Consider the following 72,089-nt stretch of genomic DNA (forward strand, 5'->3'; position numbering starts at 1 on the left):
TGCTAACCATAACCGGGTCCCTGGGATAATGCATGCAGCACCGATCGCTGTGCCACGCGCTATTAACCCTTCAGACGCGGCGATCAAAGTTGATTGCCGCATCTGAAAACGAAAGTAAACGCTTCCCAGCAGCTCAGTCGGGCTGATCGGGACATAGCGATAAAATCACGATGTCCCGATCAGCTAGGACGCGAGCGTAGACCCCCTTACCTTGCTCCGTCACGTCCGATCGGCATTTGATTGCTCCAAGCCTGAGCTACAGGCTTGAGCAATCGAGACCCTATCTCGCTGATCCATGCAAAGCTATGGCTTTGCAGGGATCAGGGTAAGAGATCAGTGTGTGCAGTGTTATAGCTCCCTATGCGGAAATGTCCCCATGCGGAAATGTCCGAACTATAAAAATATATCATTAATTAAACCACACGGTCAATGGCGTACGCGCAAAAACATTCCAAAGTCCAACATAGCGTATTTTGGGTCACTTTTTATATCATGAAAAAATTTATATAAAGCGATCAAAAAGTCTGATCAATACAAAAATGGTACCGATAAAAACTTCATACTGGCCCATACATGGAAAATGTAAAAAGTTCTAGGGGTTAGAAGATGAGAATTTTTAACATACACATTTCGTGCATGTAGTTATGATTTTTTTCCGAAGTACAACAAAATCGAACCTATATAAGTAGGGTATCATTTTAACCGTATGGACCTACAGAATAGAGATAAGGTGTTATTGTTACCAAAAAATGCACTGCGTAGAAACGGAAGCCCCCAAAATCTACAAAATTAAATTTTTTCTTCAATTTTGTCGCACAATGAATTTTTTTCCCATTTTGCCGTGGATTGTTTGGTAAATGATGAATGTCACTGCAAAGTAGAATTGGTGGCGCATAAAATAAGCCATCATAATGTATTTTATGTGCAAAATTTAAAGCGTTATGATTTTTTGAAGGTGATGAGGAAAAAATGAGAATGCAAAAACGGAAAAAACCTGCACCCTTAAAGGGGTACTCCGCCCCTAGACATCTTATCCCCTATCCAAAGGATAGGGGATAAGATGTCAGATCGTCGCGGGCCCACTGCTGGGGACCCCCGGGATCACCGCTGCGGCACCCGGCTGTCATTACTGCACAGAGCGAGTTCGCTCTGTGCGTAATGACGGGCGATACAGGGGACGGAGCAGTGTGACATCATGGCTCTGCCCCTCAAGACATCACGGCCCGCCCCTTAATACAAGTCTATGGCAGGGGCGTGACAACCGCCACGCCCCCTTCCATAGACTCGTATTGAGGGGGGCGGGCCGTGACGTCACGAGGGGCGGGGCCGTGACGTAAAGATACTCCGGCCCCTGTACTGCCCATCATCACGTACAGAGCAAACTCGCTCTGTGCAGTAATGACATCGGTGTGCCGCAGCGGTGATCCCGGGGGTCCCCAGCAGCGAGACCACGGCGATCTGACATCTTATCCCCTATCCTTTGGATAGGGGATAAGATGTCTAGGGGCGGAGTACCCCTTTAAGGGGTTAAAACAGGTATTTTTCAAGCAAAAATTGCTGGAAAAAAAGCAGTCAAAAATTTCAGCAATGTTTGCGGTAATATATATATATATATATATATATATATATACAGTGCACTGTAGAAGCCGACAGGACTGTACGGCTCCACGCAACCAAGTGGGTATGCACATGGAGACTATCGCTAGACGCCTAACTGGATTGACCATATTCAAGGCGCTCCAGGGTCTGCTATCTGTCTATTTATGACTCTGGATATCAATTTTAAGTAATATCAAGAGGCGGTACTGTATCACTGCCTGCTTGTGATGAGTGTTTTGTTCCCTGCTATATGTAGACGTGGCTTATGACTGTACCACTTATAAGCAGGGCTCATCTGATATATTAAATAGCACCCTTCCTGTCCCTGAGGAGGTCATGGATGGTGACCGAAACGCGTCGGTCATTAAGGGAAATAACTGATGATGCTAAAATTACAATACTAAACACTCGTGGTCATTTAACAGTGTGTAATTATTGCGTCCTTATGGTGGGGAGATATTATCAGATCTACCCCACACTGTACATTCACATATATTTATATATTTTTTTAAGATTACTTGATTAAAAGTTAAGTCTTAGTCACTCCTCTCCCCCCCCCCTCTTTGAGTATGGAGATACCCCATAAGTGGACCTGAAGTGCACTACGGGCGAACTACTATGCTCAGAAGAGGAGGAGCACCATTGAGCTTTTGGAAAGAGAATTCGTTTGGAATGGTAGTCAGGGGCCATTGTTACGCCGAGCGCTCCGGGTCCCCGCTCCTCCCCGGAGCGCTCGCTTCACTCTCCCCGCGGCAGCGCTCCGGTCACGTCCTCTGACCCGGGGCGCTGCGATTCCGCTGCCAGCCGGGATGCGATTCGCGATACGGGTAGCGCCCGCTCGCGATGCGCACCCCGGCTCCCCTACCTGACTCGCTCTCCGTCTGTTCTGTCCCGGCGCGCGCGGCCCCGCTCCCTAGGGCGCGCGCGCGCCGGGTCTCTGCGATTTAAAGGGCCACTGCGCCGCTGATTGGCGCAGTGGTTCCAATTAGTGTTTACACCTGTGCACTTCCCTATATCACCTCACTTCCCCTTCACTCCCTCGCCGGATCTTGTTGCCTTAGTGCCAGTGAAAGCGTTCCTTGTGTGTTCCCTGCCTGTGTTTCCAGACCTTCTGCCGTTGCCCCTGACTACGATCCTTGCTGCCTGCCCCGACCTTCTGCTACGTCCGACCTTGCTTTTGCCTACTCCCTTGTACCGCGCCTATCTTCAGCAGCCAGAGAGGTGAGCCGTTGCTAGTGGATACGACCTGGTCACTACCGCCGCAGCAAGATCATCCCGCTTTGCGGCGGGCTCTGGTGAAAACCAGTAGTGGCTTAGAACCGGTCCACTAGCACGGTCCACGCCAATCCCTCTCTGGCACAGAGGATCCACTACCTGCCAGCCGGCATCGTGACAGTAGATCCGGCCATGGATCCCGCTGAAGTTCCTCTGCCAGTTGTCGCTGACCTCACCACGGTGGTCGCCCAGCAGTCACAACAGATAGCGCAACAAGGCCAACAGCTGTCTCAACTGACCGTTATGCTACAACAGTTACTACCACAGCTTCAGCAATCATCTCCTCCGCCAGCTCCTGCACCTCCTCCGCAGCGAGTGGCCGCTCCTGGGATACGCTTATCCTTGCCGGATAAATTTGATGGGGACTCTAAGTTTTGCCGTGGCTTTCTTTCCCAATGTTCCCTGCATCTGGAGATGATGTCGGACCTGTTTCCCACTGAAAGCTCTAAGGTGGCTTTCGTAGTCAGCCTTCTGTCCGGAAAAGCCCTGTCATGGGCCACACCGCTCTGGGACCGCAATGACCCCGTCACTGCCTCTGTACACTCCTTCTTCTCGGAAATCCGAAGTGTCTTTGAGGAACCTGCCCGAGCCTCTTCTGCTGAGACTGCCCTGTTGAACCTGGTCCAGGGTAATTCTTCCGTTGGCGAGTATGCCGTACAATTCCGTACTCTTGCTTCAGAATTGTCCTGGAATAATGAGGCCCTCTGCGCGACCTTCAAAAAAGGCCTATCCAGCAACATTAAAGATGTTCTGGCCGCACGAGAAATTCCTGCTAATCTACATGAACTTATTCACCTAGCCACTCGCATTGACATGCGTTTTTCCGAAAGGCGTCAGGAACTCCGCCAAGATATGGACTCTGTTCGCACGAGGCGTTTCTCCTCCTCGGCTCCTCTCTCCTCTGGTCCCCTGCAATCTGTTCCTGTGCCTCCCGCCGTGGAGGCTATGCAGGTCGACCGGTCTCGCCTGACACCTCAAGAGAGGACACGACGCCGTATGGAGAACCTCTGCCTGTACTGTGCTAGTACCGAACACTTCCTGAGAGATTGTCCTATCCGTCCTCCCCGCCTGGAAAGACGTACGCTGACTCCGCACAAAGGTGAGACAGTCCTTGATGTCTACTCTGCTTCTCCACGTCTTACTGTGCCTGTGCGGATGTCTGCCTCTGCCTTCTCCTTCTCTACAGTGGCCTTCTTGGACTCTGGATCTGCAGGAAATTTTATTTTGGCCTCTCTCGTCAAAAGGTTCAACATCCCGGTGACCAGTCTCGCCAGACCCCTCTACATCAATTGTGTAAATAATGAAAGATTGGACTGTACCATACGTTTCCGCACGGAGCCCCTTCTTATGAGCATCGGATCTCATCATGAGAGGATTGAACTTTTGGTCCTCCCCAATTGCACCTCGGAAATTCTCCTTGGACTTCCCTGGCTTCAACTTCATTCCCCTACCCTGGATTGGTCCACTGGGGAGATCAAGAGTTGGGGGTCCTCTTGTTCCAAGAACTGTCTAAAACCGGTTCCCAGTAACCCTTGCCGTAACTCTGTGGTTCCTCCAGTAACCGGTCTCCCTAAGGCCTATATGGACTTCGCGGATGTTTTCTGCAAAAAACAAGCTGAGACTCTACCTCCTCACAGGCCTTATGATTGCCCTATCGACCTCCTCCCGGGCACTACTCCACCCCGGGGCAGAATTTATCCTCTCTCTGCCCCAGAGACTCTTGCCATGTCCGAATACGTCCAGGAGAATCTAAAAAAGGGCTTTATCCGTAAATCCTCCTCTCCTGCCGGAGCCGGATTTTTCTTTGTGTCCAAAAAGGATGGCTCCCTACGTCCTTGCATTGACTACCGCGGTCTTAATAAAATCACGGTTAAGAACCGCTACCCCTTACCCCTCATCTCTGAACTCTTTGATCGCCTCCAAGGTGCCCACATCTTCACTAAATTGGACTTAAGAGGCGCCTATAACCTCATCCGCATCAGAGAGGGGGACGAGTGGAAAACGGCATTTAACACCAGAGATGGACACTTTGAGTATCTGGTCATGCCCTTTGGACTGTGCAACGCCCCTGCCGTCTTCCAAGACTTTGTCAATGAAATTTTTCGTGATCTGTTATACTCCTGTGTTGTTGTATATCTGGACGATATCCTAATTTTTTCTGCCAATCTAGAAGAACACCGCCAGCATGTCCGTATGGTTCTTCAGAGACTTCGTGACAACCAACTCTATGCCAAAATTGAGAAATGTCTGTTTGAATGCCAATCTCTTCCTTTTCTAGGATATTTGGTCTCTGGCCAGGGACTACAGATGGATCCAGACAAACTCTCTGCCGTCTTAGATTGGCCACGCCCCTCCGGACTCCGTGCTATCCAACGCTTTTTGGGGTTCGCCAATTATTACAGGCAATTTATTCCACATTTTTCTACCATTGTGGCTCCTATCGTGGCTTTAACCAAAAAAAATGCTGATCCCAAGTCCTGGCCTCCTCAAGCAGAAGACGCCTTTAAACGACTCAAGTCTGCCTTTTCTTCGGCTCCCGTCCTCTCCAGACCTGACCCTTCCAAACCCTTCCTATTGGAGGTTGATGCCTCCTCAGTGGGAGCTGGAGCTGTTCTTCTACAAAAAAATTCTTCCGGGCATGCTGTCACTTGTGGTTTTTTCTCTAGGACCTTCTCTCCAGCGGAGAGGAACTACTCCATCGGGGATCGAGAGCTTCTAGCCATTAAATTAGCACTTGAGGAATGGAGACATCTGCTGGAGGGATCAAGTTCTCCTGTTATTATCTACACCGACCACAAGAACCTCTCCTACCTCCAGTCTGCCCAACGGCTGAATCCTCGCCAGGCCCGGTGGTCTCTGTTCTTTGCCCGATTTAATTTTGAGATTCACTTTCGTCCTGCCGATAAGAACATTAGGGCCGATGCTCTCTCTCGTTCCTCGGATGCCTCAGAAGTTGAACTCTCTCCGCAACACATCATTCCACCTGACTGCCTGATCTCCACTTCTCCTGCCTCCATCAGGCAGACTCCTCCAGGAAAGACCTTTGTTTCTCCTCGCCAACGCCTCGGAATCCTCAAATGGGGTCACTCCTCCCATCTCGCAGGTCATGCGGGTATCAAGAAATCTGTGCAACTCATCTCCCGCTTCTATTGGTGGCCGACTCTGGAGACGGATGTTGTGGACTTTGTGCGTGCCTGCACTATCTGTGCCCGGGATAAGACTCCTCGCCAGAAGCCCGCTGGTTTTCTTCATCCTCTGCCTGTCCCCGAACAGCCTTGGTCTCTGATTGGTATGGATTTTATTACTGATTTACCCCCTTCCCGTGGCAACACTGTTATTTGGGTGGTCGTTGATCGATTCTCCAAAATGGCACATTTCATCCCTCTTCCTGGTCTTCCTTCTGCGCCTCAGTTGGCTAAACAATTTTTTGTACACATTTTTCGTCTTCACGGATTGCCTACGCAGATTGTCTCGGATAGAGGCGTCCAATTCGTGTCTAAATTCTGGAGGGCTCTCTGTAAACAACTCAAGATTAAATTAAATTTTTCTTCTGCATATCATCCCCAGTCCAATGGACAAGTAGAAAGGATTAACCAGATCTTGGGTGATTATTTGCGACATTTTGTTTCCTCCCGCCAGGATGACTGGGCAGATCTCCTCCCATGGGCCGAATTCTCGTATAACTTCAGGGTCTCTGAGTCTTCCTCCAAATCCCCATTTTTCGTGGTGTACGGCCGTCACCCTCTTCCCCCCCTCCCTACTCCCTTGCCCTCTGGTCTGCCCGCTGTGGATGAAATTTCTCGTGACCTTTCCATCATATGGAGAGAGACCCAAAATTCTCTCTTACAGGCTTCATCACGCATGAAGAAGTTCGCGGATAAGAAAAGAAGAGCTCCCCCCGTTTTTTCCCCTGGAGACAAGGTATGGCTCTCCGCTAAATATGTCCGCTTCCGTGTCCCTAGCTACAAGTTGGGACCACGCTATCTTGGTCCTTTCAAAATTTTGTGTCAAATTAATCCTGTCTCTTATAAACTTCTTCTTCCTCCCTCTCTTCGTATCCCTAATGCCTTTCACGTCTCTCTTCTCAAACCACTCATCCTCAACCGTTTTTCTCCCAAGTCTGTTCCTCCCACTCCTGTTTCCGGCTCCTCGGACATCTTCTCGGTCAAAGAAATTTTAGCTGCCAAAAAGGTCAGAGGGAAAAATTTTTTTTTAGTGGACTGGGAGGGTTGTGGTCCTGAAGAGAGATCCTGGGAACCTGAGGACAACATCCTAGACAAAAGTCTGCTCCTCGGGTTCTCAGGCTCTAAGAAGAGGGGGAGACCCAAGGGGGGGGGTACTGTTACGCCGAGCGCTCCGGGTCCCCGCTCCTCCCCGGAGCGCTCGCTTCACTCTCCCCGCGGCAGCGCTCCGGTCACGTCCTCTGACCCGGGGCGCTGCGATTCCGCTGCCAGCCGGGATGCGATTCGCGATACGGGTAGCGCCCGCTCGCGATGCGCACCCCGGCTCCCCTACCTGACTCGCTCTCCGTCTGTTCTGTCCCGGCGCGCGCGGCCCCGCTCCCTAGGGCGCGCGCGCGCCGGGTCTCTGCGATTTAAAGGGCCACTGCGCCGCTGATTGGCGCAGTGGTTCCAATTAGTGTTTACACCTGTGCACTTCCCTATATCACCTCACTTCCCCTTCACTCCCTCGCCGGATCTTGTTGCCTTAGTGCCAGTGAAAGCGTTCCTTGTGTGTTCCCTGCCTGTGTTTCCAGACCTTCTGCCGTTGCCCCTGACTACGATCCTTGCTGCCTGCCCCGACCTTCTGCTACGTCCGACCTTGCTTTTGCCTACTCCCTTGTACCGCGCCTATCTTCAGCAGCCAGAGAGGTGAGCCGTTGCTAGTGGATACGACCTGGTCACTACCGCCGCAGCAAGACCATCCCGCTTTGCGGCGGGCTCTGGTGAAAACCAGTAGTGGCTTAGAACCGGTCCACTAGCACGGTCCACGCCAATCCCTCTCTGGCACAGAGGATCCACTACCTGCCAGCCGGCATCGTGACAGCCATGTGCATTTACAAAGCCCCCCGTGGTGCCAGAACAGTGGACCCCCCACATGTGACCCTATTTTGGAAACTACACTCCTCACAGAATTTAATAAGTGGTGCAGTGAGCATTTACACCCCACTGGCGTTTGACAGATCTTTGGAACAGTGGGCTGTGCAAATGGAAAATTAAATTTTTCATTTTCACGGATCACTGTGGGGCGTAAATGTTCACTGTACCCCTTATTACATTACATGAGGGGTGTAGTTTCCAAAATGGGGTCACATATGGGGGGGGTCCATTGTTCTGGTACCATGGGGGCTTTGTAAATACAAGTGGCCTTCAATTCCGAATACATTTTCTCTTCAAAATCCCAATGGCGCTCCTTCTCTTCTGAGCATTGAAGTGCACCCATAGAGCACTTTACATCCACATATGGGGTATGCTCTTACTCAGAAGAAATTGGGTTACAAATCTTGGGGGGCTTTTTTTTTATTTTCCCTTGTGAAAAAGAAAAATTTAGGGTGACAGCAGCATTTTAGTGAAAAATTTTTTTTTTCATTTTCCTATCCAACTTTAATGAAAAATTTTCAGCAGCTAATAAGTACAGGAAGGATTAAGATTTTTTAATAGAAGTAATTTACAAATCTGTTTAACTTCCTGGCACCAGTTGATAAAAAAAAAAAAAAGTTTTTCACCGGAGTTCCCCTTTAACCCCTTAAGGACGCAGGACGTAAATGTACGTCCTGGTGCGGTGGTACTTAACGCACCAGGACGTACATTTACGTCCTAAACATAACCGCGGGCATCGGAGCAATGCCCGTGTCAAGCGCGGCTGATCCCGGCTGCTGTTCGCAGCCAGGGACCCGCCGGCAATGGCCAACGCCCGCGATCTCGCGGGCGTCCGCCATTAACCCCTCAGGTGCCGGGATCAATACAGCTCCCGGCATCTGTGGCAGTGTGCGATTTGAATGAATGATCGGATCGCCCGCAGCGCTGCTGCGGGGATCCGATCATTCATAACGCCGCACGGAGGTCCCCTCTCCTTCCTCCGTGCGGCTCCCGGCGTCTCCTGCTCTGGTCTGTGATCGAGCAGACCAGAGCAGAAGATGACCGAAAACACTGATCTGTTCTATGTCCTATACATAGAACAGATCAGTATTAGCAATCATGGTATTGCTATGAATAGTCCCCTATGGGGACTCTTCAAGTGTAAAAAAAAATGTTAAAAAATGTAAAAGTAAAAAAAAAGTGAAAAATCCCCTCCCCCAATAAAAAAGTAAAACGTCCGTTTTTTCCTATTTTACCCCCAAAAAGCGTAAATTTTTTTTTATAGACATATTCGGTATCGCCGCGTGCGTAAATGTCCGAACTATTAAAATAAAATGTTAATGATCCCGTACGGTTAACGGCGTGAACGAAAAAAAAAAAAGTCCAAAATTCCTACGTTTTTAATACATTTTATTAAAAAAAAAATTATAAAAAATGTATTAAAAGTTTTTTACATGCAAATTTTGTATCAAAAAAAAAGTACAGATCATGGCGCAAAAAATTAGCCCCCATACCGCCGCTTATACGGAAAAATAAAAAAGTTATAGGTCATCAAAATAAAGGGATTATAAACGTACTAATTTGGTTAAGAAGTTTGTGATTTTTTTTAAGCGCAACAATAATATAAAAGTATGTAATAATGGGTATCATTTTAATCGTATTGACCCTCAGAATAAAGGACACACATCATTTTTACCATAAATTGTACGGTGTGAAAACGAAACCTTCCAAAATTAGCAAAATTGCGTTTTTCGTTTTAATTTCCCCACAAAAATAGTGTTTTTTGGTTGCGCCATACATTTTATGATATTATGAGTGATGTCATTACAAAGTACAACTGGTCGCGCAAAAAACAAGCCCTCATACTAGTCTGTGGATGAAAATATAAAAGAGTTATGATTTTTAGAAGGCGAGGAGGAAAAAATGAAAACGTAAAAATTAAATTGTCTGAGTCCTTAAGGCCAAAATGGGCTGAGTCCTTAAGGGGTTAAGAAATTGTGCCTAGCAGGACTATGCTAAGACTGTTCCATTTCCAAGTTCAGCAACGTAACCATTAAGCTTTGTGCCTGACCATCAGGTCAAGAGACTCCTAGCCAGTAGGAGATTCGTAAGTTTTGGGCCCGGCTGATTGTGGCAGTCGTGAAACATAGTGTGGTGTCCCGGTACCGTATTTCATACTGTACCTTTGTAGAGGTCCCCATAGTCAGAGTCCCTAGGAAAGTCGGGGTCCCTCTTCTATAGTTCTCCCCTCGTCACCCCTTAGTTAGTTCATATGTATATATTCAAATGCCTACCTGTTCAGCGTAGCAGGACCTGCGGGTCATGTGATTAGGGTCAGAAATCTATGGTTTTGCTAAAGGACCTTTGGTGGTTCTCATGACGTGTTCACCCACAATGCAATGTAACAGTGAGTGACAGTTGTTATGGACCAATCCAAAACGGCCAGCCCCTGCCCATATAAGGGAGCTGCGCCATCTTGATCGCTCTCTTAGGTTGCTGATTCTGGATGAGGTAGGACCTCCGCAGCTTACAAGACAATTTACTAGGCCAAAGCCTTGCGGCCTCGGCCTCTAACATAGCGGATATACTAAGCAATTCCCCGCTACTCCCCGCAAGATCACTGGAGCTAAACGCTCCCTTAAATCCAGCGGATCTATGCTACCAAATCTCTGAGAAGCTAAATTGAGCTTATCTGATCCCAACCAACTGTCAATCGCTACTCAGATATATCTATAGAGACTCTGTTATCTGGACTGTTACTATTGCTGCATGTACAGAAATTCTTCAGTAAAAGTTCCTGCAAGTTTTCAGTTAACAGTGGTTGTGGACAATCCTTTATTCTACATTCACCTATTGCTTTTGGGAAGGGTGGCAATAGGCCTATCAAGATTACAGAATTTAACCATCACCCTGGCGTCACGAGTGACAAGGGTTAACAACGCCCTTTATTATTCTGAACAGCAACACCCTAACTACCCTACACCCCACAAGGCTTTATCCCCCAAGATTACCACAATAGACTCCTAGTGTAGGTGGACTGCAGATCCTTACATGCCAGTTTTGTGTACATATCCCTATATTCATGAGACTTTCTAGCTAAAAATTGCACTTATCAGGTGTATGCGCCTGAACCTTGTTGGAGTGTTAATAAATATGTAAGCTTGGATAATAAAAATGTATATGGTCCTTGTACACAGAAAAGATAGCTTTGTGTCTGTGTACATAAAAAGTAGGTAAAGGTTGTACACGAAAAAAATGTCCACTAGATGCACGTGTACACTAAAAAACAAAAAACTTAAATAATTCTTGTATACATGTACATACAAATGTATAAAAATACTAAAAAGGTGTTTTAGTAGTTACTAAATAGGTCACTCTCCCGGACCCTCCGAGAGTAGCATTCCAGTCGCCAATCGCTAGCACCTGTCTCAACAAAAATAACAGGGTAGGGGGGGCGTGGCTGGCCATGCAAGGAGAAGGTCACTAGCCTGCTGAGCTCCGTATCCACGGCCCATCAAACAGGGGAAATCGTTATTCCACATGCGACCCAAGAGAACTGGACACAGCCAAAGGTCGAGGGGACCGACCCTGAAGCTACCAGTCCCCATTTCTAATTTCTTCAGCCCCTTGCAGAGCCTGGAGGATTCCATGGGGCCGATGACAGTGCTCTCCAAGATGGTGCCGGCACCCGCACCTAAGGCCGCGCTTAACCACTCCCCACCAGTGACGAGGAGAAGCGCAGCCAGCTCGGCTGGAGCTGCAGCGCAGTACGGGAGGCTAAAGGCGCTGACCGACCTACCTGTCCGAAGCCCGGCGACACAGAAGAGGGGTCCGGAAGGCGAGCACACCACAGCGGGTGTTTCGACGGAGGTCCGGGAGACCCGAACTCTGGACGCGACCCCCGCTCCGGGACTTCCCCAGCACGCAGGGGCTACGGGCGCTGCGCCGCGGCTTTCCCCCTCAGACTACAACGAGGGACGGATGGAGAGCGGCACGAACCCTTCCTGGAGCGCGCCACCACAGCTGCCTGCGGGACTGCACTCTTCCGCAGGGGTTCCGACAGGCCCAACACAGATATCGCTGGCTGCCGGTTTGAGGAGAGAGCTGATGGACAATGAACCTGAGGCGCACAGCACCACTGATGGCGAGGTAGGACCGGGGGAGATTACCAGTGCTCAGCACCCATCATATGCTTCCCCTCCCTGCACCCCTGGTTCCCCTGAGGATGGAGCAATTTCACCTTCCGAGAGTGTCCCCTCCATTTTTCGCAGCCCCAGGGACTCACAGAGTTCCCAGCTATCCCTCTCTGCTGCAGGAAGAGGACCAATATTGCGGCCCGACTACATGGACCCTGGACTTTTCACCACAGTGTCAGCAACGGGGGCTACTTGGGGTGATGAAGCCCACGCTCCTTTGCCCACTCCTGCTAAGGGACTGCCTGTGAGCCTCCCACCTTTTATACACCCTGTTGTTCAACCACAGTTTCTTCAGGGCTCTGCCCTATCACATGGACATGGGGATCCTCTATCCACGTCATTACCCCCCCCCCCCAGCTCAGGCCGTCGCCTTGCTAAAGGGGCACCCAGAACTCCAAGCACTTCTAGCGCTTCTGCCGACCAAAAGTGATATGTCTGCGATGGCTCTGGACTTAAAGCATGCCTGGCGCCAGGATTTGCAACCTGTCCTGCAAGATGTGTCGGACCTACAGGGAAAGGTGAAGGCCCTTGAGGACTTTCGGGCCACGGCGCTTGATACCATGAGAGACCTACAGACCTCCCTATCTGCTCAGGCTTCTACACAGTGTGCGTTGGCAGACCACCTAGACGATGTGGAAAATAGAAGTCGGCGAAACAATATTCGTATCCGGGGCCTCCCTGAGGCCACGAGGAGCCGGGACCTATTCCACACTGTCACAGGGATATCCAATCTACTGCTGGGACGCCCACCAGACACCCACATCGAGCTTGATAGGGTCCACTGGGCGCTCAGAGCACCAAGCACGGACTCCTCTCGTCCACGCGATGTCATTTGCAGAGTCCATAAGTATACTCTGAAGGAACAGATCATGCTCAAAGCAAGGCAACGCGGAGATGTGGACTTTGATGGTGCAATCCTACAGTTATACCCGGACTTATCCAGACGCACCCTGCGACAAAGGGCCCTCCTCCGGCCTCTTCTGAGAGAACTCCAGAATCAGAATTTGCCCTACAGATGGGGCTTCCCGTTTGCCCTGCATGTCACTGCTGGGGATGTGAACGCTTCCCTGCGAGAGCCGAGAGACTTGCCGCTTTTCCTGTCATCGCTGGGCTTGCCGCCCTTGTCTCTGCCGGAGTGGGACATCTTCCTGAAGGACCCGTATGCTGCACCCCCGGGCATTCGTCTCTCTCAGAGACTACCAACTAGGCGACCCAACCCTGGCTGGCCGCTACCGCAACGCCACAGGAGAACAAGGCGTAACTCCTCCGGACCCACTGCTGGAGTGGAGCAGCTTACCCCTTTTTTTTTTTGTGGGACGCAGTTTTTCTATTGTTGACCTGTCTCCCTCACACATGAAGAGTGGTGCATCGCACCTGACTTTCCCCCTCTCTTTAGAAACCTCCTCACACTGCAGGCATAGCCTTACCCCAACTAGGGCTGGTGTGGGTTTACTACACCTGATAGGCAGACGAAATTTTTTCTGCCACTAGTACTACCTTGCAGGCACTTGAGCTTGCTTTTTTGGTTTTTTCTTTGTTGTTTTAGTGTTTTGTTTCCCTGTTTCTGATCCCTGTTTTTTCTCTTTTCCAGTAGGACTGGTTGTTCACTCCCCGCCGGGCCCCTGTTGCTGTGTCCTCTCGATCTACGCTGTCCAGCTATCGCCCAGAGTGCTTAATGGCAGAGGTGAAGTTGGTCACCCTGAATGTTCAGGGATTCAATGTTCCGGAGAAGAGGTCACAAATTCTCTACCATATGCTCAAGCTCAAGGTCAGACTTATATGTTTACAGGAGACCCACTTTAAAACAGGTCATGTCCCAGATAGACTCAGCAGGTACTTCACCACCTGGTTCCATAGCTCCAACCCGGATTCCCGCTCGAAGGGGGTATCTATTGGTATACACTGATCCCTACCATTTAGTGTACAGGCTGTCCGGGTGGATCAGAACGCTCGATATCTCTTTGTTCGGGGCAACATATTGAACAAGGTGGTGATGGTAGCGACGGTCTATGCCCCTAACAGCGGTCAGGTGGCCTTTCTGGCAAAGACTCTGGAGGAACTGTCTTCATTTGCCCAGGGTATGGTGTTGCTGGGTGGGGACTTTAATGTTGCGGTTCACCCACTGCTGGATGCGTCCGCGAGCCACTCAGCAATCTCCTTTCGCCAACTGAGCAGACTTAAAAAATTATTGCACTCCCTCCAGCTGTGCGACGTGTGGCGCCTCCAGCATCCGGGTGATCGGGACTACACCCACTTTTCCTCCCCACATGGATCATATAGCAGGCTGGACTATGTGTTCCTGTCACACTACCAGCTACCCAGATTGTCATCCTCGCAGATCGTTAGCCTCTTTCTTTCCGATCACGCCCCGGTTTACTGTACAGTGACGATCCCTTCCTTGAACACCCCACGGTTTTCATGGCTTTTGAACGAGTCCCTCCTCCTGGACACCCTTTGCCTGTCGGATCTGAGGATGGCGATCTCGCACTTTCAGTCCGATCACGCAAATGACCAGACCTCCTTGCCCCACCAATGGGAAGCTATTAAGTGTGTGTTGCGTGCTATTTTGATCAGCCATAGCTCTCGCCTTAAGAGAGAAAAGGCAGCCAAACTGAAGCGCCTCCTTGAGACGCTCCGTGATTTGGAGGCCTTGCACAAATGAACTCTCTTGGAGTCCACGTTGAGGGAACTCATCAAAATTCGTCATGAAATCTGCTCCCTTTTGAACGACTCTTTCAGACAGTACAGCCAGAGATGCGCAAAGGCCTTTTATGAATGGGGCAATAAACCGGGCAGACAATTGGCCAGAGCTCTCAGAGAGAGAGAGAAGGTCGGCTTTATTTGTCCCGTCCATAAATACTCCGGGTGGTGGAAAGTCGTACCTTACTGCTGACATGCTGACGGCCTTTGAAAAATATTACTATGATCTCTACAACCATTCCACCCAGCCGTCCGTCCCCCCCCCCCACATCCCTCCCTGGCTGACTACATACGGCGGACGGCTCTCCCGCGTCTGTCGGAGGAGGACATAGTTGCCTTGGAGGCCCCGTTCTCCGAGGAGGAGATTGCACAAGCGATCTCTAACCTGCTCTCGGGCAAAAGCCCGGGACCGGATGGGTACACGTCCAAATTCTTTAAAACACTGAAAGATAGCCTGCTCCCTGTCCTCGGTAGGACGTTTAATAGTATCACCCCGAACCTGGGATTTCCCACCGATTCACTCAGTGCCTATATAACGGTCATCCCTAAAGAAGGACGGGACCCAAACCTCTGCGCTAGCTACCGCCCTATATCTCTGCTGAACACAGATCTCAAACTGTTAGCCAAATTGCTGGCGGATCGTTTGGCTTTGGTCCTTGCCCCCCTAGTCCACCCTGATCAGACCGGATTTATAAGCTCCCGAGAGGCACGTGATAATACGGTACGTGCCTTCTCGATAATCCATAGGGCTACTGCTCATAAGAAACCGTTGTTACTCATTTCTCTCGACGCGGAGAAGGCTTTTGACAGGGTGGACTGGGGATTCATGAGAGCAACGCTGGAACAGATAGGCCTAGGCCCTTCTATGCTAGGGCGAGTGACAGCCTTGTACAGAGACCCTCAAGCCCGGGTGAGAATCAATGGGTCTTTATCAACTCCGATACCCATCCGGAATGGGACGCGCCAGGGGTGCCCGCTTTCCCCCCTTCTGTACGTTCTGTGCATGGAGCATTTACTGAATGCTCTCAGATCTGATCCGAACATTAAGGGGTTTACCCTCGGGGGAGGCGGACATCTCTGCTCTGCGTTCGCAGACGACCTCCTCCTCTACCTATCTTCCCCATGCTCCTCCTTACCTGCAGCCCTGCTCGTCCTGAGGGAATACTCCCACTACAGCAACCACAGGATCAATATGTCCAAGAGTGTGGCCCTGCCATTAGCCCTCCCGGTGGATAGTGTATTACGGTTAAAGAGGGATCACCCCTTTCACTGGGCTACCGGGTCCTTTAAATATCTAGGCATCCATATCCCGATAGACCTGTCAGACACCTTCGCCCTGAATTTCCAATCGTTGTTGGTGACTCTTGCTAAGGACTTAAATAGATGGACATCTGGCGCTTTCTCCTGGCTGGGCCGCGCCAATATTGTTAAAATGAACTTTTTTCCGAGGCTGTTGTATCTTTTCCAGACGATCCCGATAGCGCTCCCACTCTCCTATTTTCACAAACTTGACAAACTGATTCGCTCATTTATATGGGCGCGACGGTCGTCTAGGATCTCTAGCCGGGTCTTGGTTAGGAGGAAGCAGGCAGGTGGTCTGGAAGTCCCTGACTGCTGGGCTTATTATGTAGCGGCTACCCTGGCCAGACTCCTGGATTTCTTCCACGACCGTGTCTCTAAACAGTGGGTGGTGCTGGAATCGTATGGCGCAACTATGAATATAGCCCTGTATCCTTGGCTACCCCTGACCATGTACTCGCAACGTGTGTTGGAGACACTGCCTTGGGTGTCTAGAGAGTTGATTGTTACCCTGACCAGATACTTGCGTAGATCTCAGGTCTTTTCGGCTGATGGTCCGCTGACCCCGATCATTGGCAACCCTAGTTTTCCACCGGGTATGACTACTGACTCTTTCCTGGGTCTTTCCTCATCCCCAGCCCTACCCATACGTCGTTTTCTTAATGGGACACAGTTGAAGCCATACAATGACTTAGTCCCGTCACATCTTCAGACTTCCATCAGGCTGATGCAATACCTTCAGCTAAGACACTTCCTTGATACTGCTGGGCGTTCCTTGAGGTTGGACCGACCCCTTCTCCCTTTTGAAGAGCTGTGTGTTTCCCCCCCCCCCGGTGTATAAGGTGGTTTCTCGAGTTTACGGTCTCTTACAGGATGAGGCGACTCAGCATCCCCCCAAATTTGAATCGTCCTGGGAGGAGGAACTACACACCACTGTTGCTCGCTCTGATTGGACGACGGCTTTTGAAATGTGTCATCAGATCTCAATATCTTGCAGGGCACAGGAAACCAACTATAAGATCTTGTCTAGGTGGTATAGAGTACCGGCCCTATTGCACAAATTCCACCCTTCAGTATCGGACCTTTGCTGGCGCTGTGGTACTGATAGGGGGACCATGTCCCATATCTGGTGGTCCTGTCCTTCCCTCACGGCCTTTTGGATGACAGTAACTTCACGAATTGCCCTAGTGACTCGTGTGACTTACCCTAATGACCCAAAGGGGCTGCTCCTGTCCATAATACTGACCTCCAGAAAGTCACCCTCTAGACTTTTGGCTAACATGATGCTTATGGCTGCTAGGTCAGTAATTCCCAAGAGATGGAAAGACTGTAATCCCCCAACTGTCACCGAGTGGTATAAGGAAATCCTGTTTGTTAGCCGTATGGAGGAACTGATGGCTGATTCCAATGGTTGCACCGCTAGATACACTGTGATTTGGGGCCCGTGGATTAGCTTTACTGGTACCCAGCTCTACAGGGAGGCCTAACGAGTTTGTCTAGGTTTCCCCTCCTCCCTCCCTCTCCCCCCCCCCCCCTCAGTGTTTCGGACCTCTCCTCCGGAGTCATTATTGAAACGTTTCGAACCTACATGATTGCCTCGGGACACGGGGCCCCGGCGGTGACTGTGACACTGGTATCAAGTAAGTGACTTCCCAATTCTGCTTCTGGCGACCCCTCCCCTCTCCCCCCCCCCTTATTTCTCTCTCCTTTTTTCTTCTCACTTTTTGTTATATGACTTTTCACCCACTCTTTCTCTTCCGCTGGAAACAGCTTAACCCGTCCCATTGTTACCTACCCGATTTTTGGTTTCTCTATTTTTATACTTGCTATGATTTGCCTTTCAATGCTTCCTAAACTCAGCATTGCTCTTTATTGATTGCTGACCAGCAGTAGCACTCTTACTTTGTTCTCACGTACTTATGAGAACAGTGGCTTTCTTTGCTACTTATTGCTCATGCATGGATGTCACTGCTAATATATTCATGGCTTGTATTTTGCATGTTTTCAATAAAAGTTTGTTCGAAAAAAATAAAATAAAATAACAGGGTAAACTACCCTTAAGATATCAAGACTAACTTTTTAGCAGTACTTGCACACATAGTACCTAAATAGCTCACTTAAATGTACTACCTCAGTCTTCTTAAGTACATACACAAAAACAAAAATATGTCTCACACTCAAGAAACGCTTAGGAATTGTAGCCCATTGATATTCAATTCCTGCCACTGTTAGGTACACTCATATTTCTCTTCTCTTTATTACGTGTGTGAGATGCTCTACTTGGTCAGTAGATGCTCTTGCGAGCACGTATTTCTAAAGGTAACCTAGGTAAGGTTATACTGTTGTGTTCTAAAGGTAAGTAGCGTGTAGCTGATAGACCTTAGTAGCTAACCTTATTGGTAGAGAGCCTCAGGCAAGCCAATATACCCTTTTTGTGTACTAACAGGTGACTCATCCTGGCAAAACAAAAGTTAATGTGGTGAGATTTCAAAAATGTTTTAGTCGGCTTGAAACTAAAGGTATAGAGAGCTGTACTAATGTCTAGTTAGCCTCATAAATGTATAGAGAGCTATAAAAATGTCTAAGGCGCTAGAAACTAATGTCTAGATAGCTTCATAATGTCTAGATAGCTTCATAATGCTTAGATAGCTTCCTAATGTCTAGTAAGCTTCATAATTGCCAGTAAAGATACTAGTCAGACTAAAAGAAAATGTCTTCAGAGTGCATATATAATTCTGTCTTTGTCCTAGTCCCTCTACCTTAGGGGACAGGCATCAGGGTCGACTTGTTATAAGTAAGGGGGTTTGTGGTGTCCCAGCACCGTATTTCATTATGTGCCTTGTTAATTAGTCCCCAAAGTTAGAGTCCCTAGGACTGTCTGGGTTCGCTTTCCTCATTTAACCCTTAGTTACCCCTTAGTCACTTAATATTTGTAAATATTATCTATCTAAATAAATGTATATGGTAATACTCACTGTTTTAGCGTCGCAGGACCTGTGGGTCATGTGACCGGGTTGCAGAACTCTATGGATTTTGCTAAAGGACCTTTGGTGGTTTTGGACATGTGATCACCCACAATCCATTGTAACGGTGAGTGACAGCTGATTGGACCAATCCAAAACGGCCAGCCCCTGCCCATACAAGGGAGCTGCGCCATCTTGTCGCTCTCTTGGGTTGCTGACTCTGGAAGAGGTAGGACCTTCGCAGCTTCCAAGACAAATTACTAGGCCCAAAGCCTTGCGGCTTAGGCCTGCGCTAGTGACGGATAGCTCTTACAATTCCCCGCTATCTCCGCAAGATCTCCGGACCTAATCCAACCCCTAAATCCGGTGGATCTATGCAAATACAATCCTCAAAATCTAAAGGGAGCTTTCCGGTCCTAAGCATCTGTCAATCACTGCTGTGCTGTTTGTAAAGACTCTGTTATCTGGACTGTTACCGTTACTGCATATACAGAAAATCTTGGGAAGGGTGGCGATAGGCCCAGCATCACTACAGAATTTTAACCCGCACCCTGGCGTCACGAGTGACAAGGGTTAACAGCGCCCATTATGTATAGAAGCGCAACACCCCTAGTGCCCTACAACCCCCAGGCGTACCACATTAATATATATGTATATATTTAATAATTATATATATCCTATAGTAATGTATAGTGCTTACCTTGTTCAGCGTCGCAGGACCTTCGGTCATGTGACCATGCTAGTAACCTCTATGGTATGTTGTAAGACCTAAGGAGGTCCTTGGGTCACTTGTTACCAAACAAATCTCTGTAATGGTGATTGACATCAGTATGGACCAATTAGCGTTAGTTCAGCCCCTGCCCATATAAGGGAGCTGCATCCAATTATCGCTCTCTTGGGTTGCTGCTCTTGTGGATGCGGGACTAACAGGACGGTGCTACGCAACTTTCAAAGACACGCTAGGCCTCAAAACCTGCAGGCCTCAGCGGAATCAAAACCGTGAGTTCAAATCTAAATCCCGCAAATGCTAGCGTGACTACTGGACCGCAATTAACTCCTAAATCCAGTGGAGCAACGCAACATACTAAAAAGACCCTTAATGCTAAAGTCCCAACCTTTGTCAATCTCCAAGAAAAGCTGTTGTTATGCTCAGAGACTGTTGTATTATTGAAGCTTGCAGAAAACCTTCAGTAAAAGTTAATACTGTTTCAGAAACTCTCCGGTTGTGGACAATTTATTCTTCTTATCTACCTCTCTAATGCTCTTGAGAAGGGTGGCGGTAGGAAAAGCGTAATTGAGGAACCCACACCCTGGCGTCAGGAATAGCAAGGGTTAACAGGCACCCTTTAATTACCGCACAGCTACACTCCTCATACAATACACCTCCCAGGCTATCACAGGTGTCTCCAGCTGTTGGAAAACTCCCGGCATGCCTTGACAGTCAGTGGCTGTCCGGCAATACTGGGAGTTGTTGTTTTTCAACAGCTGGAGGCTCCGTTTTGGAAACACTGCCGTACAATGTTTTTTTTTTATTGGTGGGGGGGGGGATGGGGACTGTGTAGGGGTACTGTATGTGTATATGTAGTGTTTTACCCTTTACTATGTGTTAGTTTAGTGTAGTGTAGTGTTTTTAGGGTACATTCACACGGGCGGAGGTTTACAATGAGTTTCTCGCTGGGAATTTGTGCTGCGGCAGAAAATTTTCTGCATCTCAAACTTGCAGAAGAACTCGTTGTAAACCCGCCCGTGGGAATGTCCCCCACACATGGGGGGGGGGCGGGGGGCAAACCTCCAGCTGTTGCAAAACTACAACTCCCAGCATGCACTGACAGACCATACATGCTGGGAGTTGTATTTGTGCAAAATCTGGAGGCACATTGGTTGTGAAATACAGAGTTTGTTACTTAACTCAGTGTTTCGCAACCAGTGTGCCTCCAGCTGTTGCAAAACTAGAACTCCCAGCACGTACAGTCTCTCAGTGCATGCTGGGAGTTGTATTTTTGCAACTGCTGGAGGCACACTGGTTGCAAAACACTGAGTTAGGTAACAAACTCGGTTTCACAACCAATGTGTCTCCAGCTGTTGCAAAACTGCAACAATCAGCATGCATTAACAGTCGAAGGGCATGCTGGGAGTTGTAGTTTTGCAACAGCCGGAGGCACACTGCTATGACTCCCAGCATGCCCTTTGGTAGTCTGTGCATGCCGGGAGTTGTAGTTGTGCAACAGCTGGCTGCACACTTTTTGATAGAAAAAAATGTGCCTCCAGCTGGTGCATAACTACAACCGCCAGCATGCACAGACTACCAAAGGGCATGTTGGGAGTTGTAGTTGGAACTCCAGCTGTTGCAAAACTACAAATCCCAGCATGCCCTTTGGCTGTGCATGCTGCGAGTTGTTGCTAAGCAACAGCAGGAGGTGAATAGGCCTCACCTAGGCAAGGTAGGAGACCCCCACTGGCGCCGATCTCCGCCATCTTCGCCATACCGATCGCCACCTAGCAGGGTTGTGATTGGTCGATCGTTCCGACCAATCAATCACGTGATCGTGAGGCGGCACCCATGCCACCTCACTCCTGCTGGGTAAGGGTGAATGGGGCTGTCTTGGACAGCTCCATTCACCCATTTTTTCCGGGTCACCAGAAAAGCAGCAAATCGTTGGTCTGAATTTACCGACTATTTGGTCTCGGACCCCCCCCCAGGGGTTTGCACGGGGTGGCTGCTGATAGATATCAGCAGTCACCCCGGTCCAGTCCCCGCCCGTCGAGCGGCGGGGACCAGAATTCCCACGGGCGTATCCATATGCCCTCAGTCCTAAAGGAGTTTAAAACGGGGGCGTATGGATACGCCCGGCCTTCTTAAGGGGTTAATTTTAGAAAAAAGGTACCTTACCAGCCACCCCTGTAAAAATCAGCTCAAATGTACATAGTGCACTCACTCCTGAGCCATGTTGTGCTCCCGCAGAGCATTTTACATCCACATATGGGGTATTTCCATACTCAGGAGAAATTATGTTACAAATTTTGGGGGTCTTTTTTTTCCCTTTTACTATTTGTGAAAATATGGGGCAACACCAGCACGTTACTGTAAAAAATTAATTTTATTTACAATAACATGCTGGAGTAGACCCCAACTTTACCTTTTCATAAAGAGCAAAAGGAGAAAAAGCTCCCCAAAATTTGTTAGGCAATTTCTCCCGATTACGGAAATACCCCATATGTGGTCCTAAAATGTTGCCTTGAAATATGACAGGGCTCCGAAGTGAGAGAGCGCCATGCCTATCTGAGGCCTAAATTCAGGATTTGCATAGGAATGGACATAGACAGTGGATCTGCATATTTCTTTTTTTCACAGGCGGTGATACTGACTATAAGCTACCTGGGTCAATATGCTACATGCCTTATTCCACTGTCTCTATATAAGATTGTTATTATGCTTTCCTTTTTAGGTTTCTTTGGCATATACATTAATTGATTTTTATATATTTTGTGGTACCTATCTGGATAATAGAAAGATAGTTATATACTCCTCCCTGATGACGCCACTGTAAACGGTGGCAGAAACTCGTTGGTGGAAGTTCTATCATAATATCATGTTTTTGTTACGTACCTTATCCAGTGACTGCGCTGGCTGTGTATCTATCTTACATTTTAACAGTGATTGTGCAATAGGGATGTTGGCTGGGCTCAGCAATTATCCATAAAATAGCACTCTTCTCTGTTTAATTTTGCCATTTGGCTATTTCATGAATCAACACCTATAATAGTTTAATAATTTTAATTGCTACTAGTAAAAGTTATATTTTAAGCACATCCGGAGACTCTTATGTTCTCACTTTTTTGATACTTCCACTGGTAACAGCAGGACTTCTGCCAGTTAATCCGTGCAATGCTGCGCATCACCGGGTTAACTGCATGACATATAAAAATGTCATGATGCGCGAACTACCTGCACATCATGACATTTATATATGTCATTCTGCGGGAACGGGCTAATCAGACGAACTAGGCGGCCGCGAGGCCCTTTTTAGCGCGAGGCCTTAGGTGGCGGCCTAAATTGCCAAATTAGAGAGCCGCCCCAGGGGAAATGCTTTTATGCTGTCTTGTGGCAGGACTCATGTCTCATCAGAACACAACTGTAATTTTTACATATTTTCCTGAGACATAACTGCATGCCAGGTTTTGCAGCAATCTGACATTTTGGTCCTTCTGGCTCTAGGTGAGGTAGGCGCTGGCCTAAAGTGTCCATCTGATAAGGGCTACACTCACTCTGCACCCCCATATCACCCTCCATCTGTCTACCCATCCATATTACCCTGCATCTGTCTGCACCCCATATAATCCTCTGCCATCTATTTGTACCCTCATATCTCCCTCCCCTGTCTGAACATCCATATCACCCTCCATTTGTCTGCACCCCCATATCACCCCCCAGTCTGCACCCTCATATCACCTTCCCCTGTCTGCACCCTCGAATCACCCTATAATTGTCTGCACCCTCATGTCACCCTTCCCTGTCTGCAGCCTCATATCACCTTCCCCTGTCTGCACCCTCATGTCACCCTCCAATGTCTGCACCCTCATGTCACCCTCCAATGTCTGCACCCTCATATCACCCCCCAGTCTGCACCCTCATATCACCTTCCCCTGTCTGCACCCTCAAATCACCCTATAATTGTCTGCACCCTCATGTCACCCTCCCCTGTCTGCACCCTCGAATCACCCTATAATTGTCTGCACCCTCATGTCACCCTCCCCTGTCTGCACCCTCATATCACCCTCCCCTGTCTGCACCCTCATGTCACCCTCCAATGTCTGCACCCTCATGTCACCCTCCAATGTCTGCACCCTCATATCACCCCCCAGTCTGCACCCTCATATCACCTTCCCCTGTCTGCACCCTCAAATCACCCTATAATTGTCTGCACCCTCATGTCACCCTCCCCTGTCTGCACCCTCATATCACCCTCCCCTGTCTGCACCCTCCTATCACCCTCCCCTGTCTGCACCCTCATGTCACCCTCCAATGTCTGCACCCTCATGTCACAATCCCCTGTCTGCACCCTCATGTCACCCTCCCCTGTCTGCACCCTCGAATCACCCTATAATTGTCTGCACCCTCATGTCACCCTCCCCTGTCTGCACCCTCATATCACCCTCCCCTGTCTGCACCCTCATGTCACCCTCCCCTGTCTGCACCCTCATGTCACCCTCCCTTGTCTGCACCCTCATGTCACCCTCCCCTGTCTGCACCCTCATATCACCCTCCCCTGTCTGCACCCTCGAATCACCCTATAATTGTCTGCACCCTCATGTCACCCTCCCCTGTCTGCACCCTCCTATCATCCTCCATTTGACTGCACCCTAATATCACACTTCCCTGTCTGCACCCCCATATAATCCTCCATCTGTCTGCACCTCCAAATCACCCTCCATTTGTCTGAGCCCCCATATAACCTGTTAGTAAGGTTCCCTGTGTGTCAGTAAGATCCTTCCCCTGTCAGTAAGCCCACCTGTGTGTCAGTGTGATCCTCTGTCTGTCAGTAAGGCCTTATGTATGTCAGTAAGATCCTCTCCCTGTCAGTGAGGCCCTCTCTGTGTCAGTAAGACCCTCTGCTTATCAGTAAGGCCCTCTCTGTGTCAGTAAGATCCTCTGCCTGGCAGTAAGGCCCTTTCTGTGTCAGTAAGCTCCTCTGCCTGTCAGGAAGACTTTCTTTGTATCAGTAAGATCATCTGCCTGTCAGTATGTACCTCTATGTGTCAGTAAGATCCTCTCCCTGTCAGAAAAGCCTTCTCTGTGTCAGTTAGATCCTCCACCTGTCAGTATGTCCCTCTATGTGGCAGTAAGATCCTCCACCTGTCAGGAAGCCCACCTGTGTGTCAGTAAGATCCTTCACCTGTCGGTATGTCCCTCTATGTGTCAGTAAGATCCTCTCCCTGTCAGAAAAGCCTTCTCTGTGTCATTTAGATCCTCCACCTGTCAGTATGTCCCTCTATGTGGCAGTAAGATCCTCCACCTGTCAGTAAGCCCACCTGTGTGTCAGTAAGATCCTTCACCTGTCAGTAAGCCCACCTGTGTGTCAGTAAGATCCTCCGCTGACAGTAAGATCCTCCGCTGACAGTAAACCACATAGTAAACCTTAGATAATGTTGGAGGAACACTTTCCAAACACTAACGCTTTCTCGGGGAAACATTGGTGAACCTGGGTGGTGGAGGACCTTAGAAAGGACCCATCTTTGCCCTCGCTATAATCTCTCTCTGGTTGGAATTCTGCATTCATTATATGAGACCTAGTGAAGAAGATTGTTCAGCAAAGTCAATTGTAAATCTGTCTACATCTTATATAGAACATCTCATTCTCCCATAACTAAGACTGGACACCCACAAATTTCTATGATAAAAAATATTTATGGTGCTCGGCTTAAAAATAAAGGTCCCAGTGGTGGTGAAGCCGTATGATGTCCTATATACTGCTTTTTGGAGACAATGGAGGGGATTTAGCAAAACCTGTGCAGAGGAAAAGTTGACCGGTTGCCCATAGCAACCAATCAGATGGCTTCTTTTACTTTTCATAGGCCATTTAAAAAAATGTAAGAAGCAATGTGATTGGTTGCTATGGGCAACTGGTCAACTTTTCCTCTGGACAGGTTTTGCTAAATCTCCTCCTATGGACATAATCTAATGTATCTGAGTGATGACACTTATTGAATGTAGCAGAACATTACAGGCCATTACAAGGCTTTATTATTTCTGCCATTAGCAGCAAGTACATGGTCTGGTTTATTCCAGCCTCCTTATTCTAACCTTCCAGCAGAGTTTATGGGCACCACTGCCAACCTATACAACACATAAAAGTCACATCACCTGCCCCATCTACTAATAATAAAGCACTACAAGAATCAGCCATGAATATCTCCATTCTTCTGGACCCTAGGCTATCACCCATGATGCCTATATCACAATGTATATGGATCCACAGGTCCCTGGACCACTGGTAGCAGGTGCCACCTGATGTTTTGATGACATCACGTCACCTGGACAACGGCTGTTGTTGTTGTTTACCCACAACTGTCAGTTGGACCGAGCGGACGGACGTCTACAGGATCCCAAAGATGGCGGCTACTGGAGGAAGAAGAGATGGCGAGAAGGAGAGAGGAGAGAAGAGGGAAGAGGAGAGCGGAGGAAAGAGGAAGAGGGAAGAGGAAAGCGAGGAGGTGAAGGAGAGCGGAAAGAAGAGGAAGGAGGAAGAGGTGAGCGAGGAGGTGAAGAAGAGGAAGAGAGAAGAGGAAAGCGAGGAGGTGAAGAGCAGAGAGAAGAGGAAGGAGGAAGATGTGAGCGAGGAGGTGAAGAAGAGGAAGATAGAAGAGGAAAGCAAGGAGGTGGAGAAGACAGGAGTGAAGAGGAAGGAGGAAGATGTGAGCGAGGAGGTGAAGAAGAGGAAGAGAGAAGAGGAAAGCGAGGATGTGGAGAAGAGGAGAGGAGAAGATGCCAGATTATTGGAGGATGAGGAGCCAAGACCAGGCACCAGCCAGGACCCCGGAACATCAAGCTCCTACCCCAAATTTAACATCTATCACCTCACTGTCCATCAGGTATTGGGTAGGGGCAGCTTTGGAGTGGTAAGTTTATTTATGTTTTTTTTTTTTTGTTAAATGGACAGTCAATGTGATTTTTCCCATTGATATTCTGCAGCTAATTGTAAGTCTAGAAAATAACCAGCGTAGGCCATCTTAATGTAGAGCAACAATGTGGGGCCATGTTGAACTTTCAGTGACCAGTATTAGAGAGTGTGAGAGCGATTTAGGACATTGCTCCCCATTCACACCTGAGACATGTAACCAGGGCTGCCATCAGAAATTTTGGGGCCCCTTACGCAGCTTAATTCCAGGCCCCCCCCCCCCTCGAGTCCGCCCCAGGGCCAACTCCCAACCCATTTTTTTTCCTAATGATATATTTCTAATTACTTTATAGAAGATTGTAGTGCAGTAATACACAGTGCTGCAAAGTAATTTTACTGCGCCACACTCTGCTGTAATCTAATATACCCTATTCTGAATACTGTGAAACTTTCTGTGTACTTTCTCCAGCACAATGTCCACCTCTATATAGTTGTAGACCCCCTCTCTGCCCCCACATATATATATACACATATATATAGTTGTACACCTCCTCTGTGCCCCCATACATAGTTGTACACCCATCTTTGCCCCATATATAGTTATAGGCCAATTTTGTGCCCCCATATATAGTTGTAGGCCCCTGTGCTCCATATATAATTGTAGGTCCCACGTGCCTCCAATATACATGATTGTAGACCCCCTTTGTGCCCCTGTGTGTAATAATAGGCCCCCTTTGAGCTCCCATAGTTATAGGCCCCACCTTTCAGCTCCCACAGTTAGTTATAGGCCCCCCCTTTCAGCCCCCACAGTTAAATATAGCCCCCCCTTTCAGCCCCCTCAATTAAATATAGGCCCCCCCCTTTCAGCCCCCACAGTTAAATATAGACGCCTCCTTTCAGCCCCCACAGTTAAATATAGGCCCCCCCGTTCAGCCCCCACAGTTAAATATAGACCCCCCCTTTCAGCCCCCACAGTTAAATATAGGCCCCCCTTTTAGCCCCCAGTTAAATATAGCCCCCCCCTTTCAGCCCCCACAGTTACATATAGCCCCTCTTTCAGCCCCCACAGTTAAATATATACCCCCCTTTCAGCCCCACAGTTAAATATAGGCCCCCCCTTTAAGCCCCCATTTAAATATAGCCCCCCCCCCTTTCAGCCCCACAGCTAAGTATAGGCCCCCCTTTTAGCCCCCAGTTAAATATAGGCCCCCCTTTCAGCCCCCAGTTAAATATAGGCCCCACCTTCCAGCCCCCACAGTTAAATATAGGCCCCCCTTTCAGACCCCAGTTAAATATAGGCCCCCTTTTCAGCCCCCACAGTTAAATATAGGCCCCCCTTTCAGCCCCCACAGTTAAATATAGGCCCCTTTTCAGGCCCCACAGTTAAATATAGGCCCCCCCATTCAGCCCCTAGTTAAATATAGGCCCCCCTTTCAGCCCCCAGTTAAATATAGGCCCCCCTTTCAGCCCCCAATTAAATATAGGCCTCTTCTTTCAGCCCCCTCAGTTAAATATAGCCCCCCCTTTCAGCCCCCTCAATTAAATATAGCCTCCCCCCTTTCAGCCCCCACAGTTAAATATAGACGCCCCCTTTCAGCCCCCACAGTTAAATATAGGCGGCCCCCTTTTCAGCCCCCACAGTTAAATATAGGCCCCCCTTTCAGCCCCCACAGTTAAATATAGGCCCCTTTTAAGGCCCCACAGTTAAATATAGGCCCCCCCCATTCAGCCCCCAGTTAAATATAGGCCCCCCATTTCAGCCCCCAGTTAAATATAGGCCCCCCTTTCAGCCCCCAGTTAAATATAGGCCCCCCCCTTTCAGCCCCCAGTTAAATATAGGCCCCCCCTTTCAGCCCCCACAGTTAAATATAGGCCCCCCCTTTCAGCCCCCACAGTTAAATATAGGCCCCCCCTTTCAGCCCCCTCAGTTAAATATAGGCCCCCCCTTTCAGCGCCATCAGTTAAATATAGGCCCCCCCCTTTCAGCCCTCACAGTTAAATATAGGCCCCCCTTTCAGCCCCCACAGTTGATATAGGCCCCCCTTTGTACCCCAACAAGTAGTTATAGGCCCCATGTACCCCCACAGACATACTGCCTCCAGACATTCACGGTATATGGCTGGAGGCAGTATGTCTGTGCTCTGACCAGACTGGAGGAGCCCCCAGACTGGAGGAGCAGTGGTCGGAGCATTGAAGGCAGCCTGCTGTGGTTACCTTCCTGGCCCGATGTCAGCCACGCGTCTTCCAGGCAGCCCCTTCGCTCCAGTTCTTCTTCGGGCGCGGCTTTCCTCTGACTTCCGGGCCGGCTTGCCGCGTCATAGCGCACCGAACGTGCCTACGCGCGGCACGATCGTTGCGCTAGTACCTCCCGACGGCCACTGCAGTTTTTTTTTTTTTTTTTAAAGTGGCAGTGGCCTCCGAGGTATGTGCGGCAGGGACAGGGCCCAGGAAAGAGGGTAACTGACTGACTGATTGTACAGAGTACGGTCAGTCAGTCAGTGGAAAATGGCAGGCCCCCAACGGTCAGTGAGTGAGTAAAAAATAAAAAATAAATGTTGGGTCCGGGCCCCTTACGGGAGTACCGGCTGTACCCCCCTGATGGCGGCCCTGCATGTAACACTAATGAGTCACAATTACTTATTGGGCCCAATTTGAACATTTCTACTTAGGGTTGTACTCACTTTTTTTTGCCAAGGTTAAGATATTAATGACTTTATGATGAGTTATTTGGGTGGGGGGGGGGGGACACACAATATTAAACACTGTTACACTTTACATTGTAGAAGAGTTTCATTTCTTCTGTGTTGTCACATGAAATGATAAAATAAAATATTTAAAAACATGTGAAGGTTGTACTCACTTATGTCAGATACTGTAAATGTTATAACTGTAGTAATCTTTTTTAAGCCATTTATCTATTTTTTGCACTGACACTTGACTGAACATATATGTATTTCTCATGTGTTGAACATATAATGTCACCATGATGAATTGTCTTTATACATTTATGATGAATATGCACGTTATACATGTTATACTTGATATTACTTTATTTGGTAATTACGTGTCTGGGTAAATATAGACCCTTAGTGATGTGTGTGAACATGCTTGAAAAAAGCTTCAACAAGAAGCAGAAATGTGGCAGTGATTTAACTATTATATGGAGAGCTGCAATATATTTTTTATATACTATATACCCATACATACAGACACTGTGATCTGTAGTTTTTGCCGGTACCACTTGTGCATTGTATTGATTGTTTGATTACTTCTTATGTGTTGATGTGACAAAAATTGGCAATTTTTTTTTTTGCATTCACATCATTGACAATGCAATATCAGGAATGTGAACCAAAGTGAAATAATTGCAGATTTTTGGTCACATCATATCTGAGAAACAATGGAATAAAAGTGATGAAAAAGTCAAATATAAGCAAAAGTTATGTTACAGTGGTACAGTGGTAAAGTTTTTTTTTAAATCAACTAGTGCCAGAAAGTTAAACAGATTTGTAAATTACTTCTATTAAAAAATCTTAATCCTTCCAGTACTTTTTAGGGGCTGTATACTACAGAGGAAATGGTTTTCTTTTTGGATTTCTCTGATGTAATGACTACAGTGCTCTCTGCTGACCTCTGCTGTCCATTTTAGGAACTGTCCAGAGCAGCATATGTTTGCAATGGGGATTTGTTCTCTGGAAAGTTCCAAAAAGGGACAGCAGAGGTCAACAGAGAGCACTTTGGTTATGACAGAAGAGAAATCCAAATAGAAAAGCATTTCCTCTGTAGCATACAGCCCCTAAAAATTACTGGAAGGATTAAGATTTTTTAATGAAAGTACTTTACAAATCTGTTTAACTTTCTGGAACCAGTGGATGGATTTATAAAAAAAAAGTTTTCCAAGGGAGTACCCCTTTATTAAAAACTACAGATAATGGTGCAAAAAATTCTCATACAGCACTGTATGCAGAAAAATAAGAAAGTTATAGGAGGTCAGAATAGGGAAATTTTAAACATACTTTGCCTTTTTTAAAAGAAGTGCAGTAATAGAAAAGAATGCAAACATGAGTATCATTTTAATTGTATTCATCCACATAATTAAAGGGGTACTCCTGTGCAAAACTTTTTTTTTAAATCAACTGGTGCCAGAAAGTTAAACAGATTTGTAAATTACTTCTATTAAAAAATCTTAATCTTTCCAGTACTTTTTAGGGTCTGTAAACTACAGAGGAAATTGTTTTCTTTTTGGAACACAGAGCTCTCTGCTGACATCATGACCACAGTGCTCTCTGCTGAAATCTCTGTCCATTTTAGGAACTGTCCAGAGCAACACATGTTTGCTATGGGGATTTTCTCCTACTCTGGACAGTTCTTATAAAGGACTGATATGTAAGCAGAGAGCAGTGTGGTCATGATGTCAGCAGAGAGCTCTGTGTTCCAAAAAGAAAACCATTTCCTCTGTAGTACTACTAATAAGTACTGAAAGGATTAAGATTTTTTAATAGAAGTAATTTACAAATCTGTTTAACTTTCTGGCACCAGTTGATTAAAAAAATAAATAAATAAATAAATAAGTTTTCCATGGGAGTACCCCTTTAAGAAAACATGAAAATTTAACTGTAAAATGCATTGCTTAAAACCAAAACCCCCAAAAATTAGCAAAATTGTGATTTTCTTTAATTTATTTTCTTTTTTCAATTTTAAATTCAAATTTAAGGTGTCTTTATAAAGTACATTTTGTTGTGAAAAAACAAACATATGGGTCTGTGGATGGAAAAATAAAAAGAATTATGGCTCTTGAAAGGTGTAAACTAAAAAATGTGTAAACTAAAATTTGTTGTGTCCTCAAGGCCAAAATTTGCTGTGTCTCTAAAGGGGTATTCCAGAATTTATTTTTTATTTGACATTTGACTATGCTACAGAGGCTGTAAAGTTAGTGTAGTTAATAATGTAGTGTCTGTACCCGTATGTGACGGTTTTCTCACAATTCTTATGTGATTTTCACCCCAATATTTACTTTTACCAGCATACAAAATTACTGTTGTCTCAGATTTTTCCCAGGTTGCAATGCAGCCGAGACCTGACTCACTAGTCAGCTGATGACAGGGAGCCTGTCTGCTTCAATGGGTGGAGCGATCGCTTGGTGGGAGAGAGATCAATCTGCAACTATTGCAACAGCTGTAGGCACCCTGATTGAAAACCACAGGTCTTTTGAATGAATGCTGCTCATTTATGGGAGTGTGACTGATGTGTGGGAGGGAGGAAAATGGAATTATGGGCTTTGTAGGCAAAGAAGTAAACTCAAAAAGGAAATACTAGTTCACAAAAAGCTAGCCACAGTGTTATGGTAATCTCACGCCATTTAGCCCCAAGACAAGCGCAGATCCTTCCTAAGCATGTCCATTAATTTCTGCCAGGTACGTACTAAAATACCTTATGGTGGATAACCCATTAAAGGGGTTAAATGACCAGCATCAAAGTGATCTCCATTGTCGGTCCTTACTGGCTGGTGTTTCTGCAGGTTGAGTCAGCACCGCCAGGTATTTGGCACTAGAGAGACAGGATTCCTCTAGTGCCTGAAGTTCGGCTATGCTGACCCTCCCCCCCCCCCCCCCCAGTAAGTTAAAAAGTATGAATTGAGAGATGGCACAACCCTCCCCCCCCCCCCTCTAACCTGGGGTGGACCACTCCCCCGCTGCCCCCCTGCCTGAGAGTTATAGGAGTGTGATTACAGCTACCACACTCCTATCACACTCAGCCAATGCAGCTCTGGAGGTGTCTACAGTATAAGACATATTCTAACAGCAGAAAAGTAACTGCAGCTCTGGAAGTGACAGGAGGATAAGACATGATGTGACAGCAGAATAGTGACAGCAGCTCTGAAGGTGACTGGAGGATAAGTCAAAATATAACAGCAGAATACTGACTGCAACTCTGGAGTTGACTGGAGTATAAGACATGATGTGAGAGCGGAATAGTGGCTGCAGCTCTAGAGGTGAAAGGAGCTTAAGACATGATGTAACAGCAGAATAGTGGTTGCAGCTCTGGAGGCAACTTGAGGATGCGACATGATGTAATAGTAGAAAAGTAAGTACAGCTTTGGCAGTAACAGGAGGACGAGATATGGTGTAACAAAAAAATAGTGTCTACCATGCTGTGCCTGTATTTATCTGAATAAAGCTTGAAGTTTTTTTACCTGCTACCGTGGTGCCGGATACTTCTATTGCTGTCCATGTCTGTGGAGGGGAACGCTACCCGACAGTCCAGGCACAGGAGCGGAGGAAAGGATCAGAGCAGTCAAGCACATTTTATTAACAGCAAAAAAGTGAGTACACACACCTTGTCTCTGTCTTCTTCCTCTGTGAACGTGAATCTGGTACCTGTTATAGAGCCAAAAGAAAGAAAAGTGATATCTTGCTCAGTACCTAATCCTGATCCTGTACATATAAATTTTTATGTGTCTAGGACCTGTATATCCCTAACAAATAGCATTTATATCTTGGTCACTTGCTTTGTCTTCTTGCCTTGCGGAGGGGGCGTGTCCATCTCTTTCCCTCACTGAGTCTGGGAGCAGCCTGGCAGTCTGCAGATCTTTCTAAATTAGTGCAAGGATTTTAGTGATAAAAGCACAGTAGTTTTTATGCATACATTTTATATCTGTCATTAGTAAAGATGGATGCTAATCCAGCTTTACTAGGAACAGATAGAAAATGTGTGTCATTCAGCTTTAACAGACTCCTGAATGTCTGTTCAGCTTCTTTGTCATTCAGGAGTCAGAGAAAGCTTTGGCTGTTCAAGCATGCTGGGAGTTGTAGTTTTGCAATAGCTTGAGCTGCAGTGTTTGTAAAGCACTGTGTTAGAACAGTGTTGCCTTTAGCTGTTGCAAAACTACAACTCCCAGCATGCCCACGCATCCTTTGTCTGTAGTTTTGCAAGAGATGGAGACACACAGCTGGAGAATACCCAGCTCTAACACAGAGTTTTACAAAGATTGTAACTCCAGCTGTTGCAAAACTACAACTCCCATCATGGTAGTTGTAGTTTAGGAATAGCTGAAGGCTGCAGTGGTGATCTCCTATACTGGATACCAACACACTTTATGGCCTGTATCCAGTATGCTGCAAAATACAGAGTAGTCTGTCTGCGTAAAGACTGATGACCCCTAGTGGCGGCTATTTTCATTTTTCCTTTTTTAGTAAAAAAATTTTTTTTTATAAATGTGTATTTAAAAAAGTCATCTTATCAGTAGTACTGCAAAATCTAAAAAGTTTTTCAACATGACAGTGTCTCTTTAAGCATGCTCCTATCGGTGAAGGGGAGGAGTTCCTGCACGGAATAAAGATATGTGGTGGCACCCTGCCTCCGCCCTACATGCCCCTAGGCCTTATGTCCCCCCTTGCTATCCTCCTGCACTGGCTCTTAGAAGATCAGGGAGAATGCAAGCTGGAGCTCTCTATATAATACATACAGACCTTCAGCTTGCATGCTCCCCGAGAAGCAGCAAGACCTACGGTGGCCGGGCCCTCCGTGCCTGACCTGTCACACGCCCCTGCTACAGAGAAGCTGTCATCTGGCCAATTGTATTCCATCATAGCTGTAGTCACTTGTAAGTTCTGCAGTGATCATGGGTGAAACAACAACTCCCAGCATAACCTTATTACTGCTAAGATTTTACTGGGAGCTATAGTATCACATGGTACAAACTTATTGAGCAATTGCCCCTTACTTGGCATCACAACAGGCTAAAAAAATTACTTAGGGGGGCATTATAGGGTGACACCATTTTCTACCACAACGGGTGACATTAACCTTAGCATCACCACTGGTGCTCTGTAATAGCTAGAGGCAAAGAGCTCGCTGTTACTGCGCTCCTCTGTGTGTGCCGCTGTGTCAGTCAATGGGAGGTCAGCAGAGAAAGGTGTTGGCGGCCCTCTGATACTCGGGCACATTATAAAGAATTTATTCTCTATTGGCTATAAAACAATGAAATATACACAGAAACATATGAGTGGAATAAGCTTTTTAACCCCTACTGCAATGTGTTGCCAGTTTAACATGTATAAAAGATGTGATAGATGCCCATTAAAAGGATATGATAGATGCCCATTACAAGGATGTGACAGATGCCCATTACAAGGATGTGATAGATGCCCATTACAAGGATATGATAGATGCCCATTACAAGGATGTGATAGATGCCCATTACAAGGATATGATAGATGCCCATTACAAGGATGTGATAGATGCCCATTACAAGGATGTGATAGATGCCCATTACAAGGATGTGATAGATGCCCATTAAAAGGATATGATAGATGCCCATTACAAGGATGTGATAGATGCCCATTACAAGGATGTGATAGATGCCCATTACAAGGATGTGATAGATGCCCATTACAAGGATGTGATAGATGCCCATTACAAGGATGTGATAGATGCCCATTAAAAGGATATGATAGATGCCCATTACAAGGATGTGATAGATGCCCATTACAAGGATGTGATAGATGCCCATTACAAGGATGTGATAGATGCCCATTACAGGTCGGGTTATGAGGAAGGGATAGGAGGACGGGATAGGAGGTCGGGATAGGAGGTCGGGATAGGAGGTCGGGATAGGAGGTCGGGATAGGAGGTCGGGATATGGCATCAATATATGAGGACGGGATATGAAGTCAAAAGCTTCCTCCTTTGTTTATTTTCCTCCCCAACAAGGATTAGGAAGGAAAAACTGGGCAATGCTGGGTACTCAGCTAGTATATATATATTTATTTATTTTAATATTAAAATGGAATAGCTAGAGTAAAAAATTAAAATAAAAAAAAAACACGCCTGCAAAAACAATGTTAAAACTCACATGGCTTTTTTTGTGTTTTTTCACTCCCACACTATGGAGAAAAACACAGCGATTTTCCCAAAAAAACGCCATAGTCTCATAAGGTCACTTCTAGGAATCACCCAATGAGCCGAAAAAAGCTGAAAAAAACGCCAAAAGGATAAAAAAAAACACCAATTAGAAAAACAAAAAAAGTGGATATGGCATTTTGTAGTTCCTTATTGACTTGCAGCTAACATTTGCCCACGCTGTGCAGTAGAATGGGTGTTTTTTTGGGCCTTTTATTTTTTTTTTCCAACTACATCCCTATTACATCTCATATGTACCATGGCATGGAAATAACAATGACCATCACCCCACAGTCCCTAACTGGTTGGCTCTAGCTATACCTCTAGTTATACCTAGTTATAACAAGTTGGCTCTAGTTATACCTATGGGATATTGTCAAAAGGAAATATTTCCCATAGTCTTCCACTATTTACTATTGCTCTCTTTGCTTTCTTTCAGGTGGGCCTGGCATCAGTCCCCGGCCGAAACAACTACGTGGCCATCAAGGGAATCACCAAGACAGGGGACAATGCAGCGACCCTGCAGAGAGAGAGACGGATCCTCATGCTGGCCCGAGACTGCCCGTTCCTGTGTCACCTGTATGCTGCACAGCAGTCTCAGGACCATGCATTCTTCATCACCGAGTACCTGTCCGGCGGCAGCCTGGAGGCTTTACTCAGAATGTGCAGCTGTCTGAACACCGACAACGTAAGATTCTACACAGCAGAGATTGCATGCGGCCTCCAGTTCCTTCACGGACATAACATCGTCCACCGGTAAGTCTAACTTCCCCACACCTGTCTCCTTGTCATGTTGTAAATAATGCATCCAACTTTCCCAGAATCCTGAATTTTGTTAGGCTTTGTGGTGGTACAGTTCATGACCCCTTCACCATTGTCGATCTTTAAAGATTTCCTGTGATGTCCCAGCACCAAAAGCTGTCCTGTGGGCTGCGGATCTCCTTGTGCATGCATTTTTCACTGTGTATTATATAATGTATGTACTGTATCTTTAACCCCTTCCCTCAGAATCACGTCTATAGACGTCATTCAGTTAACCCCGTGATGCGCAGCATCGCACGGGTTAACTGGCAGAAGTCCCGCTGTTTCAAGCAGGGGACAACTTCTGCAACACCCTCCAGGACCATCTGTTGATGGTCCTGGTCAGCGATCACTGTGATTGGTCCCTGTGGACTAATCACAGTGAATGAGCTGACTGGGGGTAAAGTTCATTTCCCCTGCTCTGCCCGCCACTAGAAGTCTGAGCAGAGCAGGGGAAGAAGATGCCGAGAGCTGCTGTGGAGACAGCAGCACTTATCAAGTACCGGCGCGGCAGTGGGGACCGGCGGCAGGCTCTCAACAGCTGGAGGCACACGGGTTGGCGGCGGGTAAGTGGAGGAGGCGGCGGGCGGCATCTGCATCAGAGGCAGCAGTAAAGCTCTTCACTGCTGCTTCTGGTAGTTTAGAAAACTACAACACCCAGCATGCCTTTTGGCTGTCTGGGCATGCTGGGTGTTGTAGTTTTGCAACATCTGGAGGGCCGCAGTTTGGATCAATCTGTGCTCTTCCAGATGTTGCAAAACTACAACTCCCAGCATGCCCAGACAGTCCAGGCATGCTGGGAGTTGTAGTTCTGTAACATCTGGCCCTTCAGATGTTGCCGAACTACAACTCCCAGCATGCCTGGGCATGCTGAGAGTTGTCATTTTGCAAAATCTGGAGGGCTACTGTTTGGACACCACTACACAGTGGTCTCCAAACTGTTCTCCTCCAGATGTTGCAAAACTACAACACCCAGCATGCCCTTTGGCTGTCCGTGCATGCTGGGAGTTGTAGTTTTGCAACAACTGGAGGCACACTGGTTGGGAAACATTGTCTGTTTCCTAACTCAGTGTTTCCCAACCTTTGTGCCTCCAGCTGTTGCAAAACTATAACTCCCAGAATGCACTGAAAAACCATACATGCTGGGAGTTGTAGTTTTGCAACAGCTGGAGGCACACGGGTTGGGAAACACTGAGTTAAGTAACAAACTTTTAGTGTTTTGCAACCAGTGTACCTCCAGCTGTTGCATAACTACAACCCCCATGCACGCACAGCCAAAGGGTATGCTGGGAGTTGTAGTTTTGCCTTCCCCACAGGGGGATTTACAGTGAGTTTCTCGCTGCAAGTTTGAAATGCAGCTAATTTTCCGCTGTAGCTCAAAACTCGCTGTAAACCCGCCTGTGCGAATGTACCCTAAAAACACTACACAACACTAACACAAAATAAAGAGTAAAACACTACATATACACCCCCTTACACTGTCCCCCCCCCCCTCGCCCCTCCCCAATAGAAATGAAAAACATCAGGTATGGCACTGTTTTCAAAACTGAGCCTCCAGCTGTTACAAAACAACAACTCCCAGTATTGCCGGACAGCCATTGACTGTCCAGGCATGCTGGGAGTTTTGCAACAGCTGGAGACACCCTGTTTGGGAAACACTGCCTTAGAATACCCCTATGTCCACCCCTATACAAATCCTTAATTTAGGCCTCAGATAGGCATGGCACTCTGTCACTTCGGAGTACTGTCGTATTTCAAGGAAACCGTTTAGGGCCACATATGGGGTATTTCCGTAATCGGGAGAAATTGTCTAACAATTTTTCGGGGGGCTTTTTCTCCTTTTACCCCCTATGAAAAGGTAAAGTTGGGGTCTACTCCAGCATGTTATTGTAAAAAAATAAAAAATAAAAATTTTACACTAACATGCTGGTGTTGCCCCATACTTTTTTATTTTCACAAAAGGTAAAAGGAAAAAAAGAGCCCAAAGTTTTTAATGCAATTTTTCCTGAGTACGGAAATACCCCATATGTGGGAGTAAAATGCTCTGCGTGCGCACAACAGGGCTTAGGAATGAGAGCACCATGTACATTTGAGGTGATTTGCACAGGGGTGGCTGATCGTTACAGCGGTTCTGACATAAAAAAAAAAAAAACTACATGTGACCCCATAGTGAGCCTTAACACCCCACACCTGTTTGAAGAATTTTCATTGAAAATGAAAAATTTGTGTTTTTTCACTAAAATGCTGGTGTTATCCCAAATTTTTCATTTTCTCAAGGTGTAATAGTAAAAAAGCCCCCCAAAATTTTTATATAAATGCAATATAAGTGGACGTAAAGTGCTCTGCAGGCGAACTACAATGCTCAGAAGAGAAGGAGCACCATTGGGATTTTGTAGAAAGAATTTGGCTGGAATTGAAGGCCATGTGCGTTTACAAAGCCCCCATGGTGCCAGAACAGTGGACCCCTCCCCCCACATTTGACCCCATTTTGAAGATTACAGCCCTCACGTAATGTAATAATGGGTGCTGTGAACATTTACACCCCACAGGCGTTTGACCTGTTTTGTGCACAGTCATCCATGAAAATGAAAAATTTGATTTTTCATTTGCACAGCCCACTGTTCCAAAAGTCTGTCAAACACCAGTGGGGTATAAATGCTCACTGCACCCCTTATTACATTTGGTTAGGGGTTTAGTTTCCAAAATGAGGTCACGTGTGGGGGGGTTTCTGCTGTTCTGGCACCATGGGAGCTTTGTAAACGCACATGGCACCCGACTTCCATTCCAAACAAATTCTCTCCACAAAAGCTTTTTTTTTCTGAGCATTATAGTTCGCCTGCAGAGCACTTTACGTCCATATATGGGGTATTTCCACACGAGGTTACAAATTTTGGGGGGCATTTTTTCCTATAACCTCTTGTAAAAATATTGAATTTGGGGGAAAAAAACTGCATTTTAGTGAAAAAAAAAATGTTTTTCATTTACACATCCGAGTTTAACGAAAAGTTGTCAAACACCTGTGGGGTGTTAAGGCTCACTGTACCCCTTGTTACGTTCCTTGAGGGATGTAGTTTCCAAAATGGTATGCCATGTGTTTTTTTTTTTTTTTTGTTGTCCTTGCACCAAAGGGGCTTCCTAAATGGGACATGCCCCCCAAAAACCATTTCATCAAAATTTGCTTTCCAAAAGCTAAATGTGACTCCTTCTCCTCTGAGCATTGTAGTTCGCACACAGAGCGTTTGACGTCCACACATGGGGTATTACCATACTCAGAAGAGATGGGGTTACAAATTTTGGGTGTCATTTTTCCTATTACCCCTTGTAAAAATTTAAAATATGGGGGGAAAACCAGCATTTTAGTGGGAAAAAAAATTCATTTACACATACAACTTTAACAGAAAGTCATCAAACACCTGTGGGGTGTTAAAGCTCACTGTACCACTTGAGGGGTGTAGATTCCAAAATAGTAAGCTATGTGTTTTTTTTTGTTTTTTTTTGCTGTTATGGAACCATAGGGGCTTCTTAAATGCGACATGCCCCCTAAAAACCATTGCAGCAAAATTCACTCTCCAAAATCCCATTGTCGCTCCTTCCCTTCTGAGCCCTCTAGTGCACCTACAGAACACTTGACATACACATATGAGGTATTTCCTTACTTGAGAGAAATTGGGTTACACATTTTGGGTGGCATTTTCTCCTTCTAGCCTTTATAAAAATGCAAATACTGGGTCTACAGGCACATGTTATTGTAAAAAATAGAGATTTAGAATGTTCTCCTTCACTTTGCTGCTATTCCCTTGAGAAAGTCCAGGCTGACGAAACGTACGTTGGGGCGGTGGTGACAGGTCTCCATTATGGGTAAGTGAGTACCAGCTTTGTTAGTGTTATTACTTTCATGCACTGTTAGTGTCCATTCCAGCTATCCTAAGTGGGTAGCTGGACATTATATTAGTAAAGGTTATATACCCCTTTTCTTGTCCTATTGGACATTATTATTGGACACCCATTACTGCTGCTGTAGATCTCACTGTTTATATACTTCATATGAGCTTGATTATACTAATCATACCTGTCTTACCACCTTCTTTTCGGATTGATTATCTGTTTACAATCATTGACCTTGTATAATGTTAATATTTAGTAGTCATATTTGTGATTTTAAAGAGTATTAATAAAATTATTTTAGTTTTATCAGTAGTCATGGCTCTAGTGTTTCTCTATAAGTATATAAAATTTATTTTCAGAGCTATACTGTAGCATTGGTTTATAGACCCGCAGCGAGTTTTAGATATGGTTTATACACCAGTAGTTTCAATGTACATTATACTACAACGCTGCTATTTCTTGTTGCTAATTATTCCTGTGAAATACCTAAAGAGTTAACAAACCTTTTGAATGTCATTTTGAATACTTTGAGGGGTGCAGTTTTTATAATAGGGTCATTTATGGGATATTTCTAATATGAAGACCCCTCAAATACACTTCAAAACAGAACTGTTCCCTGAAAAATTCTGATTTTGAAAATTTTGTGAAAAATAGGAAAATTACTGCTGAACTTTGAAGCCCTCTGATGTCTTCCAAAAGTAAAAACCTGTCAACTTTATGATGCAAATATAAAGTAGACATATTGTATATGTGAATCAATATATAATTTATTTGGAATATCCATTTTCCTTACAAGCAGAGAGTTTCAAATTCAGAAAAATGCTAAATTTGTTAATTTTTCATAAAATTTAGCAATTTTTAACCAAGAAATCATGCAAGCATTGACAAAAATTTACAACTAAGATAAAGTAGAATATGTCATGAAAAAATAAACTCGGAATCAAATTCATAAGTAAAAGAATCCCAGAGTTATTAATGCTTAAAGTGACAGTGGCCAGATTTGCAAAAAATGCTCTGGTCCATAAGGCCAAAATGACCCCGGTCAGCCCCGCCATTCTGCAAGTGTTCCCCCATACAGCAGAGTCAGCCCCACCATTCTGCAAGTGTTCCCCCATACAGCGGAAGCCCCGCCATTCTGCAAGTGTTCCCCTGTACAGCAGAGTCAGCCCCACCATTCTGCAAGTTTTCCCCCATACAGTGGAGTCAGCCCCGCCAATCTGCAAGGGTTCCCTGTACAGAGGAGTCAGCCCCACCATTCTGCAAGTGTTCCCCCATACAGCAGAGTCAGCCCCACCATTCTGGAAGTGTTCCCCCGTACAGTGGTGAGTCAAGCTCTGGCGGTGATAGTACTTGGACCTTGTGAGAACCCTAGCCAGAGTGGGAAACCTTTCAGTCTCTAATCTCTAGTCAGTATTATTCAAGTGGATGAAAAGCACCATAAGTCCTAGCAAGGCAACAGGACTCCCAAGGGTTACACTGCATCCCTTGTACTCTTCATACTGTGTGTTGTACTATCTACACCTGCTCAGTAAAAGACAGTTATCCGTAACCCGACGTCGGTGTGTTTCTTACTTCCATTGTCTGGCCCCGGAGAAGCTGATAAGAATTCCTTGCACCCCTGTGGCACCACATTACCATTGTCTTTTATTTATAACTCTTTTTTCTTCTTTCATTGCAGAGATATCAAGCCAGATAACATCATGCTGGATAGAGATGGACACATCCGCATCATTGACCTCGGAGTTGCCCAAGATGGCGTCACCTCTTCCAACAAGATCAAAGGAGTGACGGGCACGTTACCTTACATGGCCCCAGAGGTGCTCCAGAGGAAGATGTACTATGCAGCAGTTGACTGGTGGAGCCTGGGGATTGTTGTATCCCGGATGTCAGCAGGACGTTCCCCATTTTACTTTGGCTGCAACAGAGAAATGGCTCGCGATTCCATCACCAGAGAGAAGCCTAATATTCCATCTTGGCTCCCTGCTGACCTGAAAAATCTGATCAAGAAACTGCTGCGTAAGAATCCTGAGAAGCGGCTGGGTGTGAACAGGAACATCAGAGACCATCCATTCTTCACCACCATCAACTGGGAGCAACTGGAGCAGAAGAGAGCACAGCCGCCATTTACACCATTCAAGCCAGCTCTGAAGAAGGGAGACCTGCCGTGGCCAGAGGAAGAGACAGCCCTTCACCCCTTGGAAGGATTCTCTTTCATTGCTCCAAGCTGGGCCTGTTAACATCAGCCCATGGCCATGGCCCAGAGCTCTGTGCCCCCTGACCCGTGCCTCTGCTGCTGTATTAGACCTCGGCTTGTCTATAACATCCTCTCTATACCATCTGAACGCTGCAGATTTCCATCAAGTTGTTACCCTGGATCTTAGCTCCACATCCTCCACAGCCTCTGAAGACCCTCTGTACCCCAGGAGCGGCCTGTGCTTGTAACATCTCAGCACAGACCTGGTAAGTATCACACATCATCACACATACATTAGGATCACACACACATACAGGTAGATAGAAATATACACACAGGTACATACATAGATAGTATAGACACATACACACAGACACACACAACAGATAGCGGTAGATATCGGCTTTGATCCTGGGACTTGTTCCGATCGCCATATTTGGGGTCAGGAAGGAATTTTTCTCCTTTGAGGACAATTGGCTCATTCTTTAAGGGGGTTTTTGCCTTCCTTGGGATCATTCCAGCCATAAATAGGTAACATAACATAATGTACAAAAAATAAGTGAATAATAATAATAAAAAAAGTATTATATATGAATATATAAAAAAAAAATACATAATAGTTTACCATACTAGATAGGTCATGTACTGGCTTTTGATCCTGGGACTTGTTCCGATTGCCATATTTGGGGTCAGGAAGGAATTTTCCCCCCTTACATAAGGATAATTGGCTCTTTCCTCAAGGGGGTTTTCGCCTTCCTTTGGATCAACACAGTATATAAAAAAGCTTTGCTTTTACATTTATACATTACACATAGCAAAATAAAACATAACACACATTTCTAAAATTTGCAGAATCCCAGTATCCCCTTCCTGTAACTATATAAACGAAATAAAATGTCCTTTTCCCCCTTTACATCATTGTGTCTGTGTCTTTATTTCCATTGTTTGATCATGTATTGTTCTAATAAATACAGTGAAACCTCTTTGAGAAGACCACCCAAATTTCTTCTGGTCTTCTATTGCAGTGGTGTCCTAAAAACAAGACCACTATGGGGGTGGTCTTTTCAAAGAGGTGGTACAAAGCTTCATTTGCACTAAATGTATCATATTGTTGCAGAATGTTTCATACTTTTGAACATATTTAATGGAATTGGGTAGTGCAAACATTTGACAACTTTTTGTTGAATAGAATAAAAGTGTTTAAAAAACCATGGCACTTAAACCATGTCTCCTTTTGTTAGGCCAAACATGTATAACTGATGGTGTAAATTAGTAAAAAGAAAAAAATGGCACAATATGCTGGATAAATATGTCTACAAAGTCAAAGACAGAAAAAAATTGTGCAAAATGTGCCTAAGAACTGACACCCGATGCTTGATAAATCCTCCCCAAGGCGCCCAAAATTTTAAAAAAATTATCTTCCCCTATAAACGGGTATAGATGGAGGCAGGGGCGTACCTAGAGCATTTGGCACCCGGGGCGGACCCTTTGTTTCAGCCCCTCCCCCCCCCACACACACACGCACCCCCCTTAATTACACCCCCTCCCCTCCCCCAGGGGCAGACTGACAACACTCGGGGCCCCTGGACCAAAAAAAAGGCAAGGGCCCCTGCTAGGCTCTGCAGCTCGTCAATCTTCTGCCACGCTACTATTCCACCCAAATCCCACACACAATAAATTAAAATTTATATATGTGAGAAACACTTTAACATAGGTAAATTTCCATGACCAATAATACTGGTATACAAGGAGCAAATATATACCACCACACAATAACTGGATAATACCGCCATACTGTACTGAATAAAACCACTATATACAGACCAGTATACTATACAGGATCTGTATGCAATATTAGTGATTATATACAGGACCATATAGCGGTAGATATCATCTGTACACAGGATATGTATACCGTATAAGTGATTACAGTTACATTTTGGGACTCACAATTACGTCTTTTCTGATCAGCGGCGTCCTCTTTCCTCTTCTTCTCCGTCCGGATAAGACCGCCATGTGAATCTCTTAACATCTGCAGGAAAAACATGTCAGACTAATTTTTTCAGTGCCCTCCCCTCCTCTACACAATCTTCCCATCTATAGGCCCACAAACTGTAATAATGCCCTCCTTCGTGTCCTGCACAGTAAATGGGCAGGTAGGTAGGTAGCCAGGTAACCCCCTCTTTCCCATAGGTATATGCAGAGTTACACCCCCCCATCTTTCCCATAGGTATATGCAGAGTTACACCCCCCTCTCTTTCCCATAGGTATATGCAGAGCTACGCTACACCCCCCTCTTTCCCATAGGTATATGCAGAGTTACACCCCCCCTCTTTCCCATAGGTATATGCAGAGATACACCCCCACCCCCTCTTTCCCATAGGTATATGCAGAGCTACCCCCCCTTTTTCCCATAGTATATGCAGAGTTACACCCCCCCCCTCTTTCCCATAGGTATATGCAGGGTTACCCCCCCTCTTTCCCATAGGTATATGAAGAGCTACCCCCCCCCTTTCCCATATGTATATGTGGAGCTACACCCCCCCTTCCCCATAGGTATATACTGAGCTACACCCCCCTCTTTCCCATAGGTAAATGCAGAGCTACACCCCACCCTCTTTCCCATAGTTATATGCAGAGCTACACCCCACCCTCCTTTCCATAGGTATATGCAGAGCTACACCCCACCCTTCCCCATAGGTATATGCAGAGATACACCCACCCCTCTCCCTCCCTTTCCCATAGGTATATGCAGAGCTGCCCCCCTCTCCCTCCCTTCCCTATAGGTATATGCAGAGCACCCCCCTTTCCCCCCCTTCACTATAGGTATATGCAGAGCATCACCCACCCTCTCCCTCCCTTCCCTATAAGTATATGCAGAGAACCCCCCTCTCCCCCCCTTCCCTATAAGTATATGCAGAGCACCCCCCTCTCCCCCCTTCCCTATGAGTATATGCAGAGCACCCCCCCTCTCCCCCCTTCCCTATAAGTATATGCAGAGCTCCCCCGCTCCCCCCTTCCCTATAAGTATATGCAGAGCACCCCCCCCTCTCCCCCCTTCCCTATAGGTATAGGCAGGGTTAAAAAAATAAAATAAAAAAAAGATGCTCACCTGATATACCACACAGCGATCTCCTCAGCTGCAGGGCCTGCGTCTTCTCCCCTCCGCAGTACAGGCGCCAATGAGTACTCAGGCAAAAATTAACTTATCCTCTATTCACAGGATAGGGGATAAGTAGCTGATCGCAGGGTCTGACCTCTGGGGCCCCCCGCTATTTCCAGGACGGGACCCCGTCACTCTCAGTGAGGAGGATGTGTCGTCTACGGGTAGATGGCATGCGCTCCATTTATTTCTATGGGAGCGCCGATGATGTCGTTTTGTCGCTCCCATAAAAATGAATAGAACGAGTGCCGGCTGCATCACGCACTCCTCACTGAGTGCCGGGTCCTGTCCCGGTGGTCGTGGGTGGGGGGCTGGACCCAGCAGTTGAACCCTCTGCGATCAGCTAATTATCCCACATCCTGTGAATAGAGGATAAGTTAAAGGGGTACTCCCGTGGAAAACTTTTTTTTTTAAATCAACTGGTGCCAGAAAGTTAAACAGATTTGTAAATTACTTCTATTAAAAAATCTTAACCCTTCCAATACATTTTATGGGCTATATACTACAGAGGAAATGCTTTTCTTTTTGGATTTCTCTGATGTCACGACCACAGTGCTCTCTGCTGACATCTGCTGTCCATTTTAGGAACTGTCCAGAGCAGCATATGTTTGCTATGTGGATTTTCTCCTGCTCTGGACAGTTCCAAAAATGGACAGCAGAGGTCAGCAGAGAGCACTGTGTTCGTGACATCAGAGAAATGCAAAAAGAAAAGCATTTCCTCTGTAGTATATAGCCCCTAAAAAGTACTGGAAGGATTAAGATTTTTAAATAGAAGTAATCTACAAAACTGTTTAACTTTCTGGCACCAGTTGATTTAAAAAAAAAAAAAAAAGTTTTCCACGGGAGTACCCCTTCAACTTTCGCCAGAAATCTCTTTTAATAGTAAAACGTTTTGTGTATGGTAATTTTTTGGCACTTTGTTCAGGTCAGTATCAGTCAGTGTAACTCACTCAGGACGAAGGGCGTACCTGTACGCCCTACGCACGGTCCCGGTGTTTAAAATGGTGCATCACATCGGATCGGTCCCGGCTGCTAACCATAGCCGGGTCCCTGGGATAATGCATGCGGCACCGATCGCTGTGCCACGCGCTATTAACCCTTCAGACGCGGCGATCAAAGTTGATTGCCGCATCTGAAAACGAAAGTAAACGCTTCCCAGCAGCTCAGTCGGGCTGATCGGGACATAGCGATAAAATCACGATGTCCCGATCAGCTAGGACGCGAGCGTAGACCCCCTTACCTTGCTCCGTCATGTCCGATCGGCATTTGATTGCTCCAAGCCTGAGCTACAGGCTTGAGCAATCGAGACCCTATCTCGCTGATCCATGCAAAGCTATGGCTTTGCAGGGATCAGGGTAAGAGATCAGTGTGTGCAGTGTTATAGCTCCCTATGCGGAAATGTCCCCATGCGGAAATGTCCGAACTATAAAAATATATCATTAATTAAACCACACGGTCAATGGCGTACGCGCAAAAAAATTCCAAAGTCCAACATAGCGTATTTTGGGTCACTTTTTATATCATGAAAAAATTAATATAAAGCGATCAAAAAGTCTGATCAATACAAAAATGGTACCGATAAAAACTTCATACTGGCCCATACATGGAAAATGTAAAAAGTTCTAGGGGTTAGAAGATGAGAATTATTAACATACACATTTCGTGCATGTAGTTATGATTTTTTTCCGAAGTACAACAAAATCGAACCTATATAAGTAGGATATCATTTTAACCGTATGGACCTACAGAATAGAGATAAGGCGTTATTGTTACCAAAAAATGCACTGCGTAGAAACGGAAGCCCCCAAAATCTACAAAATTAAATTTTTTCTTCAATTTTGTCGCACAATGAATTTTTTTCCCATTTTGCCGTGGATTGTTTGGTAAATGATGAATGTCACTGCAAAGTAGAATTGGTGGCGCATAAAATAAGCCATCATATTGAATTTTATGTGCAAAATTTAAAGCGTTATGATTTTTTGAAGGTGATGAGGAAAAAATGAGAATGCAAAAACGGAAAAAACCTGCACCCTTAAAGGGGTACTCCGCCCCTAGACATCTTATCCCCTATCCAAAGGATAGGGGATAAGATGTCAGATCGTCGCGGGCCCGTTGCTGGGGACCCCCGGGATCACCGCTGCGGCAACCCGCTGTCATTACTGCACAGAGCGAGTTCGCTCTGTGCGTAATGACGGGCGATACAGGGGACGGAGCAGTGTGACATCATGGCTCTGCCCCTCGTGACATCACGGCCCGCCCCTTAATACAAGTCTATGGCAGGGGCGTGACAACCGCCACGCCCCCCTCCCATAGACTCGTATTGAGGGGGGCGGGCCGTGACGTCACGAGGGGCGGGGCCGTGACGTAAAGATACTCCGGCCCCTGTACTGCCCATCATCACGTACAGAGCAAACTCGCTCTGTGCAGTAATGACAGCGGTGTGCCGCAGCGGTGATCCCGGGGGTCCCCAGCAGCGGGACCACGATGATCTGACATCTTATCCCCTATCCTTTGGATAGGGGATAAGATTTCTAGGGGCGGAGTACCCCTTTAAGGGGTTAAAACAGGTATTTTTCAAGCAAAAACTGCTGGAAAAAAAGCAGTCAAAAATTTCAGCCATGTTTGCGGTAATATATATATATACAGTGCACTGTAGAAGCCGACAGGACTGTACGGCTCCCCGTAACCAAGCAGGTATGCACATGGAGACTATCGCTAGACGCCTAACTGGATTGACCATATTCAAGGCGCTCCAGGGTCTGCTATCTGTCTATTTATGACTCTGGATATCAATTTTAAGTAATATCAAGAGGCGGTACTATATCACTGCCTGCTTGTGATGAGTGTTTTGTTCCCTGCTATATGTAGACGTGGCTTATGACTGTACCACTTATAAGCAGGGCTCATCTGGTATATTAAATAGCACCCAACCTGTCCCTGAGGAGGTCATGGATGGTGACCGAAACGCGTTGGACATTAAGGGAAATAACTGATGATGCTAAAATTACAATACTAAACACTCGTGGTCATTTAACAGTGTGTAATTATTGCGTCCTTATGGTGGGGAGATATTATCAGATCTACCCCACACTGTACATTCACATATATTTATATATTTTTTTAAGATTACTTGATTAAAAGTTAAGTCTTAGTCACTCCTCTCCCCCCCCCCCTCTTTGAGTATGGAGATACCCCATAAGTGGACCTGAAGTGCACTACGGGCGAACTACAATGCTCAGAAGAGGAGGAGCACCATTGAGCTTTTGGAAAGAGAATTCGTTTGGAATGGTAGTCAGGGGCCATGTGCATTTACAAAGCCCCCCGTGGTGCCAGAACAGTGGACCCCCCACATGTGACCCTATTTTGGAAACTACACCCCTCACAGAATTTAATAAGTGGTGCAGTGAGCATTTACACCCCACTGGCGTTTGACAGATCTTTGGAACAGTGGGCTGTGCAAATGGAAAATTAAATTTTTCATTTTCAAGGATCACTGTGGGGCGTAAATGTTCACTGTACCCCTTATTACATTACATGAGGGGTGTAGTTTCCAAAATGGGGTCACATATGGGGGGGGTCCATTGTTCTGGTACCATGGGGGCTTTGTAAACACAAGTGGCCTTCAATTTCGGATACATTTTCTCTTCAAAATCCCAATGGCGCTCCTTCTCTTCTGAGCATTGAAGTGCACCCATAGAGCACTTTACATCCACATATGGGGTATGCTCTTACTCAGAAGAAATTGGGTTACAAATCTTGGGGGGCTTTTTTTTATTTTCCCTTGTGAAAATGAAAAATTTAGGGTGACAACAGCATTTTAGTGAAAAAATGTTTTTTTTTTTCATTTTCCCATGCAACTTTAAAGAAAATTTTTCAGCAGCTAATAAGTACAGGAAGGATTAAGATTTTTTAATAGAAGTAGTTTACAAATCTGTTTAACTTCCTGGCACCAGTTGATAAAAAAAAAAAAAAAAGTTTTTCACCGGAGTACCCCTTTAAGAAATTGTGCCTAGCAGGACTATGCTAAGACTGTTCCATTTCCAAGTTCAGCAACGTAACCATTAAGCTTTGTGCCTGACCATCAGGTCAAGAGACTCCTAGCCAGTAGGAGATTCGTAAGTTTTGGGCCCGGCTGATTGTGGCAGTCGTGAAACATAGTGTGGTATCCCGGTACCGTATTTCATACTGTACCTTTGTAGAGGTCCCCATAGTCAGAGTCCCTAGGAAAGTCGGGGTCCCTCTTCTATAGTTCTCCCCTCGTCACCCCTTAGTTAGTTCATATGTATATATTCAAATGCCTACCTGTTCAGCGTAGCAGGACCTGCGGGTCATGTGATTAGGGTCAGAACTCTATGGTTTTGCTAAAGGACCTTTGGTGGTTCTCATGACGTGTTCACCCACAATGCAATGTAACGGTGAGTGACAGTTGTTATGGCCCAATCCAAAACGGCCAGCCCCTGCCCATATAAGGGAGCTGCGCCATCTTGATCGCTCTCTTGGGTTGCTGATTCTGGATGAGGTAGGACCTCCGCAGCTTACAAGACAATTTACTAGGCCAAAGCCTTGCGGCCTCGGCCTCTAACATAGCGGATATACTAAGCAATTCCCCGCTACTCCCCGCAAGATCACTGGAGCTAAACGCTCCCTTAAATCCAGCGGATCTATGCTACCAAATCTCTGAGAAGCTAAATTGAGCTTATCTGATCCCAACCAACTGTCAATCGCTACTCAGCTATATCTATAGAGACTCTGTTATCTGGACTGTTACTATTGCTGCGTGTACAGAAATTCTTCAGTAAAAGTTCCTGCAAGTTTTCAGTTAACAGTGGTTGTGGACAATCCTTTATTCTACATTCACCTATTGCTTTTGGGAAGGGTGGCAATAGGCCTATCAAGATTACAGAATTTAACCATCACCCTGGCGTCACGAGTGACAAGGGTTAACAACGCCCTTTATTATTCTGAACAGCAACACCCTAACTACCCTACACCCCACAAGGCTTTATCCCCCAAGGTTACCACAATAGACTCCTAGTGTAGGTGGACTGCAGATCCTTACATGCCAGTTTTGTGTACATATCCCTATATTCATGAGACTTTCTAGCTATAAATTGCACTTATCAGGTGTATGCGCCTGAACCTTGTTGGAGTGTTAATAAATATGTCAGCTTGTATAATAAAAATGTATATGGTCCTTGTACACAGAAAATATAGCTTTGTGTCTGTGTACATAAAAAGTAGGTAAAGGTTGTACACGAAAAAAATGTCCGCTAGATGCACGTGTACACTAAAAAACTAAAAACTTAAATAATTCTTGTATACATGTACATACAAATGTATAAAAACACTAAAAAGGTGTTTTAGTAGTTACTAAATAGGTCACTCTCCCGGACCCTCCGAGAGTAGCATTCCAGTCGCCAATCGCTAGCACCTGTCTCAACAAAAATAACAGGGTAGGGGGGGCGTGGCTGGCCATGCAAGGAGAAGGTCACTAGCCTGCTGAGCTCCGTATCCACGGCCCAGAAAACAGGGGAAATCTTTATTCCACATGCGACCCAAGACACAGCCAAAGGTCGAGGGGACCGACCCTGAAGCTACCAGTCCCCATTTCTAATTTCTTCAGCCCCTTGCAGAGCCTGGAGGATTCCATGGGGCCGATGACAGTGCTCTCCAAGATGGCGCCGGCACCCGCACCTAAGGCCGCGCTTAACCACTCCCCGCCAGTGACGAGGAGAAGCGCAGCCAGCTCGGCCGGAGCTGCAGCGCAGTACGGGAGGCTAAAGGCGCTGACCGACCTACCTGTCCGAAGCCCGGCGACACAGAAGAGGGGTCCGGAAGGCGAGCACACCACAGCGGGTGTTTCGACGGAGGTCCGGGGGACCCGGACTCTGGACGCGGCCCCCGCTCCGGGACTTCCCCAGCACGCAGGGGCTACGGGCGCTGCGCCGCGGCTTTCCCCCTCAGACTGCAAAGAGGGACGGATGGAGAGCGGCACGAACCCTTCCTGGAGCGCGCCACCACAGCTGCCTGCGGGACTGCACTCTTCCGCAGGGGTTCCGACAGGCCCAACACAGATACCGCTGGCTGCCGGCTTGAGGAGAGAGCTGACGGACAATGAACCTGAGGCGCACAGCACCGCTGATGGCGAGGTAGGACCAGGGGAGATACCAGTGCTCAGCACCCATCATATGCTTCCCCTCCCTGCACCCCTGGTTCCCCTGAGGATGGAGCAGTTTCACCTTCCGAGAGTGTCCCCTCCATTTTTCGCAGCCCCAGGGACTCACAGAGTTCCCAGCTATCCCTCTCTGCTGCAGGAAGAGGACCAATATTGCGGCCCGACTACATGGACCCTGGACTTTTCACCACAGTGTCAGCAACGGGGGCTACTTGGGGTGATGAAGCCCATGCTCCTTTGCCCACTCCTGCTAAGGGACTGCCTGTGAGCCTCCCACCTGTTATACGCCCTGTTGTTCAACCACAGTTTCTTCAGGGCTCTGCCCTATCACATGGACATGGGGATCCTCTATCCACGTCATTACCCCCCCCCCCCCCCCAGCTCAGGCCGTCGCCTTGCTAAAGGGGCACCCAGAACTCCAAGCACTTCTAGCGCTTCTGCCGACCAAAAGTGATATGTCTGCGATGGCTCTGGACTTAAAGCATGCCTGGTGCCAGGATTTGCAACCTGTCCTGCAAGATGTGTCTGACCTACAGGGAAAGGTGAAGTCCCTTGAGGACTTTCGGGCCACGGCGCTTGATACCATGAGAGACCTATAGACCTCCCTAACTGCTCAGGCTTCTACACAGTGTGCGTTGGCAGACCACCTGGACGATGTGGAAAATAGAAGTCGGTGAAACAATATTCGTATCCGGGCCTCCCTGAGGCCACGAGGAGCCAGGACCTATTCCACACTGTTACGCCGAGCGCTCCGGGTCCCCGTTCCTCCCCGGAGCGCTCGCCTCATCTTCGTTGTTGCAGCGCCCCGGTCAGATCCACTGACCGGGTGCGCTGCGGTCCCGCCTTCAGCCGGGATGCGATTCGCGATGCGGATAGCGCCCGCTCGCGATGCGCACCCCGGCCCCCGTACCTGACTCGCTCTCCCTCGGTCCTGTCCCGGCGCGCGCGGCCCCGCTCCCTAGGGCGCGCGCGCGCGCCGGGTCTCTGCGATTTAAAGGGCCAGTGCACCAATGATGGTGCCTGGCCCAATCTTCCCAATTAGCTTAATTGGCTCCCACCTGTGCACTTCCCTATATCTAGTCACTTCCCCTGCACTCCCTTGCCGGATCTTGTTGCACTTGTGCCTAGTGAAAGCGTTTCCTTGTCTGTTCCTAGTCCGTGTTCCTGACCTCCTGCCGTTGCCCCTGACTACGATCCTTGCCGCCTGCCCCCGACCTTCTGCTACGTCCGACCTTGCTTCTGCCTACTCCCTTGTACCGCGCCTGTCATCAGCAGTCAGAGAGGTGAGCCGTTGCTAGTGGATACGACCTGGTCACTACCGCCGCAGCAAGACCATCCCGCTTTGCGGCGGGCTCTGGTGAAAACCAGTAGTGACTTAGAACCGGTCCACTAGCGCGGTCCTCGCCAATCCCTCTCTGACACAGAGGATCCACTACTTGCCAGCCGGCATCGTGACAGTAGATCCGGCCATGGATCCCGCTGAAGTTCCTCTGCCAGTTGTCGCTGACCTCACCACGGTGGCCGCCCAGCAAGCCCGACAGATCGCCCTTCTAACCCGTCAGCTGTCGGAAATGTCCACCATTTCGCACCAACTTCAGTCGCAACTTCTCCAGCAATCTTCTCCTCCGCCAGCTCCTGCACCTCCTCCGCAGCGAGTGGCCACTCCTAGCCTCCGCCTGTCCTTGCCGGACAAATTTAATGGGGACTCTAAGTATTGCCGTGGCTTTCTTTCGCAATGTTCCCAGCACTTGGAGATGATGTCGGACCAGTTTCCTACTGAAAGGTCTAAGGTGGCTTTCGTGTTCTGCCTTCTGTCTGGAAAAGCCCTGTCATGGGCCGCACCGCTCTGGGACCGCAATGACCCCGTCACTGCCTCTGTACACTCCTTCTTCTCGGAAATTCGAAGTGTCTTTGAGGAACCTGCCCGAGCTTCTTCAGCCGAGATTGCCCTGCTGAACCTGGCCCAGGGTGTTTCTTCCGTTGGCGAGTACGCCATTCAGTTCCGTGCTCTTGCTTACGAGTTGTCCTGGAATAGTGAGGTTCTCTGCGCGACCTTTAAAAAAGGCCTATCCAGCAACATTAAAGATGTTCTGGCCGCACGAGAGACTCCTGCTGACCTACATGAACTCATTCATCTAGCCACTCGCATTGACATGCGTTCTTCCGGATGGCGTCTGGAGCTCCGCCTGGATATGGACTTTGTTCGCACGAAGCGTTTTTTCTCTCCGGCTCCTCTCTCCTCTGGTCCTCTGCAATCTGTTCCTGTGCTTCCCGCCGCGGAGGCTATGCAAGTTGACCGGTCTCGCTTGACACCTCAAGAGAGGACACGACGCCGCATGGAGAATCTTTGCCTGTACTATGCTGGTACCGAACACTTCCTGAAGGATTGTCCTATCCGTCATCCCCGCCTGGAAAGACGTACGCTGACTCCGCACAAAGGTGACACAGTTCTTGATGTCAACTCTGCTTCTCCACGCCTTACTGTGCCTGTGCGGATATCTGCCTCTACCTTCTCCTTCTCTACTATGCTCTTCTTGGATTCCGGATCTGCAGGAAAAATTTTTTTGGCCTCTCTCATCAACAGGTTCTACGTTCCTGTGACCAGTCTCGCCAGACCCCTCTACATCTATTGTTTTTACAATAAACGATTGGACTGTCTCGTACGTTTCCACACAGAACCCCTCCTAATGTGCATCGGACCTCATCACGGAAAAATTGAGTTTTTTTTCCTCAGGTTCTTTGGCCCCAAGAAGAGGGGGAGACCCAAGGGGGGGAGTACTGTTACGCCGAGCGCTCCGGGTCCCCGTTCCTCCCCGGAGCGCTCGCCTCATCTTCGTTGTTGCAGCGCCCCGGTCAGATCCACTGACCGGGTGCGCTGCGGTCCCGCCTTCAGCCGGGATGCGATTCGCGATGCGGATAGCGCCCGCTCGCGATGCGCACCCCGGCCCCCGTACCTGACTCGCTCTCCCTCGGTCCTGTCCCGGCGCGCGCGGCCCCGCTCCCTAGGGCGCGCGCGCGCCGGGTCTCTGCGATTTAAAGGGCCAGTGCACCAATGATGGTGCCTGGCCCAATCTTCCCAATTAGCTTAATTGGCTCCCACCTGTGCACTTCCCTATATCTAGTCACTTCCCCTGCACTCCCTTGCCGGATCTTGTTGCACTTGTGCCTAGTGAAAGCGTTTCCTTGTCTGTTCCTAGTCCGTGTTCCTGACCTCCTGCCGTTGCCCCTGACTACGATCCTTGCCGCCTGCCCCCGACCTTCTGCTACGTCCGACCTTGCTTCTGCCTACTCCCTTGTACCGCGCCTGTCATCAGCAGTCAGAGAGGTGAGCCGTTGCTAGTGGATACGACCTGGTCACTACCGCCGCAGCAAGACCATCCCGCTTTGCGGCGGGCTCTGGTGAAAACCAGTAGTGACTTAGAACCGGTCCACTAGCGCGGTCCTCGCCAATCCCTCTCTGACACAGAGGATCCACTACTTGCCAGCCGGCATCGTGACACACACTGTCACAGGAATATTCAATCTACTGCTGAGACGCCCACCAGACACCCACATCGAGCTTGATAGGGTCCACAGGGCGCTCAGAGCACCGAGCACGGACTCCTCTCGTCCACGCGATGTCATTTGCAGAGTCCATAAGTATACTCTGAAGGAACAGATCATGCTCAAAGCAAGGCAACGCGGAGATGTGGACTTTGATGGTGCAATCCTACAGTTATACCCGGACTTATCCAGACGCACCCTGCGACAAAGGGCCCTCCTCCGGCCTCTTCTGAGAGAACTCCAGAATCGGAATTTGTTCTACAGATGGGGCTTCCCGTTTGCCCTGCATGTCACTGCTGGGGATGTGAACGCTTCCCTGCGAGAGCCGAGAGACTTGCCGCTTTTCCTGTCATCGCTGGGCTTGCCGCCCTTGTCTCTGCCGGAGTGGGACATCTTCCTGAAGGACCCGTATGCTGCACCCCCGGGCATTCGTCTCTCTCACAGACTACCAGCTAGGCGACCCAACCCGGGCTGGCCGCTACCGCAACGCCACAGGAGAACAAGGCGTAACTCCTCCGGACCCACTGCTGATGACTGAGTGGAGCAGCTTACCCCTTTTTTTTTTGTGGGACGCAGTTTTTCTATTGTTGACCTGTCTCCCTCACACATGAAGAGTGGTGCATCGCACCTGCCTTCCCCCCTCACTTTAGAAACCTCCTCACACTGCAGGCATAGCCTTACCCCAACTAGGGCTGGTGTGGGTTTACTACACCTGATAGGCAGACAAAATTTTTTCTGCAACTAGTACTACCTTGCAGGCACTTGAGCTTGCTTTTTAGTTTTTTTCTTTGTTGTTTTAGTGTTTTGTTTCCCTGTTTCTGATCCCTGTTTTTTCTCTTTTCCAGTAGGACTGGTTGTTCACTCCCCGCCGGGCCCCTGTTGCTGTGTCATCTCGATCTACGCTGTCCAGCTATCGCCCAGAGTGCTTAATGGCAGAGGTGAAGTTGGTCACCCTGAATGTTCAGGGATTCAATGTTCCGGAGAAGAGGTCACAAATTCTCTACCATATGCTCAAGCTCAAGGTCAGACTTATATGTTTACAGGAGACCCACTTTAAAACAGGTCATGTCCCAGATAGACTCAGCAGGTACTTCACCACCTGGTTCCATAGCTCCAACCCGGATTCCCGCTCGAAGGGGGTATCTATTGGTATACACCGATCCCTACCATTTAGTGTACAGGCTGTCCGGGTGGATCAGAACGCTCGATATCTCTTTGTTCGGGGCAACATATTGAACCAGGTGGTGATGGTAGCGACGGTCTATGCCCCTAACAGCGGTCAGGTGGCCTTTCTGGCAAAGACTCTGGAGGAACTGTCTTCATTTGCCCAGGGTATGGTGTTGCTGGGTGGGGACTTTAATGTTGCGGTTCACCCACTGCTGGATGCGTCCGCGGGCCACTCAGCAATCTCCTTTCGCCAACTGAGCAGACTTAAAAAATTATTGCACTCCCTCCAGCTGTGCGACGTGTGGCGCCTCCAGCATCCGGGTGATCGGGACTACACCCACTTTTCATCCCCACATGGATCATATAGCAGGCTGGACTATGTGTTCCTGTCACACTACCAGCTACCCAGATTGTCATCCTCGCAGATCGGAAGCCTCTTTCTTTCCGATCACGCCCCGGTTTACTGTACAGTGATGATCCCTTCCTTGAACACCCCACGGTTTTCATGGCTTTTGAACGAGTCCCTCCTCCTGGACACCCTTTGCCTGTCGGATCTGAGGATGGCGATCCCGCACTTTCAGTCCGATCACGCAAATGACCAGACCTCCTTGCCCCACCAATGGGAAGCTCTTAAGTGTGTGTTGCGTGGTATTTTGATCAGCCATAGCTCTCGCCTTAAGAGAGAAAATGCAGCCAAACTGAAGCGCCTTCTTGAGACGCTCCGTGATTTGGAGGCCTTGCACAAACGAACTCTCTTGGAGTCTACGTTGAGGGAACTCATCAAAATTCGTCATGAAATCCGCTCCCTTCTGAACGACTCTTTCAGACAGTACAGCCAGAGATGCGCAAAGGCCTTTTATGAATGGGGCAAAAAACCGGGCAGACAATTGGCCAGAGCTCTCAAAGAGAGAGAAGGTCGGCTTTATTTGTCCCGTCCATAAATACTCCGGGTGGTGGAAAGTCGTACCTTACTGCTGACATATTGACGGCCTTTGAAAAATATTGCTATGATCTCTACAACCTTCCCACCCAGCCGTCCCCCCCCCCCCACATCCACTGTCGTCTCCCTCTCTGGCTGACTACATACGGCGGACGGCTCTCCCGCGTCTGTCGGAGGAGGACATAGCTGCCTTGGAGGCCCCGTTCTCCGAGGAGGAGATTGCACAAGCGATCTCTAACCTGCCCTTGGGCAAAAGCCCGGGACCGGATGGGTACACGTCCAAATTCTTTAAAACACTGAAAGATAGCCTGCTCCCTGTCCTCGGTAGGACGTTTAATAGTATCACCCCGAACCTGGGATTTCCCACCGATTCACTCAGTGCCTATATAACGGTCATCCCTAAAGAAGGACGGGACCCAAACCTCTGCGCTAGCTACCGCCCTATATCTCTGCTGAACACAGATCTCAAACTGTTAGCCAAATTGCTGGCGGATCGTTTGGCTTTGGTCCTTGCCCCCCTAGTCCACCCTGATCAGACCGGATTTATATGCTCCCGAGAGGCACATGATAACACGGTACGTGCCTTCTCGATAATCCATAGGGCTACTGCTCATAAGAAACCGCTGTTACTCCTTTCTCTCGACGCGGAGAAGGCTTTTGACAGGGTGGACTGGGGATTCATGAGAGCAACGCTGGAACAGATAGGCCTAGGCCCTTCTATGCTAGGGCGAGTGACAGCTTTTTACAGAGACCCTCAGGCCCGGGTGAGAATCAATGGGTCCTTATCAACTCCGATACCCATCCGGAATGGGACGCGCCAGGGGTGCCCGCTTTCCCCCCTTCTGTACGTTCTGTGCATGGAGCATTTACTGAATGCTCTCAGATCTGATCCGAACATTAAGGGGTTTACCCTTGGGGGAGGCGGACATCTCTGCTCTGCGTTCGCAGACGACCTCCTCCTCTACCTATCTTCCCCGTGCTCCTTCTTACCTGCAGCCCTGCTCGTCCTGAGGGAATACTCCCACTACAGCAACCACAGGATCAATATGTCCAAGAGTGTGGCCCTGCCATTAGCCCTCCCGGTGGATAGTGTATTACGGTTAAAGAGGGATCACCCCTTTCACTGGGCTACCGGGTCCTTTAAATATCTAGGCATCCATATCCCGATAGACCTGTCAGACACCTTCGCCCTGAATTTCCAACCGTTGTCGGTGACTCTTGCTAAGGACTTAAATAGATGGACATCTGGCGCTTTCTCCTGGCTGGGCCGCGCCAATATTGTTAAAATGAACTTTCTTCCGAGGCTGTTGTATCTTTTCCAGACGATCCCGATAGCTCTCCTATTTTCGCAAACTTGACAAAATGATTCGCTCATTTATATGGGCGCGACGGTCGTCTAGGATCTCTGGCCGGGTCTTGGTTAGGAGGAAGCAGGCAGGTGGTCTGGCAGTCCCTGACTGCCGGGCTTACTATGTAGCGGCTACCCTGGCCAGACTCCTGGATTTCTTCCACGGCCGTGTCTCTAAACAGTGGGTGGTGCTGGAATCGTATGGCGCAACTATGAATGTAGCCCTGTATCCTTGGCTACCCCCGACCATATACTCGCAACGTGTGTTGGAGACACTGCCTTGGGTGTCTAGAGAGTTGATTGTTACCCATACCAGATACTTGCGTAGATCTCAGGTCTTTTCGGCTGATGGTCCGCTGACCCCGATCATTGGCAACCCTAGTTTTCCACCGGGTATGACTACTGACTCTTTCCTGGGTCTTTCCTCATCCCCAGCCCTACCCATACGTCGTTTTCTTAATGGGACACAGTTGAAGCCATACAATGACTTAGTCCCGTCACATCTTCAGACTTCCATCAGGCTGATGCAATACCTTCAGCTAAGACACTTCCTTGATACTGCTGGGCGTTCCTTGAGGTTGGACTGACCCCCTTCTCCCTTTTGAAGAGCTGTGTGTTCCCCCCCCCCCCCCCCCCCCGGTGTATAAGGTGGTTTCTCGAGTTTATGGTCTCTTACAGGATGAAGCGACTCAGCATCCCCCCAAATTTGAATCATCCTGGGAGGAGGAACTACACACCACTGTTGCTCGCTCTGATTGGACGACGGCTTATGAAATGTGTCATCAGATCTCAATATCTTGCAGGGCACAGGAAACCAACTATAAGATCTTGTCTAGGTGGTATAGAGTACCGGCCCTATTCCACAAATTCTACCCTTCAGTATCGGACCTTTGCTGGCGCTGTGGTACTGATAGGGGGACCATGTCCCATATCTGGTGGTCCTGTCCTTCCCTCACGGCCTTTTGGATGACAGTAACTTCACGGATTACCCTAGTGACTGGTGTGACTAACCCCAATGACCCAAAGGGGCTGCTCCTGTCCATAATACTGACCTCCAGAAAGTCACCCTCTAGACTTTTGGCTAACATGATGCTTATGGCTGCTAGGTCAGTGATTCCCAAGAGATGGAAAGACTGTAATCCCCCAACTGTCACCGAGTGGTATAAGGAAATCCTGTTTGTTAGCCGTATGGAGGAACTGATGGCTGATTCCAATGGTCGCACCGCTAGATACACTGTGATTTGGGGCCCGTGGATTAGCTTTACTGGTACCCAGCTCTACAGGGAGGCCTAACGAGTTTGTCTAGGTTTCCCCTCCTCCCTCCCTCTCCCTCCCCCCCCCCCCCCCTCAGTGTTTCGGACCTCTCCTCCGGAGTCATTATTGAAACGTTTCGAACCTACATGATTGCCTCGGGACACGGGGCCCCGGCGGTGACTGGGACACTGGTATCAAGTAAGTGACTTCCCAATTCTGCTTCTGGCGACCCCTCCCCTCTCCCCCCCCCCCCCTTATTTCTCTCTCCTTTTTTCTTCTCACTATTTGTCATGTTACTTTTCACCCACTCTTTCTCTTCCGCTGGAAACAGCTTAACCCGTCCCATTGTTACCTACCCGATTTTTGGTTTCTCTATTTTTATACTTGCTATGATTTGCCTTTCAATGCTTCCTAAACTCAGCATTGCTCTTTATTGATTGCTGACCAGCAGTAGAACTCTTACTTTGTTCTCACGTACTTATGAGAACAGTGGCTTTCTTTGCTACTTATTGCTCATGCATGGATGTCACTGCTAATATATTCATGGCTTGTATTTTGCATGTTTTCAATAAAAGTTTGTTCGAAATAAAAAAAAAATAAAAAAATAACAGGGTAAACTACCCTTAAGATATCAAGACTAACTTTTTAGTAGTACTTGCACACATAGTACCTAAATAGCTCACTTAAATGTACTACCTCAGTCTTCTTAAGTACATACACAAAAACAAAAATATGTCTCACACTCAAGAAACGCTTAGGAATTGTAGCCTATTGATATTCAATTCCTGCCACTGTTAGGTACACTCATATTTCTCTTCTCTTTATTACGTGTGTGAGATGCTCTACTTGGCCAGTAGATGCTCTTGCGAGCACGTATTTCTAAAGGTAACCTAGGTAAGGTTATACTGTTGTGTTCTAAGGGTAAGTAGCGTGTAGCTGATAGACCTTAGTAGCTAACCTTATTAGTAGAGAGCCTCAGGCAAGCCAATATGCCCTTTTTGTGTACTAACAGGTGACTCATCGTGGCAAAACAAAAGTAAATGTGGTGAGATTTCAAAAATGTTTTAGTCGGCTTGAAACTAAAGGTATAGAGAGCTGTACTAATGTCTAGTTAGCCTCATAAATGTATAGAGAGCTATAAAAATGTCTATGGCGCTAGAAACTAATGTCTAGATAGCTTCATAATGTCTAGATAGCTTCATTATGCTTAGATAGCTTCCTAATCCCTAGTCCCCAAAGTTAGAGTCCCTAGGACTGTCTGGGTTCGCTTTCCTCATTTAACCCTTAGTTACCCCTTAGTCACTTAATATTTGTAAATATTATCTATCTAAATAAATGTATATGGTAATACTCACTGTTTTAGTGTTGCAGGACCTGTGGGTCATGTGACCGGGTTGCAGAACTCTATGGATTTTGCTAAAGGACCTTTGGTGGTTTTGGACATGTGATCACCCACAATCCATTGTAACGGTGAGTGACAGCTGATTGGACCAATCCAAAACGGCCAGCCCCTGCCCATACAAGGGAGCTGCGCCATCTTGTCGCTCTCTTGGGTTGCTGACTCTGGAAGAGGTAGGACCTTCGCAGCTTCCAAGACAAATTACTAGGCCCAAAGCCTTGCGGCTTAGGCCTGCGCTAGTGACGGATAGCTCTTACAATTCCCCGCTATCTCCGCAAGATCTCCGGACCTAATCCAACCCCTAAATCCGGCGGATCTATGCAAATACAATCCTCAAAATCTAAAGGGAGCTTTCCGGTCCTAAGCATCTGTCAATCACTGCTGTGCTGTTTGTAAAGACTCTGTTATCTGGACTGTTACCGTTACTGCATATACAGAAAATCTTGGGAAGGGTGGCGATATGCCCAGCATCACTACAGAATTTTACCCCTCACCCTGGCGTCACGAGTGACAAGGGTTAACAGCGCCCATTATGTATAGAAGTGCAACACCCCTAGTGCCCTACAACCCCCAGGCGTACCACATTAATATATATGTATATATTTAATAATTATATTTATCCTATAGTAATGTATAGTGCTTACCTTGTTCAGCGTCGCAGAACCTTCGGTCATGTGACCATGCTAGTAACCTCTATGGTATGTTGTAGGACCTAAGGAGGTCCTTGGGTCACTTGTTACCAAACAAATCTCTGTAATGGTGATTGACATCAGTATGGACCAATTAGCGTTAGTTCAGCCCCTGCCCATATAAGGGAGCTGCATCCAGTTATCGCTCTCTTGGGTTGCTGCTCTTGTGGATGCCGGACTAACAGGACGGTGCTACGCAACTTTCAAAGACACGCTAGGCCTCAAAACCTGCAGGCCTCAGCGGAATCAAAACCGTGAGTTCAAATCTAAATCCCGCAAATGCTAGCGTGACTACTGGACCGCAATTAACTCCTAAATCCAGTGGAGCAACGCAACATACTAAAAAGACCCTTAATGCTAAAGTCCCAACCTTTGTCAATCTCCAAGAAAAGCTGTTGTTATGCTCAGAGACTGTTGTATTATTGAAGCTTGCAGAAAACCTTCAGTAAAAGTTAATACTGTTTCAGAAACTCTCCGGTTGTGAACAATCTATTCTTCTTATCTACCTCTCTAATGCTCTTGAGAAGGGTGGCGGTAGGAAAAGCGTAATTGAGGAACCCATACCCTGGCGTCAGGAATAGCAAGGGTTAACAGGCACCCTTTAATTACTGCACAGCTACACTCCTCATACAATACACCTCCCAGGCTATCACAGGTGTCTCCAGCTGTTGGAAAACTCCCGGCATGCCTTGACAGTCAGTGGCTGTCCGGCAATACTGGGAGTTGTTGTTTTTCAACAGCTGGAGGCTCCGTTTTGGAAACACTGCCGTACAATGTTTTTTTTTATTGGTGGGGGGGGGGGATGGGGACTGTGTAGGGGTACTGTATGTGTATATGTAGTGTTTTACCCTTTACTATGTGTTAGTTTAGTGTAGTGTAGTGTTTTTAGGGTACATTCACACGGGCGGAGGTTTACAATGAGTTTCTCGCTGGGAGTTTGAGCTGCGGCAGAAAATTTGCCGCATCTCAAACTTGCAGAAGAACTCGTTGTAAACCCGCCCGTGGGAATGTCCCCCACACATGGGGGGGGGGCGGGGGGCAAACCTCCAGCTGTTGCAAAACTACAACTCCCAGCATGCACTGACAGACCATACATGCTGGGAGTTGTATTTGTGCAAAATCTGGAGGCACATTGGTTGTGAAATACAGAGTTTGTTACTTAACTCAGTGTTTCGCAACCAGTGTGCCTCCAGCTGTTGCAAAACTAGAACTCCCAGCACGTACAGTCTCTCAGTGCATGCTGGGAGTTGTATTTTTGCAACTGCTGGAAGCACACTGGTTGCAAAACACTGAATTAGGTAACAAACTCGGTTTCACAACCAATGTGTTTCCAGCTGTTGCAAAACTGCAACAATCAGCATGCATTAACAGTCGAAGGGCATGCTGGAAGTTGTAGTTTTACAACAGCCGGAGGCACACTGCTACAACTCCCAGCATGCCCTTTGGTAGTCTGTGCATGCTGGGAGTTGTAGTTGTGCAACAGCTGGCTGCACACTTTTTGATAGAAAAAAATGTGCCTCCAGCTGTTGCATAACTACAACCCCCAGCATGCACAGACTACCAAAGGGCATGTTGGGAGTTGTAGTTGGAACTCCAGCTGTTGCAAAACTACAACTCCCAGCATGCCCTTTGGCTGTGCATGCTGCGAGTTGTTGCTAAGCAACAGCAGGAGGTGAATAGGTCTCACCTCCTGCTGTATCCTGCCACCGGAACCACCCACGCTGCTGCTGCCGATCCTACTGCTCCTGTCGCCGCCACCGATCCCGAGGGGACCCCCGCCAGACCAGGGCAAGGTAGGAGACCCCCGCTGGCGCCGATCTCCGCCATCTTCGCCATACCGATCGCCACCTAGCAGGGATGTGATTGGTCGATCGTTCCGACCAATCAATCACATGATCGTGATGCGGCACCCATGCCACCTCACTCCTGCTGGGTAAGGGTGAATGGGGCTGTCTTGGAAAGCTCCATTCACCCATTTTTTCCGGGTCAACAGAAAAGCAGCAAATCGTTGGTCTGAATTTACCGACTATTTGGTCTCGGACCCCCGCCCAGGGGTTTGCACGGGGTGGCTGCTGATAGATATCAGCAGTCACCCCGGTCCAGTCCCCGCCCGGCGAGCGGCGGGGACCAGAATTCCCACGGGCGTATCCATATGCCCTCAGTCCTAAAGGAGTTTAAAAGGGGGGCGTATGGATACGCCCGGCATCCTTAAGGGGTTAATTTTAGAAAAAAGGTACCTTACCAGCCACCCCTGTAAAAATCAGCTCAAATGTACATAGTGCACTCACTCCTGAGCCATGTTGTGCTCCCGCAGAGCATTTTACATCCACATATGGGGTATTTCCATACTCAGGAGAAATTATGTTACAAATTTTGGGGGTCTTTTTTTTCCCTTTTACTATTTGTGAAAATATGGGGCAACGCCAGCACGTTACTGTAAAAAATTAATTTTATTTACAATAACATGCTGGAGTAGACCCCAACTTTACCTTTTCATAAAGAGCAAAAGGAGAAAAAGCTCCCCAAAATTTGTTAGGCAATTTCTCCCGATTACGGAAATACCCCATATGTGGTCCTAAAATGTTGCCTTGAAATATGACAGGGCTCCGAAGTGAGAGAGCGCCATGCCTATCTGAGGCCTAAATTCAGGATTTGCATAGGAATGGACATAGGGGTATTCTACGCCAGTGATTTCCAAACAGGGTGCCTCCAGCTGTTGCAAAACTCCCAGCCTGCCAGGATAGTCAATGGCTGTCCGGCAATACTGGGAGTTGTTGTTTTGCAACAGCTGAAGGCTCTGTTTTGGAGACAGTGCCGTACCTGATGTTTTTCATTTTTATTGGGGGGGGGGGGGGGGGACTGGGGGGGGGGGGAGGGGGGACTGTGTAGGGGTATGTGTATATGTAGTGTTTTACTTTTTATTTTGTGTAGTGTAGTGTTTTTAGGGCACATTCACATGGGCAGGTTCACAGCGAGTGAAAATTTTAGGGAAAATTTGCTGCATCTCAAACTTGCAGCGTGAGACTCGCTGTAAACCCGCCCATGTGAATGTACCCTGTGCAAACCTGTTGCAAAACTACAACTCCCAGCATACCCTTTGGCTGTCCGTGCATGCTGGGAGTTGTAGTTTTGCAACATCTGGAGGGCCGCAGTTTGGGGATCACTGTGCAGTTTTCTTCAATCTGTGCTATTCCAGATGTTGCAAAACTACAACACCCAGCATGCCCAGACAGTCGTGGAATGCTGGGAGTTGTAGTTTTGTAACATCTGGCCCTTAAGATGTTGATGAACTACAACTTCCAGCATGCCTGGGCAGTCTGGGCATGCTTGGAGTTGAAGTTTTGCAACATCTGGAGGGCTACAGTTTAGACACCACTACTTAGCGGTCTCCTAACTGTTCTCCTCCAGTTGTTGCAAAACTACAACTCCCAGCATGCCCTTCGGCTGTCAGGGCATGCTGAAGTTGTAGTTTTGCAAGAACTGGAGGCACACTGGTTGGGAAACATTGTTTCCTAACTCAGTGTTACCCAACCCATGTGCCTCCAGCTGTTGCAAAACTTCAACTCCAAGCATGGCCAGACTGCCCAGGCATGCTGGGAGTTGTAGTTTGGCAACATCTGAAGGGCCAGATGTTACAGAACTACAACTCCCAGCATGCCTGGACTGTCTGGGCATGCTGAGAGTTGTAGTTTTGCAGCATCTGGAAGAGCATAGATTGGAGACCACTGCACAGTGGTCTCCAAACTGTGGCCCTCCAGATGTTGCAAAACTACAACTCCCAGCATGCCCAGACAGCCAAACTCCTAGAAGCAGCAGTGAATATAACTTTACGGTGATCTTCACTACTGCTTCCACTTGCCTGCCGCCGCTGTCTTCTATACTTGCCTGTTGCCGCAGCCTCCACGTGTGCCTGCCGCTGGTCCCCGATCCTTACTGCCGCGCCGTCCCGACGGTCCCTGCGCAGGTATATGCCGCTGCCCCCCACTGCTCCGGGATCCTCTTCCTCCGCTCTGCCTGAATTCTAAGGGTGGACAGAGAAGGGGGTTCTGAACTTTAAACCCCCCCCCCCCCCCAGTCAGCGATCACTGTGATCGCTGACCAGGACCATCCACAGATGGTCCTGGGGGGGCTTGCAGAAGTTGTCTTCCACTGGTAAGTTGTCTTCGCTGGAACCCGCGAGTGAGCCGGTAATTCCCGGCTCCCTGCAGGATTGCAGGTGTCTCACGTTGTTACTCTACTGATCCGTTGAAACCGTGGATCGCAGGATTCTGAATATAGACAGTGGATCTGCATATGTCTTTTTTTCACAGGCGGTGATACTGACTATAAGCTACCTGGGTCAATATGCTACATGCCTTATTCCACTGTCTCTATATAAGATTGTTATTATGCTTTCCTTTTTAGGTTTCTTTGGCATATACATTAATAGATTTTTATATATTTTGTGGTACCTATCTGGATAATAGAAAGATAGTTATATACTCCTCCCTGATGACGCCACTGTAAACGGTGGCAGAAACTCGTTGGTGGAAGTTCTATCATAATATCATGTTTTTGTTACGTACCTTATCCAGTGACTGCGCTGGCTGTGTATCTATCTTACATTTTAACAGTGATTGTGCAATAGGGATGTTGGCTGGGCTCAGCAATTATCCATAAAATAGCACTCTTCTCTGTTTAATTTTGCCATTTGGCTATTTCATGAATCAACACCTATAATAGTTTAATAATTTTAATTGCTACTAGTAAAAGTTATATTTTAAGCACATCCGGAGACTCTTATGTTCTCACTTTTTTGATACTTCCACTGGTAACAGCAGGACTTCTGCCAGTTAATCCGTGCAATGCTGCGCATCACCGGGTTAACTGCATGACATATAAAAATGTCATGATGCGCGAACTACCTGCACATCATGACATTTATATATGTCATTCTGCGGGAACGGGCTAATCAGACGAACTAGGCGGCCGCGAGGCCCTTTTTAGCGCGAGGCCTTAGGTGGCGGCCTAAATTGCCAAATTAGAGAGCCGCCCCAGGGGAAATGCTTTTATGCTGTCTTGTGGCAGGACTCATGTCTCATCAGAACACAACTGTAATTTTTACATATTTTCCTGAGACATAACTGCATGCCAGGTTTTGCAGCAATCTGACATTTTGGTCCTTCTGGCTCTAGGTGAGGTAGGCGCTGGCCTAAAGTGTCCATCTGATAAGGGCTACACTCACTCTGCACCCCCATATCACCCTCCATCTGTCTACCCATCCATATAACCCTGCATCTGTCTGCACCCATATAATCCTCTGCCATCTATTTGTACCCTCATATCTCCCTCCCCTGTCTGAACATCCATATCACCCTCCATTTGTCTGCACCCCCATATCACCCCCCAGTCTGCACCCTCATATCACCTTCCCCTGTCTGCACCCTCGAATCACCCTATAATTGTCTGCACCCTCATGTCACCCTTCCCTGTCTGCAGCCTCATATCACCTTCCCCTGTCTGCACCCTCATGTCACCCTCCAATGTCTGCACCCTCATGTCACCCTCCAATGTCTGCACCCTCATATCACCCCCCAGTCTGCACCCTCATATCACCTTCCCCTGTCTGCACCCTCAAATCACCCTATAATTGTCTGCACCCTCATGTCACCCTCCCCTGTCTGCACCCTCATATCACCCTCCCCTGTCTGCACCCTCCTATCACCCTCCCCTGTCTGCACCCTCATGTCACCCTCCAATGTCTGCACCCTCATGTCACAATCCCCTGTCTGCACCCTCATGTCACCCTCCCCTGTCTGCACCCTCGAATCACCCTATAATTGTCTGCACCCTCATGTCACCCTCCCCTGTCTGCACCCTCATATCACCCTCCCCTGTCTGCACCCTCATGTCACCCTCCAATGTCTGCACCCTCATGTCACCCTCCAATGTCTGCACCCTCATATCACCCCCCAGTCTGCACCCTCATATCACCTTCCCCTGTCTGCACCCTCAAATCACCCTATAATTGTCTGCACCCTCATGTCACCCTCCCCTGTCTGCACCCTCATATCACCCTCCCCTGTCTGCACCCTCCTATCACCCTCCCCTGTCTGCACCCTCATGTCACCCTCCAATGTCTGCACCCTCATGTCACAATCCCCTGTCTGCACCCTCATGTCACCCTCCCCTGTCTGCACCCTCGAATCACCCTATAATTGTCTGCACCCTCATGTCACCCTCCCCTGTCTGCACCCTCATATCACCCTCCCCTGTCTGCACCCTCATGTCACCCTCCCCTGTCTGCACCCTCATGTCACCCTCCCCTGTCTGCACCCTCATGTCACCCTCCCCTGTCTGCACCCTCATATCACCCTCCCGTCTGCACCCTCGAATCACCCTATAATTGTCTGCACCCTCATGTCACCCTCCCCTGTCTGCACCCTCCTATCATCCTCCCCTGTCTGCACCCTCATGTCACCCTCCCCTGTCTGCACCCTCATGTCACCCTCCCCTGTCTGCACCCTCATGTCACCCTCCCCTGTCTGCACCCTCATATCACCCTCCCCTGTCTGCACCCTCGAATCACCCTATAATTGTCTGCACCCTCATGTCACCCTCCCCTGTCTGCACCCTCCTATCATCCTCCATTTGACTGCACCCTAATATCACACTTCCCTGTCTGCACCCCCATATAATCCTCCATCTGTCTGCACCTCCAAATCACCCTCCATTTGTCTGAGCCCCTATATAACCTGTTAGTAAGGTTCCCTGTGTGTCAGTAAGATCCTTCCCCTGTCAGTAAGCCCACCTGTGTGTCAGTGTGATCCTCTGTCTGTCAGTAAGGCCTTATGTATGTCAGTAAGATCCTCTCCCTGTCAGTGAGGCCCTCTCTGTGTCAGTAAGACCCTCTGCTTATCAGTAAGGCCCTCTCTGTGTCAGTAAGATCCTCTGCCTGGCAGTAAGGCCCTTTCTGTGTCAGTAAGCTCCTCTGCCTGTCAGGAAGACTTTCTTTGTATCAGTAAGATCATCTGCCTGTCAGTATGTACCTCTATGTGTCAGTAAGATCCTCTCCCTGTCAGAAAAGCCTTCTCTGTGTCAGTTAGATCCTCCACCTGTCAGTATGTCCCTCTATGTGGCAGTAAGATCCTCCACCTGTCAGGAAGCCCACCTGTGTGTCAGTAAGATCCTTCACCTGTCGGTATGTCCCTCTATGTGTCAGTAAGATCCTCTCCCTGTCAGAAAAGCCTTCTCTGTGTCATTTAGATCCTCCACCTGTCAGTATGTCCCTCTATGTGGCAGTAAGATCCTCCACCTGTCAGTAAGCCCACCTGTGTGTCAGTAAGATCCTCCGCTGACAGTAAGATCCTCCGCTGACAGTAAACCACATAGTAAACCTTAGATAATGTTGGAGGAACACTTTCCAAACACTAACGCTTTCTTGGGGAAACATTGGTGAACCTGGGTGGTGGAGGACCTTAGAAAGGACCCATTTTTGCCCTCGCTATAATCTCTCTCTGGTTGGAATTCTGCATTCATTATATGAGACCTAGTGAAGAAGATTGTTCAGCAAAGTCAATTGTAAATCTGTCTACATCTTATATAGAACATCTCATTCTCCCATAACTAAGACTGGACACCCACAAATTTCTATGATAAAAAATATTTATGGTGCTCGGCTTAAAAATAAGGTCCCAGTGGTGGTGAAGCCGTATGATGTCCTATATACTGCTTTTTGGAGACAATGGAGGGGATTTAGCAAAACCTGTGCAGAGGAAAAGTTGACCGGTTGCCCATAGCAACCAATCAGATGGCTTCTTTTACTTTTCATAGGCCATTTAAAAAAATGTAAGAAGCAATGTGATTGGTTGCTATGGGCAACTGGTCAACTTTTCCTCTGGACAGGTTTTGCTAAATCTCCTCCTATGGACATAATCTAATGTATCTGAGTGATGACACTTATTGAATGTAGCAGAACATTACAGGCCATTACAAGGCTTTATTATTTCTACCATTAGCAGCAAGTAGATGGTCTGGTTTATTCCAGCCTCCTTATTCTAACCTTCCAGCAGAGTTTATGGGCACCACTGCCAACCTATACAACACATAAAAGTCACATCACCTGCCCCATCTACTAATAATAAAGCACTACAAGAATCAGCCATGAATATCTCCATTCTTCTGGACCCTAGGCTATCACCCATGATGCCTATATCACAATGTATATGGATCCACAGGTCCCTGGACCACTGGTAGCAGGTGCCACCTGATGTTTTGATGACATCACGTCACCTGGACAACGGCTGTTGTTGTTGTTTACCCACAACTGTCAGTTGGACCGAGCGGACGGACGTCTACAGGATCCCAAAGATGGCGGCTACTGGAGGAAGAAGAGATGGCGAGAAGGAGAGAGGAGAGAAGAGGGAAGAGGAGAGCGGAGGAAAGAGGAAGAGGGAAGAGGAAAGCGAGGAGGTGAAGGAGAGCGGAAAGAAGAGGAAGGAGGAAGAGGTGAGCGAGGAGGTGAAGAAGAGGAAGAGAGAAGAGGAAAGCGAGGAGGTGAAGAGCAGAGAGAAGAGGAAGGAGGAAGATGTGAGCGAGGAGGTGAAGAAGAGGAAGATAGAAGAGGAAAGCAAGGAGGTGGAGAAGACAGGAGTGAAGAGGAAGGAGGAAGAGGTGAGCGAGGAGGTGAAGAAGAGGAAGAGAGAAGAGGAAAGCGAGGATGTGGAGAAGAGGAGAGGAGAAGATGCCAGATTATTGGAGGATGAGGAGCCAAGACCAGGCACCAGCCAGGACCCCGGAACATCAAGCTCCTACCCCAAATTTAACATCTATCACCTCACTGTCCATCAGGTATTGGGTAGGGGCAGCTTTGGAGTGGTAAGTTTATTTATGTTTTTTTTTGTTTGTTAAATGGACAGTCAATGTGGTTTTTCCCATTGATATTCTGCAGCTAATTGTAAGTCTAGAAAATAACCAGCGTAGGCCATCTTAATGTAGAGCAACAATGTGGGGCCATGTTGAACTTTCAGTGACCAGTATTAGAGAGTGTGAGAGCGATTTAGGACATTGCTCCCCATTCACACCTGAGACATGTAACCAGGGCTGCCATCAGAAATTTTGGGGCCCCTTACGCAGCTTAATTCCAGGCCCCCCCCCCCCCCCTCGAGTCCGCCCCAGGGCCAACTCCCAACCCATTTTTTTTCCTAATGATATATTTCTAATTACTTTATAGAAGATTGTAGTGCAGTAATACACTGTGCTGCAAAGTAATTTTACTGCGCCACACTCTGCTGTAATCTAATATACCCTATTCTGAATACTGTGAAACTTTCTGTGTACTTTCTCCAGCACAATGTCCACCTCTATATAGTTGTAGACCCCCTCTCTGCCCCCACATATATATATACACATATATATAGTTGTACACCTCCTCTGTGCCCCCATACATAGTTGTACACCCATCTTTGCCCCATATATAGTTATAGGCCAATTTTGTGCCCCCATATATAGTTGTAGGCCCCTGTGCTCCATATATAATTGTAGGTCCCACGTGCCTCCAATATACATGATTGTAGACCCCCTTTGTGCCCCTGTGTGTAATAATAGGCCCCCTTTGAGCTCCCATAGTTATAGGCCCCACCTTTCAGCTCCCACAGTTAGTTATAGGCCCACCCTTTCAGCCCTAAGTTAGTTATAGCCCCCCCCTTTCAGCCCCCACAGTTAAATATAGCCCCCCCTTTCAGCCCCCTCAATTAAATATAGGCCCCCCCCCCTTTCAGCCCCCACAGTTAAATATAGACGCCTCCTTTCAGCCCCCACAGTTAAATATAGGCCCCCCCGTTCAGCCCCCACAGTTAAATATAGACCCCCCCTTTCAGCCCCCACAGTTAAATATAGGCCCCCCTTTTAGCCCCCAGTTAAATAT

At 47.7% G+C, this 72,089-nt stretch overlaps 2 protein-coding genes across 4 annotated transcripts in view; both read left to right on the forward strand.

Annotated features, from left to right (window-relative positions):
• The first annotated feature begins 26,065 nt into the window (after positions 1–26,065).
• On the forward strand, positions 26,066–43,410 carry LOC130282907 (protein kinase C delta type-like). 2 transcript variants are annotated; one of them, XM_056531858.1, is made up of 4 exons: positions 26,066–26,727; positions 32,911–33,048; positions 36,067–36,383; positions 41,992–43,410. In XM_056531858.1, the coding sequence occupies exons 1-4, from the start codon at positions 26,128–26,130 to the stop codon at positions 42,548–42,550; spliced, it is 1,614 nt and encodes a 537-aa protein (XP_056387833.1). In that variant the 5' UTR covers positions 26,066–26,127; the 3' UTR covers positions 42,551–43,410. The 2 variants fall into 2 exon arrangements, with proteins under 2 accessions (XP_056387833.1, XP_056387834.1); XM_056531859.1 differs by lacking the exon at positions 32,911–33,048 and having other exon boundaries at positions 26,068–26,727.
• A 26,982-nt stretch (positions 43,411–70,392) lies between these two features.
• LOC130282908 (protein kinase C delta type-like) overlaps positions 70,393–72,089 on the forward strand; it is a 16,883-nt gene continuing 15,186 nt past the window's right edge. Inside the window, exon 1 of one of the 2 annotated variants that reach the window (XM_056531861.1) lies at positions 70,393–71,041. In XM_056531861.1, coding sequence (XP_056387836.1) covers positions 70,442–71,041 — 600 coding nt within the window. In that variant the 5' untranslated portion in view covers positions 70,393–70,441. The remainder of the gene's footprint in view (positions 71,042–72,089) is intronic. The other variant, XM_056531862.1, reaches the window with a different exon arrangement.

This window comes from Hyla sarda, chromosome 7 (genome assembly GCF_029499605.1).
Source record: "Hyla sarda isolate aHylSar1 chromosome 7, aHylSar1.hap1, whole genome shotgun sequence".
NCBI lineage: Eukaryota > Metazoa > Chordata > Amphibia > Anura > Hylidae > Hyla > Hyla sarda.

What these genes read in the sequence shown, in the direction of transcription:
- LOC130282907 (XM_056531858.1), top strand. Translation starts at nt 26,128, where the DNA reads ATGACATCACGTCACCTGGACAACGGCTGTTGTTGTTGTTTACCCACA. An exon ending in ATTTTATTAACAGCAAAAAA is followed by an intron (nt 33,049 to 36,066) that starts GTGAGTACACAC and finishes GCTTTCTTTCAG; the next exon opens with GTGGGCCTGGCATCAGTCCC. An exon ending in GGACATAACATCGTCCACCG is followed by an intron (nt 36,384 to 41,991) that starts GTAAGTCTAACT and finishes CTTTCATTGCAG; the next exon opens with AGATATCAAGCCAGATAACA.